Source organism: Haliotis rubra, unplaced genomic scaffold (genome assembly GCF_003918875.1).
Source record: "Haliotis rubra isolate DU_JTF1 unplaced genomic scaffold, ASM391887v1 Scf1145, whole genome shotgun sequence".
Classification (NCBI taxonomy): Eukaryota; Metazoa; Mollusca; class Gastropoda; order Lepetellida; family Haliotidae; genus Haliotis; species Haliotis rubra.
In genome coordinates, this window is record NW_025765054.1 from 181067 (window position 1) to 253155 (window position 72089).

The window sequence follows — 72089 nt, forward strand, 5'->3', positions numbered from 1 at the left end:
ATCGTAGAAAAAGTGTGTTTTTAATTTATGGCTAGATTTCTCTTCTGACGCCAATGGCTGAAGGGATGGTGTAAATCCAACTAGGGTCCATGCAGGTAGCAAAAGTAATGTAAGTCCCCATGGTTCCTAGTATGGTGATCTACCTTCAGTTGTTGGCGATCTATAGCCCATTTTTATATTGTGTTGTCCCCTGTGGTTAAAATGTTTTAGACTCTATTACTAGTTTTACATGTATATCTGTGATATTCTAGTTGTTTTACTGCCCTTCGTCGGCAGGATTTTATAATTTACATCTATTTCATTTCAATATCAAATGTTCTCGTCACGATATGGCTGAAATATTGCCGATGTGACGTTAAATATTAACTCACTCACTCACTCACTCACTCACAAGATGCCATCATGATGGAAATCCGCTGGCGTTCCATTTTGATTTTAAATGTCACTTTGCATGATACATCTCTTCTAAATGTGTAAGCGACTGAGTAAAGATTATTAGCCACATTCTGATTAATGAAAGTCGTATATAGATAAATAACCTGTCTCCTGGCATTGACAGATACAAGACGGGGCGGCTTAGTCCGGAAGAAGTCTGTACCAGCACATGCATGGACAGACAGACAGACACACACACACACACACTAATTCCATGCATGCATGCATCCATCCATCCATCCATCCATACATCCATACATACATACATACATACATACATACATACATACATACATACATACATGAACACTCGTGCATCACAACACCTGCATCCTACCAAGTTTACCCACAGACGGCGCTGTGCAATGGCTAAGTTGATAATTGTTCGTCATAATACTTAGGACTTTGTGACCAGATGATGCTGGTTATATGCGAGTGCATGTACACAAATTAGGGTGTACACAAATTACCACATTTAGCCACAGACAGGGCTGTGAAATGACTAAATGACTATAACATGTTCATCATAGTTCTTAGGATTTTGTGTCAGGTTCAAAGACAGATGAAGGTAATGTGCGCGTGCATGGGCCCAAATTATAGTGTGTGGTGGGAATGGGATGTGTGGGTACAGGACAGTACATTGTACGGTAAATCACAAACATACGCACGAACTATTCAAATGGACCAACCTAAACGAACAAACTTCAATAAGTTTTACTAATTCATTAAAGCTGTCAAACAATGTGTCCATATAATTGGACTTAGCTGTTGTTCAACAGGTTGTCTGTACAATAACTTGAAATACAACAATACTCATTGATAAAATTTATTTAATAATTTCACATTTGAGACATTGTTCATAATCAGGATAACAATTAGGAATCCAAATCAGATTGGACAAGCTTGGCTGTGACAAAAGCAACTGAAGAAACATATCCTGTTGTCGTGCTGCTTGAGAAGTGAATCTGTACCTGGTTAGCCCCTGTGACAAACAGGGAGGTAGGGACTGCAAACTCCCAAACCTGCCAATAGGTGGTTTGGGCAAACTTGTCAGAATCATACAGTTTGTAAAACGAGTCAAGACGATGGTGGTTCACGGTAAGAAAGGATACGCTGTTCGTCACATTGATCGGCCAACTTGTTGAAACTCTCATTCTTGCACTGTAATACTGTCCTTTCGGTAGATTTATTTTGGTCCAAACCACGTTGCCCTTTACTTGTATAAGTGTATCAGTTCCGTAAAATGTGGTTTCGTTGAATGTGACTCTAGGTAATTGGTCGGAGGTGGTCTTGAATGTAAAGTGACATGTTGCCTCAGGGGGAAGTTCGAGAATTCCCTTTGTCTTCTGGATATCGAAGGGTGTATTGAAGGTCATGACAGGATACCAGTTGTCTTTGATGGTGATACAAGTAGCTTGTCCCTTAGTAGGTTTGATCCAGTCGTCTTGAAATACTAACTTGACATTTTGTGTTTTCTGAGAATAACTATGCAAGAGAATAACAGTTTCGTTATTCAGGGAACTTGACATTACTAATGGTGACACTGTTCGTTCCGCTCCGTCATTTTGGCTTGTAGTTCTGATAAAGGAGTAGTCTGAAGTGAATTTGTACCAAAACTTGTAGACGTCAGTAATACGTGTAGCATTTCCTTGGAGAGTGAAAAGTGACCAGTTGAGACTATCATGTCCTGGATATTTTTCATTGGCTAAAAGAAACACCACTGTTCTGTCAATGTATTCCCTGAGACTTAGTTGGGTAAATCTGTGGGCATTGGAGTGGTATATTGTTGAAAAGTCAACTATACCCGATGGAGCATTCGGATCAATTCCTGTCACAGATCCTCGGCCATATTCACTAATAACAAGCGGGACCTGCTTCCCTGTCTTTAGAGAGGCATAACTTTCCACAAGGTCGACAAATGCTACCAAACGTGCTTCATTCATTCCAGTAAGATTGTGAGATTTCCCTGAAACAATGAGTGAGTTGTACGAATGGAAGGAAAATTCATCTAGATAGCCTTGGGTGAGGTCCATGAAATATGCCACCTTTTTCCAATACGAAAAGTCGTTTCTGTCTGCCGACCCAGTTTCTCCGTCAAGTGTAGGACCATTTACCTTGATGTTAAATCGAGCATGGAGTTTCTCAGCAACCAATTTGTGGAAGATGGCAACAGTAGTAAAATTCCAGATGTCAGGTTTAGCGTCTGGTTCATTAATTGGCTCGAAGTATGGTGGGATTTCTCCATTGGTGTAGTCATATACTCCTTGCACCATCAACATTATGAACTCTGCAGCGGCATCGATGTTGTTAGGGAACTGACCATCATGTTGGGACTGATTTATCCAACTTGGCCAGTACTCAGCTGAAATCAGAACAGAACATGAACCTAACATAATTATAGATTTATAATATATTTGGTCTTTTATAACAATGTTCATTAGTTGTTGGCGATCCTCAGCCCTTTTTTAATATTATATTTTCCAAACATAGTTTTCTACTTTTAAAGATATCTGTTAGCTAGTTTTAACCCATTTTGTGATAATCTAGTAATTTTACTGTCCTTCGTTGACAGGGTTTTATATATCATATGTATCTATTTAGAACTAGTTTGAGTCACGATATGTGACTTTAAATCTTAACTCACTCACTAATAACAATATACACATTCATGGTTGATATAATATCCTCTTTAGAAACCTTTTAGTCTATATTGCAAAGTGTTTGTGCGTTGTTGCAGCTCCACATTGAGTGAGTGAGTTGGGTTAACAACGCTTTGGACAGTATTCCTGTTTTTCATGGTGTGCTAGCTTAATGTAGGATGAGAGCTTAACGTGTTGCAGAGGGCATTATCACGAACAAAGAATCGTAGTAGGGTCGAACCTTGATTCGAGCCCAAAATCATAGACATGAAGCAACTCTTAACAGTGATCTTTGACGAATTTGCAATCTATGCCCCTTTGTTTTAGAAGCTATTCAATCTGATCTGTTGAAACTGGTAGAAAACTGAACTGCTTTTAAAAAACCTTTGGCTCTAAATGTCCCACTAAGTTCTTGGTAGGGATATCATTTTCATCTTGCAACATGAAATGGATTCTCATAATTTGTCAAGAGTATTTTAAATACACCTTTATTATTATCAACAGTTGAGTAATATTCATCCCAAATGTCTTCATCCAATCTTTGACTTCCGTTATGGCATATTGAACTTGAAATATTCTGTGGGTGATACGCATCTGTCCATCTAGTGAGTGAGTTTATTTTACGCCGCTTTTAGCAGTATTCCAGCAATATCACAGCGAGGGACACCAGAAGTGGGCTTCACACATTGTACCCATGTGGGGAATCGAACCCGGGTCTTCGGCGTGCCGAGCGAACGTTTTAACCAGTGGGCTACCCTATTGCTATTGTTAGGACTCTTACTGTGTTATTACATACGAAACAGAGACATAATATGAATGGAGGTATTTTGTGTTAATTGTGTTCATTCGGTTCATTCTCACCTTTCGCTATCATGACCATTTCGTTCTTATAACCACTTTCAATGTTATCAAGATATGTGGAGAACAGTTCCTGCTGTTCGGTGGCATTCTTCAAGTAGCTGGGGTCAGGGTAGCCACTACGGTTTGGGTCCTCAGGCCACTGTACAAATCGTAAATTAAGGTAAATGTACACGGTTCATTACAGGAGACATTAGCTCAATCACTTTGTTGATTGCACGGGGACTCTGACTGTCCTACCTGGTTATAATGCCTCCCTGGATATAATACCATATTTTCTCCTGGACAAACGGTGGCATTATAACCAGGGTACACTGTGACGTGAAATTGTATGGATAATAAGTTCTTTTTTGTTAACTGAGATTAAACACGAGTAGCTGCTGAAGCCATGAAAAACGTGAAGACATGAAACCGTCTGGCTAACAACTTCTGTGTATTAATTCTCCAAACCAGAAAGAACTTATTATCGATAGTTTCAATTATTGTCGGGAGATTTTCTAAAGTATTTTCGCGTTTCTTCGATAACTTCCCCGTTCATTCTTCATTTCCTCCTGTTAGATATGTCAACTTTCTTTCAAAAACACGAAATGTGAAAAAAAAATCAAAGAGTTAAAGTATCGAAAAAAATATCGAGGAAACGAGAAAAGATTTGAAGCAGTGATAACATAACTGAATTATTCGAAACAACGAGACAATTTCATGTTTTCGAAAGAGACTTGAAGTAGCGAGTAAATAGTCATACTTAACCATCGATCTCAATGTGTTTCCAATTCATTCATTATTTTCGTAAGCTTTTGCTAAAAGCTAATATATGTTACAATCCAGGAAATGTTAAGTCTACCACACTTCTTTTAAAAGTTTATATGAATTACAAGGACAAAACAAAGACTCAAATTATAAAAAGAAATATCTCACATCTTGGAAGAGTCGGTCATTGAGATCTCTGTTCAGCCATCGTCCACTGTCAGTCCCAATGCTCCGACAGTCAGCCATGAGGGACTCCGGTTCCAGACCATTGTGCTTGTTCCATCTATCAGTCTCATAACGAACGCTACGTCCTTGTGCCAGCCACTGGGGATAGATAGTGACAGTTGTGTCAGTGAAGCCAGTGCCTATTGCCAGGAAAATGGTAAGAACGACCAGTGTCAATTTCATTGTTGCTGAAATGACATGTACCATCAAAAGAGAGTTGAAGTAATGTATGGGATAGTGATAGCCTATACATTCAGAAATCATGGACATTATCTCTGGCGTTGACAATACCGTTCTTTATATATTAGTACATGATAAGAAAAGACACTACTTTGTAGGTGGGGTGACACTATGGCAAGAAGTGCAAGTCACTGTCCATTAACCAGTTATATTCACTTCATATTTGTCATACAAATTCAGTGGATTCTGAACTAATAATGCTGCACAAATCTACAGTGTATTTCAGAAATATCTTTCGTATTGGGGAAATAGAAAACAAATATTTTAGAAATATCTTTCGTATTGGGGAAATAGAAAACAAATATTTTAGAAATCTCTTTCATATCAGGGAAATCGAAGACAAATATTTTAGAAATATCTTTCATATCAGGGAAATAGAAAACAAATATTTGAGAAATATCTTTCATATCAGGGAAATAGAAAACAAATATTTTTGAAATATCTTTCGTATTAGGGAAATAGAAAACAAATATTTTAGAAATATCTTGCGTATTATGGAAATAGACAGCAAATATTTAGAAATATCTTTCGTATTAGGGAAATGGAAAACAAATATTTAAGCAATATATTTCTGTTTACAATATATTTAAGAATGCTGTACATTATGTTGCGAATGCCTCTTTACCATATGATGAATACTAAAATTCAACCAACAACCTTTCCCGATGATGGACAAAATATTGCCTTTTCCGGTTAAGTTTTGTTTCGATGGACCTAAGCAAAACCCAATTTGCATTTTTTTCCCCTAGTATATGCACCTGGTTTAAGGAGTGAGTGAGTGAGTTACAATTTATCGTCACATCGGCAATATTTCAGCCATAACGTGACGAGAACATTTATTTGTTATACATAGTAATTTATGGTAAATTATAAAAACCTGTCATCGAAGGACAGTAAAACCGACTAGAATATCACAATATCAAGAAATAAATATATCTCTAAAATAGGATTTCAGATTAGGACAATACAATACAAAATAAGGCTGAGGATCGCCAACAACTGAAGGTAGACCACCACTCTAGGAACCAAGGGGACTTACAGTGCCTTTGCTACCTGCATGGACCCTACTTGGATTTACACCATCCCATCAGCCGCTGGCGATTGTAGGACAAGTTTAGCCGAATTTCAAAGGAACAAATATACTATGTTTAAAAATCGGGTAAGCAAATATTTAACTTTGAAAGTTTTGGGACTTACGTACCCTCTCAGGAGGACAATCAGTTTACAGTACTTCAACCCCCTGTTAAGGTACAGCCACAAACAATCTAAGTTACTAATCTAAACTACCAATTAAAGTACATCTATCTACAGAACATATTAATCAGAATTTCTTTTAAAAAGTCAATAATTAAAGGAGAACTAACAGTGGTAAAAAGATCCTTAAGTGTTTTTACATTGAAATATTTATCCCTTATGATGGAAAATTCAACACAGTCAAGCAGGATATGCTTGACCGTGACTCTCTCATCAGACAGGATACAAAACGGAGGATCTTCACCGTTTAACATGTATTTGTGAGTATATCTAGTGTGGCCAATACAGATCGCATGATGACCTCTTCAAATCTGGACTGACAACCCAAGTAGGCGTAACCGATAGTTGGTTATATTTCATGTAATTTATTGATACCCACTTGGGTGTCCCATTTCTTCTGCATCAAATCACGGATGTAAGTTCTAATGCTAGCTTTGTAATCAGAGTATGGAAGAAGAACTGGTGTCACAGATTCGATGAGTGCTGCCTTAGCAGCTAGATCGGCCATTGTTTTCCCAAACAAAAGACGATGTCACATTGGCCAGTAGCAAGTTCATTATACAATTCAAGAATTTATATTAAAACTGGATGTTTCCATGAAAGATTTTTAATAGCCTGAAGACACGAAGAGAATCGGAAAATATGATGTATTGTTTATATTTACGGTGTTTATTAATATATTTAAGAGCTGTTAATATGGCGTTAGCTTCTGCTGTGAAAATAGAGCTATCATTCGGTAATCGAGAAGATATTGTTCTGGATCTAACAACCTTCTCCACCATCCTTGGATCCATCTGCAAATAAAGACTTGTATGTTTTATATTTACTTTTTAATTGATTATATTACTGTCTATATTGTAATTTGTTAGTTTTTGATTTTTTAAACTTTGTCAGTGTCAGGTCAACTTGTGGCCTCACTAATTGCCAAGGAAGAGAAGAAAGAAGACGGGAAGGCTGGTTTAAGGAACTATGGCTCGACTGCAAAGATGTTCTTCTTCCAGATATGTCTTTACTTTAACTTATTCTGCCCCTGCCCATCAATTGTATGGTTTGTAAATGTGAACAGGCCCCCTATTCCACTTTTAAGTCAAGTTTCATTCAGAATCCAATACCTCCCAAATAGATAACATCTTGCTCAGAAGTTCTCAAGAGCTTGAAATGCACATGATATATTCATATGACTGTAGTTGGTCAACATCAAAATAGACATCTGGGACATGGAGTGTGTTCCTAAATGTCATTGTAATTTAGTGTTAGGGACGAGGATGATACGGCTATAAGTATACTACTTTTTTAATGCAAAGAGTTCTATCTTCAAGGATACACACTGACACCGCCATCAAAGACGGTACAAAAATATGAAGTTGAAAGCCATGCGAATAAGTCTCGTCATGACGGAAATCTACTGGTGTAGCTTACCCGATGGTTTTGTATTTTGATACAAAAACTTGACTTTGCAAATGTGTTCATGATAATTAATGCTCAGCATTAACACACATTGTTATTACTCAAAATTTCACATGTGATCACATCAGGGCGATCACACATAAATGCAGCATTGCTTCAAATGCACTACTTTATACAATGCATTGTGTTTATAAGTTCAATATATGGCCTGAACCTTCATGAATAACGCATGTATCTGATAAACATCTAGTGAAGGATGCAACTGCAGAGACCTTGAAAGTTTCAATGATGTTGAAGATGTAGTACACACAGAAAAGTGACATTACCGGAACATTAAAGTCGTTATCCCGCAATCATTTTAGAATTTGGTGAGGGCCTTTCAAAGCATTAGAGCTGGGACCATACCTGCAAATCTTCAGTTCCAGAAGCTTGCTTAGCTTTACAAGCGGCATATGCTAAAATAGGGTCACGTGGAAGTCAAACGTCATATCTCCACAAGGATTGCACAATATGTGCCAAAGGAAATCGTATTGTATATCATTCCACATGTCACAGACTCACTACATGTTAGGGAATTGTCGTTATAGGATAAGACATTCGTGAAAACGTTTTTTGAGTCAGCTCAGTTACAAAACTGTAACGGTATTTGCCATGGTAAGAGTTTTTAACGATACTTATCCACTGCGGTTGCTCCACTTGTTAATATAACGGCGAACGCTACGTCACGTCTCCGGCTCGCTTTTGACGTCACAGCCGTAAATATTTGTAATACACCCCCTGTTGTTAATCTCAGGCTCCGTGGGGTTTTTTTCTACAAAAAAGATGGTGTTAACTGTTAGAACTAACATAATGTCAAACTGTGCACAGAAATCCATAAATGAATTATCTTTTAGGTGAAATTTGGAAGACCATGAATGTTCCAAGCACACATGTTCACCTTCAGCTATAATTTGACTCAATATGTACCACATCAAAGGTGTTGTAGAACGTAGAACTTGATTCAAAGGAGACAACTCAACATGACATATTTGTGAGGTTTTCTCCCTTGATAAAAGACATGACTGTGGGCCTTGTTTTGATAACTTTTGTGAGTGGGTGAGTGTGAAGATTTAAAGACACAATATTTCAGCCCTATCGTGACTAAAAATAGTTCTAAATTCATAATGCATACATATAATATATAAAACCCTGTCAACGAAATTGACAGTAAAATTACTAGATTATCACAAAATTAGTTAAAACTAGCTAGCATATATCTATGAAAGTAGAAAAAAAATTGGGGACAATACAATGTAAACATGGGTCTATTGATCGCAAACAACTGAAGGTAGATCACCATATTAGGGACCATGGGGGCTTACAGTGCATTTGCTACCAGCATGGACCCTAGCTGGATTTATATCACCCCTTCAGCCACTGGCGATTGTAGTTGAATTTAGCCATAAATTAAAATCACAACAATACTACGTTTAAAGAATCTGGTAAGTTTAAATTTACTTTAAATGTTTCGGGACTTACGTACTGATAACTATTTTGACCTGAAGAAAAGGAAACTGACTGTTGAAGATAAAAGGCAACTTGGTATACTGTCGTCTGTGAAAAGACCTATGAGAAAAATAGGCATGAACTTATTGATACAGGAACATTTACAGGCAATGGGTTGGTAGAAATCACCACATCTAAACAGCGAGAAGAAAATTTGAACCGGTGCTTTGGACGTACAAATTTCGAATGGGACAATTTAAGTGTGGGTATATCCAAACTGCATTCAAATGAGAAAAACCGTATATAAATTAAATTTTTTTACTAACGTCACAACGCTCCGTCCCAACATGTGTATTTGAGGGTAACGTGACTGATACAGTGTACACTAACGTGCTAAGGCAGCGTCTCCGTCCAACTGCACACTGCGTGTATGGTGAAAGAGTGGTTATTCCAGCAATACAGGCACCCGTGAAGAGTCCCAACGCGCCGTCCCAACATGTGTATTTGAGGGTAACGTGACTGGCACAGTGTACACTAACGTACTAAGGCAGCATCTCCGTCCAACTGCACACTGCGTGTATGTTGAAAGAGTGGTTATTCCAGCAATACAGGCACCCGTGAAGAGTCCCAACGCGCCGTCCCAACATGTGTATACAGAGCTGATTTCACTAAATCAAGAACCATGAACACAAGAGTGTTAACACCCAACGTTTGTGTCAGACAAAAAACCCAGATGATGGTTATATGCGCGTGCATGCGCATGTGCACAAATTATTGTGTGTGGTGGGAATATGGTTGTGGTTACAGCACAGTACATTGCACAGTGCTGCGGTAAATCACAAAAGTACAAGCGAGCTGCTAAAACGGACCAATCTAAACTTATTAGTTAAACGTATTAATTATAAAGACCAGCAACCAATACATTCTCAGAGACAAATTTCTGAAAGCTGCCAAACAGTGTGTTCTGGAACATAGCTGTTGTTTAAAAATATTATCTGTCTAAATACCTTAAAATAAATCAATAGCAGGACACTCATTAATAAACTTTATTAAATAATTTCACATTTGATACATCTCTGAGAATTAGTATCATTATGAAGAGAACAAATCAGATTGGACGAGCTTGCCTGTGACAAGAGCAACTGAAGAAACATATCCTGTTGTCATGCTGCTTGAGAAGTGAACCTGTACCTGGTTAGCCCCTGTGACAAACAGGGAGGTAGGGACTGCAAACTCCCAAACCTGCCAGTACGTGGTTTGAGCAAACTTGTCAGAATCATACAGTTTGTAAAACGAGTCCAGACGGTGGTGGTTAAATGTAAGATACGATACACTGTTCGTAACATTGATCGGCCAACTGGTTGAAACTCTCATTCTTGCACTGTAATACTGGCCTTTCGGTAGATTTATTTCTGTCAAAGCCACGTTGTCCTTTACTGGTATAAGTGTATCGGCTCCGTAGAATGTGGTTTCATTGAGTGTGACTCTAGGTAGCTGGTTTGAGGTGGTCTTGAACGTAAAGTGACATGTTGCCTCGGGAGGAAGTTCAATCATTCCCCGTGTCTTCTGGATGTCGAAGGGTGTGTTGAAGGTCATGATCGGATACCAGTTGTCTTTGATGGTGATACAAGTAGCTTCTCCTGTAGTTGGTTTGATCCAGTCGTCTTCAAATACTAACTTGACATTTTGTGTTTTCTGAGAATAGCTGTGCAAGAGAACGACAGTTTCGTTATTCAGGAACTGGACATTGCTAATGGTGACACTGCTCGTTCCCGCTCCGTCATATTGGCTGGTAGTTCTGATAAAGGAGTAGTCTGAAGTGAATTTGTACCAAAACTTGTAGACGTCAGTAATACGTGTAGCATTTCCTTGGAGAGTGAAAAGTGACCAGTTGAGACTATCATGTCCTGGATATTTTTCATTGGCTAAAAGAAACACCACTGTTCTGTCAATGTATTCCCTGAGACTTAGTTGGGTAAATCTGTGGGCATTGGAGTGGTATATTGTTGAAAAGTCAACTATACCCGATGGAGCATTCGGATCAATTCCTGTCACAGATCCTCGGCCATATTCACTGATAACAAGCGGGACCTGCTTCCCTGTCTTTACAGAGGCATAACTTTCCACAAGGTCGACAAATGCTACCAAACGTGCTTCATTCATTCCAGTAAGATTGTGAGATTTCCCGAAACAATGAGTGAGTTGTACGAATGGAAGGAAAATTCATCTAGATAGCCTTGGGTGAGGTCCATGAAATATGCCACCTTTTTCCAATACGAAAAGTCGTTTCTATCTGCCAACCCAGTTTCTCCGTCAAGTGTAGGACCAATTACCTTGATGTTAAATCGAGCATGGAGTTTGTCAGCAACTAATTTGTGAAAGCTGGCAACAGCAGTAAAATTCCAGATGTAAGGCTTAGCGTCCGGTTCATTTATTGGCTCGAAGTAGGGTGGGATTTCTCCATTGGTGTAGTCATATACTCCTTGCACCATCAAGGTTATGAACTCAACAGCCGCATCAATGTTGTTAGGGAACTGACCATCATGTTCAGATTGGTTTATCCAACTTGGCCAGTTATGAGCTGAAATTAACAGTATAACAGAACATGAAACTAACATAATAATAACAGTATGAAAACATATTTCAGCTTTTTTTTAATACGAATCGGCTCAGATTGAGAGTGAGTGCGTTGTTTGGAAACCGCGTTGTTTGTGGTGAGTTGGGTTGGTGGATGGTTTGAACAGTATTTCTGTTAAGCGTCAGCTTAATTCTGGCTAAGAAACCGAAGAAATGCACAGGGCATGTACCACATAGGTCAAACCCACGAGCATAGGTATGCTGCTGATATGTTGCAAAGAAATGTAGTCGGGGCGAACCTCTGTCCGGACCCACGACCATAGGTTACTGTTGGGCCACGGAACACAGCTCTGAACATTTCTGACTGAAATAGACTTAAATAAAATCGCTAAACTCTTGGTTGGAATATGTATTTTTTATCTTACCAGGATACATGAAATTAATTCTCATAACCCATCAAGAGTGTGTTTTATTTACGTATTATTATCCCTATCCCTAAATGTCTCCAAACATCTTTATCCACTCTTTACATACTTGGTGTGTGATGGGGTGAGACTAGAGTGTTATACCTTGTACAACAACTCTTAACTTTTTCTACACTGTACCTGTCGAGTGGCGTGCTACATTTAGAGAGGGGTAACCTGTTACCGCCCATTTTACATAACACCTTATGGCACAAATAGGCAAGCTTTGTATGTGATGACAACTCAGGGAACGCTACAAGCCTTTCTTCCAAATTGGATTACTGTTACTGAGAGGTAAATATCGCCATCATTGTCTTTATTGCTATAGCTACTGCTTTTTATATTACACTGAGTTTAAATTTGTACCGAGACACAATTTCGTTAATTTTAGAAAACAGATATATACTAGCCACATAAAGAAACTGTGCATTGTCGAAATATTATCCCAGTTGATAAGTACGATAACAATGTCAAAGGTACATATAAACTTTAATTGAGGGATCATGAGACCATAACAAGTCGGGAGAATTTCAATTGAAAAGTCAATCACAATGACGTCACGAGTCCACAAGCGGGAGAGGGGTCAAACGACCATGTCACAAGCTCAATAACGGGTATGTCCACCATCGGCATTGAGAACAGCAGTGCATCGACGACACATAGAGCCTATCAAACGTGCAAGGAAGGCTTGTGGGATGTCACGCCAGATTCTCTCAAGTTCTGTTGCAAGGTCAAGGACGTTATCTGGCAGATGAGGAAGACGGTGTAGACGTCGATCCATCTCGTCCCAAACATGCTCTATCGGGGAGAGATCCGGTGAATTTGCAGGCCAAGGCAGTAAGTCAACGTTGTGGTGTTGCAAGAAATCCAAAGCAACCCTTGCCATATGAGGGCGAGCATTGTCCTGTTGGAATGTTAACCCAGGGCCATGACGTTGCAGAAAAGGAATTGCCACAGGTCGAAGAATCTGATCCCTGTAGCCCACACCAGTTAAGTTGCCCTGAACAATCACCAAAGGAGTTCTTTGGCGTGCTGTTATTCCACCCCAAATCATCATGGAATCACCACCAAAGCGATTCCTCTCCAAGACACAGGCCTGTGCATAACGTCCTCCCACGCGTCTATAGGCACGTTGACGTCCATCACTATGGGAAATGTTAAACCTGGACTCATCTTTAAAAACAACATTTCTCCACCAAAACAAGGGTCTGCGGACATGATTTTGGCACCACATTCGGCGAGCTTGTCCATGACGTTGTGTCAGGATAGGCCGTATGGCGGGACGTCGTGGTCTGATCCCGTGATGACGTAAACGTTGTCGAACTGTGTTGGAGTGGATACGGCGAAGTCAATAGCCGTTTAATTTTTTGAACGATCGCAAGGGCAGGGGTTGAGCTTTCCAAAGTGACATTATTGTGTGGCATTCATTTGCGCAGTTTCTCTTTCCCGGAATGCACGTGCAACAACGTATTGCACGTCTCAAGGACGAACCCACTGACGTCACGGAACGTGGCACGTGCATGTATGTTGTATACATGTCACTAATATCTGAGTGTAAATCCTTATGTGTCTACACAGGTTTGATAAATTTAGATTTAAAATGTTTGTATGCACAGTTTCTTTATGTGCCTAGTATATTTGAGAAAGAGATATGAATGTGAATGTAGCTTTTCAGTATGACCTGAACTTTCTCACCTCTCGCCATCATGACCATTTCGTTCGCATAACCACTTTCGATGTTAGCAAGATAGGTGGAGAAATATTCCTGCTGTTTGGTGAAGTTCTTCAAGTAGTTGGGGTCAGGGTAACCACTACGGTTTGGGTCCTCTGGCCACTGTACGAATTGTAAATTAAGATACCATGATAGTTTAAACGTCGACCTGAAGGCTTGAGACTCCTTCGAAGAGTTTGTGATAGAGCTCCAGGGATTTTCTGTCCCTTTCATCAAGTGAAAGCATCTACAACTTGAAGACATGAATCTCTGTGAATAACTACCTTCGGTATTTCAATTCATCAAAGCAGGCAGAAATTATTATGAAAAAGGCGTCTTGTATTCATGTTCTTTCAACTTCTCATGAGTGGAATTTAATGTCATTGATTTGCATTTTCCTACATAATTATCATAGTTAAGACAAAGTGTTAGTTCTCAGCATTTGGTCATGCCCCCCTCAGTAAAGGAGTATGTGTCCGTGTGTCTGTGCCTTAGTGCATGCGTGTGTTTGTGCGCCTGTGTGTGTCTGTGACATACACAGCAAAAATAACTTAGTTTCCATTTTTGCGGAAACCTAATGGATACTGGGTAATGTAGGTTTCCGCTAGGTTTCAGCATCCGGAAACAGACAATGTGAGTTTCCGCGTAGTTTACAAAACTGAAACTAACAAATCTAGGTTTCCGTCTGATTTCTACAACTGAAACTGTCATTATGAGTTTCCATTTAGTTTCAGGTCGCTGAAAGATTCTTAACAAAATGACTTAGTTTCCGTTGTTGCGGAAACCTATTTGATACTGGGTAATGTAGGTTTCCGCTAGGTTTCAGCATCCGGAAACAGACAATGTGAGTTTCCGCGTAGTTTACAAAACTGAAACTAACAAATCTAGGTTTCCGTCTGATTTCTACAACTGAAACTGTCATTATGAGTTTCCATTTAGTTTCAGGTCGCTGAAAGATTCCTAACAAAATGACTTAGTTTCCGTCAAAATAACTTTAGTTTCCATTTTGTTGCGGAAACCTAATGGATACTGGGTAATGTACGTTTCCGCTAGGTTTCAGCATCCGGAAACAGACAATGTGAGTTTCCGCGTAGTTTACAAAACTGAAACTAACAAATCTAGGTTTCCGTCTGATTTCTACAACTGAAACTGTCATTATGAGTTTCCATTTAGTTTCAGGTCGCTGAAAGATTCATAGCAAAATGACTTAGTTTCCGTTGTTGCGGAAACCTATTGGATACTGGGTAATGTAGGTTTCAGCTAGGTTTCTGTACCTGGAAACTGACAAGTCTGTTGGTTTCAGCTTAGATGAAATGGCAAACTTAGCTATTGTTGTTCCATTGAGGGCTATATTTACTGTTACACTTGTAAAATAATTTCTATATACAGTATCCAGCTTGGGCCCATGCAGGGAGGAAAAGCAATAGCCCATTTTTATACTGTACTGTATAAGTGTTTATGGTTATATGTTTTTAGTGTACATTTGTGATAGACTAGTTATTTTACTTATTTTTCTTTCGCAGACAGGTAAAAAAAAATTATATAATGCACACATTAAAATTTAAATTTCCAAGGTTAGTTTCAGCGACTGGGAAACTACCGGAAACCAACAAAGTTAGTTTCCAGAAACGGGAATTTAAAGTAAAGTATCATTGGTAGTTTCCATTGCATAAAGCAGCTTGAAACCATCATTGATGGGAACGTCAATGAAACGAACGTACAGGAAATTACTCCATATATACCAGTATATTCAGCATATAACCGACATTAACCTACGCTAAACTGTCTATGTATTCCATGTATGTAAGTTTCAGTTTAGTGTTCTCAGTGTACACCAGAATTCAAATAAAAGATACTGTCACATGAAAGAAGAATAATTTCAGGAAAAGTTAAACCATATTACGGAAACTTAAGATTCTACTTTGTCTCCTTAACGGTTTGTTAGGTACACTCACAGATGCCTTAAACTTTTAAATTACTGAGGAACCGGTAAGGCTCCATTAGGTTTCAGTTACCCATTGGCTTTCCATTTGTTTTTCTCAAAGTGATACATACTAATACAACTAACTGGGAGTGGTTATGCACATTACACATAACTGTACTAAAAAGGACAATAGTTCGTAAATGTCCAATAAAGAACATAATACAGGCTTCAACAAATTACAAAGTAGACCTATAGATATAAAATATGTTTAAGTTTAACGTCATCTGCCGGTGGTGAAAAATGTTGGGATTGAAAGAAAATGAAGTCAATGAACGTTTTGCCTTTTAATTATAGCATTATCATTATTGATCCATTATCATATTTATAAGCACTTTGGAACCTCATAAATTTATTAAATGGCTTTCTAAATATGTCATAGAGTACCTAAAATATAAGGAAATCAGTTTACAACCTGAAAAAACTAAGAGATCTTGTTGGGTACGCCCCTGGATTGTCCGAAGAGGAGAGGTGGGGCTTATAACTCACATGAACAATGTTGTTTGTGGAATAATTTTGTTGAATGCTACAAGAAAAATGAAAACAAAATACAGATATCAAACTTAAAACCAACTAACGTTATAACAAAACTAATGGGCTATTACCTTGTTCGAGAAAAGTATCCATCAGTATCCATATAATGGAACGATATGCCATTCATCGGCAGCTGCCCCCAAAAAACTGTTCCATGTCACGTGATCGGGTTTCACTGGACACCAAAGATAATACACCTGACAAGTTTTTACATAATGTCACAATTCTTTAAAAACGGTGCATGTTGTTTTAAGGGATTAGCTTTCTGAAATACCTAGCGAAATAGGTGACACGAACTCACCCCTTGTTCACTTACATGATGAAAATCAATGAAATTGAACTCACTTAGCTTGTTTTGATTGATATGAGTAAGCACCAACTCATCAATTTTGGTACATAATATGCTGGCCATAATTCATCACTTTTATTATGGCAAAACAGCAGTTACATGTGTAAAGTAAAAGTTCATTCCGACTTCACGAGGCTGTATGTATGGATGGTACGCTTTAGAAAAATGCTACATCTTGGATGTCCTGGGTATGTTGTAGAGTCTCAGCTGTCTCCACTGTAGATGATATAGTCACCAAACATCCTGACATACGTAACCACGAACGTGTCAACAATGATATAAAGGTATAATTTATAAATATCCGCTGTGACAATAAATACATGTAAGATAAATATATTTTACAATACCACTGATGATTTGTCAACAGGAAGAATAAATGTACTTGCGTTCGCAGAAGCAGTTTCATACTTAATGAAACTGCAGTGTAGACTGGATGTGTACTATGTACATGTATTATGAAATTGTTTTATCATTATGATGATTAAAATAATTTGTGCCAAGATGTCATTTTAATGGATTTTATTGTTGTTGCCATGTCATGAATATGTAAAATATTATCTAACATCTGGTATTTTCTACGGATATCACTTCGTTGTACAATTTATTTTGTTTTCAACTTGGGAATTTAGTGTTACCTGCATGCCTATCATCACAGATTATGTCCATTGTTCTCCAAGTGCGGTCAACCTGAAAATCCCTGTGTGTCGCCCTTATTGTTGTTACAAACATCACAAATGTCTACATCACGGTACTAAACCTTTTCAGTATACGTTAGTAACTCTACAAACATAAAGACTATCTTTTGACGGGCCCTTTTGACAAAGACGTCGTGCAAGATAAAAGTAATAAATCAATTAGCGTGTTATCGGTTAATCCTTTCATCTGTGTTTGTTTTTTTAACTCAGCTGATAATTCCTTTTGCTGCACCTGCATGCATATATTACATAACATGTAGTACTATACCTGTTATAAGTTCACTAGATGACCATCAAGTGAATGATGACAAATATACGGGTAAAATCGTTGTATTGCATGCAATATTAATTGCCTACAGAATCTTAGGGAAACTACGCTTTGTGGTTTTAAAATAATAGGTCATCAACCATCACATTGTTCTTGATATGATTCAATATCAGGTCAAAAACACAGAAATAGGATCAATTTGGATCGGTCATATACGATCAACGCATCGGAAAATCTGAAAAAAGCTTATACTGACTGCTTGAGTACTTTATTACGGGAAATACATCCACCGTTCTTATTGTTTCATTCTTTAGGTTGAGGAAATTCTGCCATGGTTGACAGCTGCCCAGTCCCTGGGTCCGTCACGGTCGAGGTAGCATGCTGCCCAGCTGGCAGTCAGACCACATACTAAAATTGTTGTCCCGAAACCGGAAGCGCTTGATTTGGAATGAATGAGGCCTCGCGAGATGTGACGGACATTGTAAAAACAAACAATTTACATAACCACATATTGCAGTTATCAGTGTTTTTCCAAGCTTGTGAAGGGAAAGCAGACTATTGGTATGTTTACAATAGAAATGAAAAAAAAACACAACCTAATTGAGTACCCATAAGTCTTTGTTTGAAATGCCGCCATCTTTGTTCAAACGTACACGCGCGAGATTGGAAAAAACTTCTTTGTTGTTTTCAAGTAAGTCTATGAGAGTAAGGTAGTAGAAATGGCAGTCTGTATACTTGCTATAGTTTTCTTGACACATGGCAACAAACTTGACAATCGAAGCTTTGGAAACAAGGATCCGGGAACTCAAGCGATCTCAACGGAAGCCCAAGACAGAGAAATTGGCAGGTAGGTTTCAGATAAAATTAATTATTTTCTTCTTATCATAGCAGTCACTTTGCATCGAATTAAACGTTTTCGGTAGGAACCTTTATCTTACAGTAACGGTGCGCTCGCATTTCGATTTCTCCCACGGTTATTAATGTGGACATTGCATTTTGGTGTGAAATCTGTTAAAAAACAACATTATTGTTGATACCAGCTGAACATTCCGTTAAAATATAACCATAAGACAAGTATACCTTTGTGTTCCTGTACGTTGAGTCTGATGTTTATATAATTTTTATTTCCTGCGGCAGCTCATTTTGTTGCTGGGCACAACCAACACCATAACCAAATATTTATTCTTCAGTCATTTTTCTGAGTGTAATTTTGTCTCAGTATTATTCTTTTCTTGTCGGACTATTTCAATTATGTATCCAGCTATATTGGAACCGTGTACTGGAGCGGCGTTTATATAAGACACTTGGCTTGTTCACCTTTCCAGGTTATTGATGGAATAAAAATATATTTTAAGAAATTGTTATACATGTATCCAGCAAGGCAACAAATATAGATGAAACCAGTAGTTCATGATATTCCGGTGGAAGATATTACCAATCGACATATGTTCATGATCCAAATGTGTGTCTCTTTTTGTTTTAGGCTATTGTGAGAAGAATCATCGAAAAGTTCCCGGAGTACCTTGAAAATCCATTAAAAGTTACTTATTTAAGGTAAAAAAAACTTACCCCAAGTTTTATTATTGCTCGTCATCATAATCAAGATATATGTTTGGTTTTATAAGATTAGAGACGTCAGTAATACAAAATACAATTAATTCGTTTCTTGTTCACCATTGGGTAAATCTAGCATCTAATTATTTCATTGTCAGGTATCTAGTACTAGCAGTAGAATTGACATAGCATACTATTATGTAGTGCATATTTGCTGCATAATCATGTCTGTCATGTTAATAGAAAACTTCTCACACCCTCGCAGTAATGCATATACATGTAGTTGATATACCACAATTACTTATTACTTGGTTTGATACATGATAATAATCAAACTTATGAATGTTTGTGTCGGATTGTAATAATCTATTATTGGACGAATGAAAATTAATTCATTTGCTTTTCTTAATAGAAACCTTTTGGATAATCTGGAGGAGCAAGACGGACGATCGACGTCGGCAGATTACAGGAAAGAAAAACAAAGGAAAGATGCTAAAAGAAACAAAAGAATCTGATCTGTAAGTTCCTGAAACTGGATTATATAATATCATTTGTACCGGTTTATACACTTCCTGACACCAATTTAAAACACCCTGAGTCACTGACATGATGTGCTACATATTATCACATCGCTATATACCTGTAATAGAATAACTTTCCTTATCACATGCCATTACCCATCTACGTAAAGTGCCATTATCTAATTAAAACAAGTGCCGCTCTCAAGAATAAATGTTGGACATAACTTTCGCAGTGCAAGAATTTCATTTTTTCCCCCAGAAACTCCAACACCTCCTGAAGGATCTAGCTGGGCAGAGAAAAGAACACAGAAGGTGGCTGCAGTCCTAACCCTAGAATTGACATCGCCAGTGGTGTCTGAAGCTCCAGCAGCAAAAATGAAGAACTTGCGACACCATCCAACAAGATGCTTTCCAACCACCTAAAGGTCTTAGGAATAGAATGGAATGTCTAAATGTACATTCAATTATCTCCTGTAGTCACCCTGTTTAGGACAAGAACATCTAAATTTGTTGTTTCTGAGACTAAGATTAAAAATTAATGTCCCTCATATAAAAAATGCCAACCCTCCATAATATTTATTTGAACAAACTACTCTCTCTCTCTCTCTCTCTCTCTCTCTCTCTCTCTCTCTCTCTCTCTCTCTCTCTCTCTCTGTGTGCTTTGTGTCAATGTTTAATTGAAACATAGATATGATATGTTTATGATGAATAAACAGAAATCGACTGACATGCCTGATTTTGTATTTATTTATTTCTATGTCCATGTGGTGTTGAGGTAACTGTACTTGAAATGAGTTTATTTTATATTTCAATGTATCATGAATAAAAGATATGACCTAATACATTCAAATATATAATACACTCATTTCAACTACAGTTAATTTAGTTGAATAATCATAATTTAATATGGACATATGGTAATCACTGAATACTAATGATTGAAACCAAATGGAGCCATACAGATTCTGATTTACTGAAACTTATGGAACATGGTAAATGTTATTAATAGAAACGAAATTCACAGGGAATCATAATTGAACTAAGTAAATACAATGTATATGAAACCATCTGAAAGTAGAGGATAAGGGAAACCCAATGGAACCTCATAGGAATCTGCGTAACGGAAACGCACTGGAACCATACAAGAATCTGGGTAACGGAAACGCACTGGAGCCCTAGAGGAAAAACGGTAACGGAAACGCACTGGAGCCTTACTGGAAACTGGGTAACGGAAACGCACTGGAGCCTTACTGGAAACTGGGTAACGGAAACGCACTGGAGCCCTCACTGGAAACTGGGTAACGGAAACGCACTGGAGCCATGCCGGTTTCTGGGTAATTTGTAAGTTTCCGTTTTCCGGAAACTTGAAGGAAATGTAGAGAAACGTTCCGGAAACCTAGTTGAAACGTAAGTTTCCATTTTGTTTCCGTTAGGTTTCCGGGGTCCGGAAACCAAGTTATTTTTGCTGTGTACAATCTTTGAAATATTAAGCCTGCCCCAATTTGTTAAAGAGTATATGTGAACTAGAAAGGCAAAACAAATAATCAAATTAGAAAATCTCACATCTTGAAAGAGTCGGTTACTATCATCTTCATGTATCCAGCGTCCACTGTCAGTCCCAAGGCTCCGACAGTCAGCCATGAGGGACTCCGGGTCCAGGCCATTGTGCTTGTTCCACCTGTCAGTCTCATAGACAATACTACGTCCCTGTGCCAGCCACTGAGGGTAGATCGTTAATGTTGTTTCACTGTATGCACACCCTATTGTCAGGAACACGACGAGAAAGACCAGTGTCGATTTCATTGTTGCTGTAATGTCATGTCAAAAAAGAGTTGAAGAAATGTATGGAGTTGTGACAGCCTATATAGTCCGAATTCATGGACATTATCTCTGGGTTTTACACTACCGTTCTATAAATATCTTTGCTTGATAAGAAAAGACACTACTTTGAAGGTGGGGTGTCATAATGCCAAGAAGTGCAAGTCACTGTCCACCAGCCAGTTGTATTCACTTCATAATTGTCAATGTATTTTAGTCTGGTGCACATGGTTTGGCTATTGCCTCTGAATGTGGTAAAATCCATCCAACAACCTTTCCCAATGTTGCACAAAAGATTTCCCCTTCAAGTTAAGTTTTGTTTCGATGGAAACCTATCCGAAACCCCATATGCTGTTTTTGCCCTGGTATATATAGATGATTAAATAAAATACAGCTTGTCCGCAAATTAACACATTCGAACTCCCCAGCCATATCGTGACGAGAACAATTTAATTATATCAAACATCAATAAAGTTAGAAATTTAAAGCCTGTTGGCGAAGAACAGTAAAAAATACTAATGTAACACAGATATCCATTTAAAACTAGCAATTAAATGTAAAATATTTCAACTATAATTGACAACATGAAAATATAAAACCAGGCTATAGATTGCCAACGACTGAAGGTAGATCACCATACTAGGGACCATGGGGACTTACAGTACATTTGCTTCATGCATGGGCACTTCGCAATTCATGGTATTCCTGGTATAAAACCAATTATTAGAACTCATAATTTGATATAATATGATATTTCCATCAGTGCGATCAAACATATGTATGCAGTGTTACTTCAAATGCACTTTCTGTAATGAGGGCGGTTGGATTGCCGAAGACCCGGGTTCGATTCCCCACATGGGTACAATTATGAAGTCCATTTCTGGTATCCCCCGACGTGATATTGCTGGAAATATTGCTGAAACTATACTCACTCACTTTGTGCAATGCATTGTGTTTATATGTTCAGTATATGGCCTGGACCTTCATGAATAGCTGATGCATCTCAAACATATTTAGTGAATGATCCAACCTAGCAGAGGATGCAGAGACCTTGCAGGTTTCAATGATGCTGAACATGTATTACACTCAGAAAAGCTGCATTACGGGAACCATAAAGTCGTTATTCTGCAATCATTTTGGCTTTTGGTGAGAGCTTTTCAAAGCACACAATGTGGGACCATAGATGTAAATCTTCTGTTCTAAAAACTTGCTTAGTTTTTAGTCGGGTTAGCTAAAATAGGGTCATGTGGAAGTCAAACGTCATATCTCACAATAAAACTGAAAAAAAAACGTATTGTGAATCATTCCACATGTCACATACACACTACATGGTACCTTTCATAATTTTCAGTGTTTGATAAGAATTTGATGGATCGTTTTGAGTCAGGTGAGTTAAAATGAACAAAACCATAAAACTGTAACGTCATTTGTCACCATATCTATTTAGCTACTGTGCTCGCTCCACCTGTTACTATCACAGCGAACACCCCGTCCCGGCCCCAGCCAGATTTTATCGTCACAACTGAATAGATCCGAGGTCACATGCGAAATCTTTCCCTCTATGGTTTGACCAGACATTACTGAGATATTGTTATATCATCAATGTTGGCCATCAATATTTACCACATCAAAGGTGTTGTAAAACGTATTGGAACTATGATTCAAGGGAGCCAACTTCACGGGACATATTTATTAAATACAGGTTTCTCCTTTGATAAAGAGTGAGTGAGTTGGGTTTTACGTCACACTTTTCCCAACGTCCAAACGTGCAGTTCAAAACATCTTCTATGGGGAGGTGGAGGTGGGGCTGTGTTAGATATCACAACATTGTGTATATATGAGGGTAACATGACTAGTGCATTGGGCGTACACGTTTCGACTGGTACAAGATGCATGCGGCTATATCCAAACTGCATTCAAATCAGTAAAAAGGCATTACCATAGCGGGGACAGCAAAAGTAGGCCTGTGAGGAAACGAACCCGACTTTGGGCGTGACGAGCGATTGAGTGAGTGAGTGAGTTAAAATTTAAAGTCGCATCGGCAATATTTCAGCCATATCTTGACTAAAACAAGATTTGAACGTCATCATAAATACATGTAAATCAGTAATAGTCTGTCAACTCCAAGGGTAGAGAAAAAACAATTTGCCAAAGTCCACATGTGCAGTTCAAAATATCACAGTCAGGTGCCTGTGTAAGGTGCCCCAACATTTGAGGGTAACATTTCATATTCCAGCAACATAATTATCTAAAACAAAGAATGAAGTATCCTGAGGAATGGAAAAAGGGACGGAATGTAACACTAGTGAAATGGCCCACGTACGCTATAAATGTTTGTCAAAGGACAGTATCAATAAAGAGTATCTCCAAAATAAATGCCCGTGGTCCCTAGTATGATGATCTACCTTCAGTTGTTGGCAATCTATAGCATGGTTTCATATTGTGTTGTCATTTATAGTTAAAATGCTTTGAAGTTAATTACCAGTTTTGAATTGAAATCCATGATAAACTAGTTGTTTTACAGTCCTTCGTTGGCAGGGGTTTATAATTTACCTTTATTTTTTATGAAATTTTAACTTGTTGTTTTAAGTCACGATATGGCTGAAATATTTCCGATGTGAGTTAAAATCTTAACTTGTTTGTGTAATAACCTGGAAATACAAAAATAACATGATACTAATGGAATAAATATATTTAATAATGTCACATTTGAGACACTTCTTAGAATTAGTATCATTTTGAAGACTTCAAATCAGATTGCGCAAGCTTTGCTGTGACAAGAACAACTGAAGAAACATATCCCACTGTCTTGTTGTTTGAGAAATGAACGCGCACCTGGTTAGTCCCCGTGACAAACAGGCAGGTGAGGACTGCAAACCCCCAAACCTCCCAATAGTGAGTGAGTGAGTTAAGATTTTAAGTCACATCGGCAATATTTCAGCCATATCGTGACTATACACAAGTTGTGAATTCACCATAAATACATAGAAATTATTAAAACTTGCCGACGAAGGACAGTTAAGTCAACTAGAATATCACAGTATCAAGGAATAAAACTAGCATCTCTCTCTAAAATTGGATTTCAAATTAGGACAACACAGTATAAAAATGGACTATAGATCGCCAACAACTGAAGGTAAATCACCATTCCAGGGACCATGGGGACTTGGGGACGTGCTACCTACATGGACCCTAGTTGCAAACCTCCCAATAAGTGATGCTGGCAAACTTGTCAGAATCATATACTTTGTAAAAAGAATGAAGGCGGTGGCGGTTGAATGTAAGATAAGAAACACTATTTGTTTCTTTGATCGGCCAACTGGTTGAAACTCGCAGTCTGGCATTTTGATATTGGCCTTTTGGTAGAGATATTACTGTGGAGACGACATTGCCCTTGATTTGTATGAGTGTGGCTGATCCTTAGTATGAGGTAGTTGATCTGAGGCTGTCTTGAATGTAAAGTGCTTCTGCACGTTGCTTCTGGAGAAGGGCTAAGGGCTCGTTGAAGGCGATGACTGGGTACCAGTTGTCCTTGATGGTGACACAGGTAGCATCTCCTGTAGTTAGTTTGATCCAGTCATAATCAAAGTGACAAAAACCTGTGTCATTTTCTGTAACACATTATGTACTCCATCACAAGGGATATCTATTTCAAATCCCGAACTATGAAGGATCTTTTTACTAATATAAGTCCTCATTTAATTATTGCATTTATACAAGAATTAAATTTGTTGACAGATTTGTAAATGGCTAAATATTTTATGATTGGAAGTTTGAATTAGTAGCACAGATTGTTGGTGGCTGTATCCTCGAGGGGGGTTGAAGTACTGTGAAATTGTTGTCCTCCTGAGAGGGTATGTAAGTCCCAAAACATTCGAAGTAAATTAAAACGTTCCACTTTTTAATCGTAGAATACCTGTTCTTTTAATGTATGGCTAGATTTGCTGAATTGGTAACGGCTGAAGGGATGGTGTAAATCCAGCTAGGGTCCATGCATGAAGCAAATGTACTGTAAGTCCCCATGGTCCCTAGTATTGTGATCTACCTTCAGTAGTTGGCGATCAATAGCCTGTTTTTTATATTGTATCGTCTTGTATAGTTCAAATGTTTTAGATTTTGTTACTAGTTTTATATCTCTATATGTGATAATCTAGTTATTTTACTGTCCTTCGTTGGCAGAATTTTATAATTTCACTTAAATTGTTGATATATTTATAACTTGCTTTAGTCACGATACGGTTGAAATATTGCCGATGTGACTTAAAATCACATCGGCTCACTCACTGTAACACATTATAAGTTCTTCACTGGTCACGAGGGGGGCATGGGTTGATGTACACTCGATGTTTGTTTATGTTCCCTGAGCCCGAAGGGCGAGGGGAACATAAACAAACATCGAGGGTACATCAACCCATGGGCCCCGAGGTACCAGTGAACAACGTATTTATCTTACCAAACACCTTAGTGTTAATTTTGAATTGTTTGAAGCACGGGTACAAACCTTTTGTAGCCATCGCTAGATTTTGCTGACAAGAAAAACAGATTTAGAGTTATCTCCCTTCCATCAATTTGCATTCGCAAAACATCGGTAATTTCCGTACTTCATACGTGATTCAATGTTATTCGAGATAAAGAATTACTACCACGAAGTACCAAATGAGCTGCCATTGACAGCGGGGTACATTGAAATGTTACTCGCTTGTAAGAGGGTACATTGAAAATAAAAGAATAGCGCTCAGGCAATCAGAAAGCGACATTTATATGTGAGGTAAGATAAATCATAATGTAAGTCCCCATGGTTCCTTGTATGGTGATCTACCTTCAGTAGTTGGCGATCTATAGCCCGTGTTATATACTGTATTTTCGTCTTTAATGGAATGTTTTAGCTTTGCTCGCTAATTTTATATTCATATCTGTGATTCTGTAGTATTTTTACTTTCCATCGTCGACAGATTTTAATCTTCAAAATGTTTTCACTTTTTATTGTATAAATTGTTTTCGTCACGATATTGCCGATGTCACGTTAAATACTAACTCACTCACTCACTCACTCACTGTAACACATATCAGATTTAATTAAATGATTACCATTCGATGACTCATTAAACCTAGGCTCCAGTTTCAAAATATTTTTCTATCCGATGTATACTTTTCGATAACTTAGTTTCATTGAAAAATCATTTAATTGTGAGAACTGAATTAATATGACTCATATCACATGTTTTTTCAACTGATGAAATGACACAGCGAGATATGAGCGAGTGAGTGAATATAGTTTTACGCCGCTTTTAGCAATATTCCAGCAACATCACAGCAGGGGACACCAGAAATGGGTTTCACACATTGTACCCATGTGGGGAATTGAACCCGGACCTTCGGCATAACGAGCGAACCCTTCAACCACAAGGCTACCACAAGTATGAACCTTGAGTGCCTTTAGTCTCTAGTTTTGCGCAGCTACCCTCACTGATTTTAGCTTTGTTGACCAGCTTGTTTTGTAACACAAGACTTCCAGTAAAACCGGTACTCGCTGACATGCGCTGCATTACAAACAGAAGGCGATGACAAGATGTTTCAGTATCAACTCAACACTCAACGACGAACGAGTCTTTATAGATTGACATTATCGTTCCATACATATATGTACATATGGTATGTAGGTGCAGCGACAGAGAAGGCTTGAAGTATGTGCATGTCATCCTGTCACTCAAAATGCTAAGATGTAAGATGTGTGTTAATACACTAATACACTATCATTCAAACCCCCAATTCTTGAGTTGTACATGTTTCTCTGACACAGGAATGTCTTAACAGATGTTCATGTGCCTTTTCCCCGATGAACCGTTCTTTATCAGTAACCTTGACAACCGTTTCATAAAAGTACATGTTCATGATAAGGAATTGCGTTGTCATGTGTGGTGTGGTGATAGGGTAGCCAAGAAGTGAGAAAGTAGAATGACAACTGAAATTCAGAGGTTTACAACAGGTGTTGGTGACTTTTCGCCATTATCTCCCAAGAAGCTTCAATACACGACAATAGAGATATTAGTCTGTCTCACAGCCCCTGAACCACATTATTTTCCCTACTGCCAAGCCTCTCTGCGGTGCCAAAGCCCTCAACAAAGCAAGTCTATATTTCCTCAGGTTCAGGGTCTGTTAACATCTGCAAGAAAACTAACTCACTTTGGGGGGCGGGTTACAAAGTAAACATATCTGACTGCCATGGCTGGCAGGACCAACATCTTCACCAGTGGTCTGGAATCTTGCCTCACATTTTCATCTGTCAACTCTTAATTAACAAGCACATTGGGTGACATGAAGCTATGATAGAGGCCTTTCTGGTCTTGAAGAGACAAATCAAGCAAAATCTTAGGGGAAAGGTTCCTCTTGAATGTTATGATGTAATAAGTATTGTTTCATTGCCTGACTTGGGTCCACACATAGCAGCCTAATTGTTAATGTGTAATTACAAAAGGATGATTTTTTTATTCCTGGTATAGGATTATTTTGTGAAACTCTGTTGTGTTTTGAGTACCTCACTTTATCTAATTGCTCAACAGTAAAATTCTGTGTCAACATATGGCAGGGGCCTATTTGTGCACAGGTTCAATCTGATAGATTTGATCAAGGCATTACTGTCGCTCCTTTGTTCATATGCCAGGATTTGTTTCAGGAACAGAACTTTACGTAACAAACGAAGCAACAGTAACTGTTGTATCCTAACTTGTAGCACTCATGAAGAGTGAGTGAGTTTGGTTTTACACCACATTCAGCAATATTCCATGTATGGCGGCGGTCTGTAAACAATCGAGTATGGACCAGACAATTCAGTGATCAACAGCATGAGCATCAATCTACGCTGTTGAGATACGATGACATGTGTCAAGAAATATCCAGAACATCTTCAAGCATACGACAGACGCTCGTCTTTTCACTTCCATTGAACAGTTTGTTTGAAAAAAGGGGTTTGTCTATATCCTCTTCTCATATTATACAAATGAAAACTTTTGAATTTTGAGTTAAGTTCAAATTCATAAATAATGTTTTATTGGTGTTCCAGCTAGATCTTGCACCTTGGTCATCTAGTCTTTAAGTGACATTGTGGGCTGCAAGTGTCCAAACTGTAAACTGTTAGGCAGTAGAAGCTTGACTGGCTCACATGAGGTGATGACAGCATAAAATGGACAGGGCTTTACCCGAGGGTTAATAAATATGCCTGTCACTTATACCGTTATCTGATGGTTGTATGATGTGACTTCTAATTGGTAACGTGTAGCACGTGTAGCCCCAATGCAGATGTTCTTAGTCTCTGAATCTCTGGTCTCCCTGGGGCTCCTTTTCAATTCAATCAAAATTATATATATTCAGAGACTAAGCATTAGTCTATAGAGATATATACAATATCAAATCCGTTCAATTTTACATTTGAAATAAGTTGTTTTCACTATCTGGTTTAAGGTAAATTCACCAGAGACTCTCGTTAGTACTCTAATGCATAGCAGGTAGCAAAGGTACTGTACGTCCCCATGGTCCCTAGTATGGTGATCTACCTTCAGTTGCTGGCTCACTGTGGCCCGTTTTTATATTGTAATGTCCTACTTAGTCTGTAATTGTAAGTTACATGCTAGTTTTAAATCTCTGACTGTGATATACTAGTTGTTTTACTGTCCTTTGGCGACAGATTTTATCAAATAAAATTATCAAGTATTTACTGTTTTAGTCACGATGTGGCTGAAATATTGCCAAAGTGACTTTATATTTAACAAGAGGTGTTTTTTTTCTGCTCGGCTTGGACGCAGTGTACTGTGTCTGAGGTGAGTACCGCTGTTAAAATGCATGGTATATCAGTAGGCTAGTTTTAGAACACCAACAGAAATAAACATCAGTATTTTCCGTAATATTCATCATACCCAGTAAATACTCAAATTTACAATATTTATACGAAATATTCCAGGCCCCACCTAAGTTTGTTTGTTTTGTTTTTTGCTTAACGCTGCACTCAGCTGTATGACTGTGGTCTGTAAATACTCGGGTTTGGACCAGGCAATCCAGTGATCAACATTATGAGCATCTATCTACGCAAGCGGTATTCATTAACACGTATCAATCAAGTTAGAGATCTTGACCACGCGCCTCTTAAGACAAGCATGGGTTAACTTTGCTGAAGCATATTTCTAACCCGAATCATCATTGGTAGCCTCGCCATAGTGATATATATGCCAACAAAGGAAAACAACAAACAGAATGTAAACGTCTACACAAACCTCCTTTACCCTTTTACATCCAAGTCATCAAACAGCTCACCAGTTTATTCTGTTTGCCAATTAACATAATTGTCACGGCAGACAATATTAACCTCAGGGTGATTAATGTAGGCCTTTGGATCAGAAAAAAACCACTTGGAACACAAACATTTGGCCTCAAGTAAGGGCATTGATTTATTTATGGAAATTGTTTACTGATGTCCAATTTGATGAATTCCACAAAATGTTTATCATTACCGTGACTTCAAACCAGAAGGAATGAGTTGAGCTGTTACAAGAGCAGCCGATGAAACATATCCTGCTGTCATGCTGCTTGAGAAGTGAACCTGTACCTGGTTAGCCCCAGAGACAAACATGGAGGTAGGGACTACGAACTCCCAAACCTCCCAATAGGTGGTGCTTTCAATCAATTTGGCATCAAACAGCTGATAGAAAGTGTCTAGGCGGTGGTCATTAAAGGTAAGATATGATACACTGTTTGTTTCATTGTCCAGCCAACTGGCTGCAACTCTCAGTCTAGCGCTGTGATATTGGGCTTTTGGAAGAGATATTTCAGTGATGGCAACATTGCCCTTGACTGGAATAAGTATATTAGATCCGTAGAATGTTTTTTCATTGAGTGTGACTCTTGGTAGTTGGTCTGAGGGGGTCTTGAATGTAAAATGACATGATGCTTCAGGAGGAAGCTCAATAATTCCTTTTGTCTTCTGGATGTCAACTGTGTTATTGAAGGTGATGACTGGGTACCAGTTGTCCTTGATGGTGACACAGGTAGCTTCTCCTGTGGTTGGTTTGATCCAGCCGTCTTCAAAGTCGACCTTGACAGCCTGTGATTTCTGAGAATAGCTGTGCAAAAGAATGACTGTTTCATTATTCAGCGGACTTGACATTGCTAACGGTGAAACGATTCATTCTTCTCCATCATACTGGCTGGTAGTTCTGATAAAGGAATAGTCTGAGTTGAATTTGTACCAAAACTCGTATACGTCGGTGACACTGTTGGGTTGTCCTTGGCGAGTGAACAGTGACCAGTTGTTATATGGATATCCTACTTGGGCTAAAAGAAATGCCACTGCCCTGTCAATGTACTCCCGGAGACCCAGCTGAGTGAATCGGTGGGCATTACAGTGGTATATTGTTGCAAAATCCACTATTGGTGATGGGGTAGTTTTGTTCATCCCTTCAACCTTGTCGCGACCATATTCACTGATAACAAGCGGTAAAAGCTTCCCTGTCTTCAGATAGGCATAACTTTCAACCAGGTCGACAAATGCTACTAATCGTGCTTCGTTCATGCCTGTAAACTTGTGAGATTTTCCAGAAAGAATAAGCGAGTTGTACGAGTGAAAGGAAAACACGTCCAAATAGCCTCGAGTGACGTCCATAAACTTTGCCACTTCTTTCCAGTAGGTAAAATTGTTTCTGTCCGAATTTCTAGCGAAACCATCGAGTGTAGGACCAGCAACCTTCATGTTAAATCTTGAATGGATCTTCTCCGCAACTAGTTTGTGGAATAGGGCAGCGGTCGTTAAATTCAAGATGTCAGATTTTGGGTCTGGTTCATTTATGGGTTCGATATAGGGTGGGATCCGCCCGTTGGTGAAGTCGTAAACTCCTTGCACCATCAACATCATGAACTCTGCAGCAGCATCGACGTTGTTTGGGAACTGACCTGCATGCTCAGACTGGTTCAACCAACTTGGGTAAATACCAAGAGCTGTAAATGACATTAACAAACACATGAAGAAAGTGTGTGTGGTGTGGTGTGGTGTGGTGTGGTGTGGTGTGGTGTGGGTGTGGTGTGGTGTGGTGTGGTGTGGTGTGGTGTGGTGTGGTGTGGTGTGGTGTGGTGTGGTGTGGTGTGGTGTGGTGTGGTGTGGTGTGGTGTGGTGTGTGTGTATGTGTATGTGTGTGTATGTGTTTAAAGTGAAGAATGTGAAAAATGTGTTTGAATGCTTGTAATGATACGAACTTTGGTCTGGGTGAGTGAATATCGATTAACGCTGCATCTTCAGTTTTGCATCTGTTCATGGCTTGACGCTGAGAATGTATGGACTAATTAAGAAACACTGAGAAAGTCACGGTTGCATCCTAGTTTCTTCTCCCAAATCACGTTTATCAGCTTTATAATGAAGAATATCCTCCTCAAAATATGATCATTATAAAGTAGCATAGTAATTTGCCTTTCCACCTCCACCTTCTTGTTTCATATCGTCTCCTGTTTTGTAAGGCACCTGATTTTTGCAATAAATGTTATAATTCATTGTAGTGTGTAATGCGTTTTGTAAATATGCATCAGCAATTACGTTCTTCCTACATCTCATGTGAATATTGCATCTTTAAATACGCCCTTTGTTGCAAAATGCTTTCTTTAGAAAGCACATCATAAATATAAAACAGTTTGTCCGGACATCGAAGAAAATATATATTTGACATTTTGATATGAAAGGAAGCGTTATGTTCAAAAAGTGTTTTTGACAACTAACAATACATGTGCACTAACATGATGCATATTTAAACCTGTTAGATGACAGTTCATTTACAATAAGATATTTACATTATTGTATTGTGTATCTTCAGCTCAGTACATATATACAGTCTTACCGCCTGACGTCATGATCATGTCGTTCTCATAATCACTGTTAATGTTATCAAGGTATAAGGAAAACACTTCCTTCTGTATGGTGGCATTCTTCAAGTAGTTGGGATCTGGATACCCTCTACGGTTTGGGTCCTCAGGCCACTGAATTCAAGTTTTATTCCATAATGTAAACATTCAGCTTAGAGAAGAATATATGTGTTTCGATTTGAAGGTGTTATTGAATATTCTTATTTCCAAGTAAAGCATGTCGAGCATCGTGTATCAATAGCAATCTATTTCTACGCATACTTAGACTTGTTGTGCAACTTAGGCGATGTCACGGCATCATATACGTCTGTGAATACAACGTCGTCAGTCCTGACAAGTATTTACCAAACGCAATAAATAATGAATTCTTGTTCTTATATCCAAATCTACGCTTTCCAAACTTAAAATACCATACATATCAACTAAATTTACCCAAATTCCAATTTAGCAACCTTTGTTCAACCCATAAGATTACAGCATATGCCCCAATTTCCTTTCCAATAAACGCCAATGGCTGAAGGGATGGTGTAAATCCAGCTAGGATCCATGCAGGTAGCAAAGGCACTGAAAGTCCCCGTGGTCCCTAGTATGGTGATCTACCTTCAGTTGTTGGCGATTACTGGCCCATTTTTACATTGTATTGTCCAAAAATAGTTTTCTACTTTTAAAGCTAATGCTGGCAAGTTTAAACTCATTTTGTGATAATCTGGTAATTTTACTGTCCTTCGTTGACATGTATGTATTATGAATTTAGAACTAGTTTTAGTCACGATATGGCTGAGATATTTCCGATGTGACTTTAAATTTTAATTCACTCACTCACTTTTTTGCAATGTATATATTGTGCCATCAAAGTAGCTGAAATCATATGATGCACATCCATTAGTGCAGTAGTTGTGAAGAGTTGTTGACATGTAATAACGCTCCCGAGATAGATATTGGCACCAACTAAAGTAATTGATATCTTAACGTATTGTTCTGAGAAGTTTCTAAGCTGTTAGTAAGGTCTATGTTTGAGAGGTTCATCTGAATGGCGAACGATCCTCATGTAACAACAATTTTGAACGAATCAAATCTCTCACAGCATAATCGACATTGGATTGTCAACATCTTGAGGTGCAACATATGTTTGAAATAGGTATAGCTTAGTTAGTGGTATCGAGTATTATGTAAAATATGGTCTCACATCTGCGAAGAGCTGATACGTAAGGCCGTTGTTATTCCAGCGCCCAGGCTCAGTCCGAAGGTTCCGACATTTGGGAATGATGTCTTCTTGATCCAGGCTATTGTGCTTGTTCCACCTATTGCTGTCGTAACGAGCACTACCTCCCTGTGCCAGCCACTGAGGATGGATCGTCACCGTCGTGTCATTGTACACACCGACAACTGTCATGCTCAAAGTGAAACAGACCAGTGTCCATTTCATTTTCTGTGAAGGATTAAGTTGAGTTAAATGATCTTTGGATTATTACCTTGACACGTACTAAAAAGCCTTTAAGAGATCATTTTGCTTTGTGGACCAGGCTAGCTGTTTTTGAAACGTTCGTAGCCCTACAAACTTCTTAAGCCCATTCTTTACACTTTGGCTACGATCAAAGTTAAGAATTCTTAGGGCTACGAACGTTTCGAGAATAAGGGCTCCGGTTATAATGGTATAAGCAGCAGCATATACAAACAGTTGTTCAAGTACAGTGGCCGTATGCACATGTCGTGCATAGCTAACGTCAGGCGTAACACACTACGTCGGGCATAGCAGCGCCCTGCTCTTACACGTCATGCACAACGTCGGTTAAGCCTAGGCATTACTACGCCCGACTTAACGAATTTACGTCGAGGCGCAGTGTGCCGTTTTTAGATTGTCGAACGTTTTTCAACCATCGGGAAAAGGCGCGAAACAAATGATCCCGTAGCATTAAACCGTAAGGCTACAAGTACCTGCATTGCCGGGGTAAAGGTAGAATTGCGGTAGGAGCAATAACAATTATCACCTCTGATTGTATCCACTATCATGAAAATGTCAATCTCCTGAATCTAAATCTTATGTACAGATCAAGGTCGTCGTATATTTCTAAAGGGTTTGACTTTTCTCTAAATGTACGGTTTCTGTAGAACTGTCGTCTGTGATATCGGTATACGACTGCCGCCACGCTACGCCTGGCATAACTTTAGCTCCGAGTAAGATATGCAAGCCGGTTTAATGTTACGCCCGGGCGCACAGTTTACTTAAGCCCGGACTAGAATTTATGCCCGACATATGCATACAGCCACAGGTGTTTATAGAACCAGACAACAAAGACGTGCATATGTTTTTATAGATAATTACGTTGCGATTATCTGTAACCACATTTCAGTGCAGCACCCTGACTCTTCACAAGCTGAATATGAAGAAATTGTGTCTGGGTAGTTATATATACCAGCTGACATTTGATTCAGTGTAGGGTTGATTTACAAAAATAATTTATATGCTTTCACACTGCACCTGGAGTAGTTCTAAACGGGTCTGGTATATTTTATAATAATTGCTTAAAAAGTGTATGTCTTTTGGTTCTTCTAATTCTATACAGAACATGATTCCGCTAAAAGATCAAAAGTTGTGTCAGTGACATATTTAGGATGATCCAGAATGAGCATTGATCTATGAGCATTGATACGATGACACGTGTCAACCAAGTCAGCGAGTCTGACCACCCGATCCCGTTAGTCGCTTCTTACGACAAGCATGGGTTACTGAAGATCAACTCTAACCCGGATCTTCACATAGATGTAATATGACAATAAAATTTACGTAAATTTCGTATTAATTCATAAGCATCTCATACGTATGAAAAAAAGAAAAAGGTTGAACCTCCCGGACCAAATTAGAACACCAGACATTCTAAGCACTGTCTGTCCATACTGCCAATTGCATTGCCCATCGACTAACTTATTTTGATTCAGTGTGCCAAAGAGGTCGGAATGCAAATCGAGCTGTTAATTCTAATCATGGGCCGTGCACGTAAACATATATTTCACATTATTAAGCCACCATATATGTAGTATACTCACAATAACCGTTATTCAACACCACCTGTTCCAAGGTTCTGTGAATATTTTGCAGGTGTGTGGCGGACACTTTATACTTTGTTGCCATATCTTCTTATCTTTTGTTGTCCGAGAAAGGAATTCCCAGTGCATTCTTTAGGACCAGATGTTGGTGTCCTTCATTTCCAACTTGCTTATCTTCATATATACCCCCTTGAAGAGAAACGCTCGTGAAGGTTTCAAGATATTCTGTCACGGACGTTTGCAACGCTTCTAAAAACTTGACCGTGTGTAACAGCAGTTAAAATGAATATGCTTATTAGATTCGTTGAATTTTATTCAATCTAGTGTCATTTATTAAACCTTTTTCAGCGCATATTAGCATAGGCATTAACTTAAAAAGAAGATATAATGTTACGTAACGACTTGATCAATTTGCTGTGTTTGCCAATTGTAAATCTTACACCAACAAGATTAAGAAAGGCTAAGAATAACTTGGCTTGAGAACTGTATGTCATAATTTTAAACTTTGTTTCCATTTTTGTTGTATAACGTTGGGAATTATGAAACCTGTCATTGCCCTACATCCTATGTCATGCTAAAGTGCATCGAAATATATTTTTATTAACAGGAGACAGTCTGAGACATAAATGAGTGAGTGAGTGAGTTAAGATTTAAAGTCACATCGGCAATATTTCAGCCATATCGTGACTAAAACTAGTTCTAAATTCATAATACATACATATAATATATAAAACCCTGTCAACGAAGGACAGTATAACTACTAGATTATCACAGATTGAGTTTAAACTAGTTAGCATATGTCTGTAAAAGTAGAAAATTATTTTTGGACAATACAGTGTAAAAATGGGCTATAGATCGCCAACAACTGAGGTCAGTAAAACCGAGTGAGTTATAATTTATCGTCACATCGGCAATATTTCAGCCATATCGTGACGAGAACATTTAATTGTTATACATAGTAATTTAAGGTGAACTATAAAAACCTGTCATCGAAGGACAGTAAAACCGACTAGAATATCACAATATCAAGAAATAAATATATCTCTAAAATAGGATTTCAGATTAGGACAATACAATATAAAAAAATGCTGAGGATCGCCAACAACTGAAAGTAGATCACCGTACTAGGGACCATGGGGACTTACAGTGTCTTTGCTACCTGCATGGACCCTAGTTGGATGTACACCATCCCTTCAATTTAGCTGAAGATTAAAAAAACAAAAATGCTACGTTTAACAATTTGGTATGTTTAAATTTTACTTTGAAAGTTTTGGGTCTTACGTACCCTCTCAGGAGGACAATAATTTTACGCTAATCAACCCCCTTTGAGGTTACAGCCACTAACAATTGAAGTTGATAATGTGAAATACCAATTATAAAATTTTAGCTATTTACAAAACATTATATAAAAATTCCTTTAACAAATCTGTCTCTTTTAAAAAACCAATGATTAAATGATTATTAACTTTATTAAAGGTCCTTTACTGTTTTGATATTGAAATATTTATCCCTTATGTTAGAGAATTCAACACAGTCATGAAAAGGATATGCTTGACAGTGAGTGAGTGAGTTAATATTTATCGTCACATCGGCAATATTTCAGCCATATCGTGACGAGAACAGTTTATAATTATATTAAAGACCAATAAAGTTAGAAATTAAAAACCTGTTGACGAAGAACAGTAAAACTACAAGTGTATCACAGATATCCATTTAAAACTAGTAATTAAATCTAAAATAGTGGAGTAAGTGAGTGACAATACAATATAAAAACAGGCTATAGATTGCCAACGACTGAAGGTAGGTCACCATAATAGGGACCATGGGGACTTACAGTACATTTGCTTCCTGCATGGACGGTAGCTGGATTTACACCATTCCTTCAGCCGTTAGCAACGTAGACGAATCTAGCCCTACACATATATTCTATATATAAAAACACATATATTCTTCGATTAAAAGTAGTGGAGAGTTTCAATTTACTTTGAATATTTGGGGACTTCTCTCAGGAGGACAATAATTTTACGATACTTTAACCCCCTTCGAGGATACAGCCACTAACAATCGCAGCTGCAAATTCATACTACCGTATTTAAAATACAATGTATCTATTTACAAATCATTTAACAAATCTAATTCTTTTAAAAATGCAATAATTAAATGAGAACTGACATTATTAAAAAGATCCTTCATAGTTCGTGATTTAAAATAGATATCCCTTGTGATGGAATGCTTGACAGTGACTCTCTCATCACAAGGGATACAAAACGGAGGATCCTCGCCTTTCAAAAGATATACATGAGTATATTGTGTGTGGCCAATACGACATCGTCGCATGATGACCTCTCCAAATATGGACTTACAACCCAAGTAGGTGTAACCAATATAAGGTTTTATTTCATGTAATTTATTGATACCTTTTTGGGTGTCCCACATCTTCTGCATCAGATCACGGATGTAGGTTCTAATGCTAGCTTTGTAATCAGAGTATGGAATAAGAAGTGGTGTCACAGATTTATTAAGTGCTGCTTTAGCAGCAAGATCAGCCATTGTGTTCCCAGAAATACCAACGTGACTGGGTAACCAACAGAAGACGACGTCGTATTGGTCATTAGCAAGCTCGTTATATAATTCAATTATATTGATTAAAAGTGGATGTTTGCAAGAGAGATTTCTTATAGCCTGAAGGCACGAAAGAGAATCTGAAAATATGATATACTGTTTATACTTAGGATGATGTATATGTAAGTGCTGTTAATATAGCATTTGCTTCTGCTGTGAAAATAGAACTATCTCCTGGTAATCTAGTAGAGATAGTTCTGGATCCAATGATAGTGGCACAAGCCACTGCGCCACCATCCTTGGATCCATCTGTAAATAAGGATTTGTATGTTTTATATTTACTTTTTAACTGATTATACTCTTGCTTATATTGTAATTCATTAGTGTCTAATTTTGTAAATGTTGTCAGTGTTAGGTCAACTTCTGGCCTAACCAATTGCCAAGGAGGAAAAGAAAGGAGACGGGAAGGAGATATATTTTCAAGATCAATGCTTGCAGCAGCAATGAATGGTTTAATTCTGATTCGACTGATTAGAATATAGTTTAGTAATATACTGCAAAGATAATTTGATACGGCGTTGGTTTAGAGAAGGCTCGTCAGCTTCAACGTAAATACTATAGATAGGAGAAGTTCGGAAAGATCCAAGACAAAGTCTTAGACCTTGGTGATGGACAGAATCAAGTACAGTCAAATCCCGATGAGTCGAATCGCTGGGGACCAAGTAATATATTCGACTTATCGATGTATTCGAGACATAGGTATGTCTATGAGGGTAGAAAAAAAAGATGATCCAGTCCTAATTCCTCCTTCTAAGCATTTGTTTATCTAATGATTTCCATATCACTAATAGGGACACCTTATCAGTTCCAGTCTGATTAGCACAGACAGTGATTTCCGTAAAATCACTAATCTGCCTTTTGAACTCATCCGTTAATTGGATCAGTTTGCTACACCAATCAACTTCTCATTGACTGACTTCGGCTTATGTATACAAGATTACTGTTGTTTGAATCTCATGGGACCAAATTTCCTTCTCGAGTTATCGTGTGTATTTATGAGACGAATTCGTGTAACCGGTATTCAAATGATGACAACTATAACAGGGACTGGTCGGGACCGACAGGTACTTCGAGTTATGCATAATATTCGAGACACCGGCATTCGACTCATCGGGATTTGACTGTAGTTTCAAATTGCATTTACAGGCTCCACCATATACGATGGAGCCATAATCAAGTTTTGACTGTATGAGTGATCTGTACAAATGAAGGAGAGTCGTTTGATCCCCTCCCCACTTTGGATTGGACACGACTTTTAATAGATCTAATGCCTTCAGGCATTTAGTGTTCAAATACTCGATATGTGGTAAAAAAGGTCAAATGTTTGTCGAAAATCAGTCCCAGAAACTTGGTTTCCTTTACAACGTTAATTGGAGAGCCATCCAAGTACAGTTCGGGATCTTTATGAGGCTTATATTTCCGACAGAAATGTATACATTTGGTCTTTATCTGTGAAAATTTAAAGCTATCCTCAAGTGACCATTTATGAATTTTATTTAAACACATCTATAATTGTCTTGCATATTTTACCACGACATGAAACGTTAAAATCATCCACAAACAATGACCCATCTATTGAGTCATTTAACACTTTTGAGAGACTATTGATTTTTATGCTAAACAAAGTAACACCCTGATCCTGATTATAAAGGTCAGACAGGGTTGATCCAACACGCACTTGAAATTGCCTGTCGGCTAAAACTGTGATATAAAAATCAAACGGCCTCTCAAACGGCCTCTCAAAAATACCAAAAGTCATGTAAATCTCTTGGTCGATAGTGCTTCTTGTAGTGTTTTACCTGATCAATCTCATGTTTGGGTTATATTGTCAACCCGATTTGCATACAACTGGACATGCGCAGTTTTCTAGGTCGAAAAAAATGATACAGCATGATGTGTTAAAGCGACCAGCCTTGAATTTTTAACGAATGAGGTTCTAAGTCGAACCAAATGGTCAATAGTACACTTCTATTTTTGCGAAAACCACATTGGATGTTAGAATAAGATTACTGGATTCTAGAAACCATACTAATCTATTATTGACCATGCGTGTGGATGTTATCTGCTCCAGTTGCCGTATCATGAGCTTGCGCCAAGCTAGTATTCAGCCCATACAGTCAAAATACTTCATTATAGTCTTCACCATTTTCAGAATGAAAGTTAATTTTCAACTTTTCTTGATGTTTTTATATTTCTGACACTTTGGATTATAATTGGATGAAGAAGAATGAGTAGCTTAAGTAGCACCCAACTTGTTTGCAATGTCAATTTTATCTGTTAACATACTGTGTCCATCTTTAAGATGATGAACACTAGAATTTCTACCTTTGCCCCTGATTCTCTGTTTCATATTTCACACCTTCGTCATTGGTGTACGTAAATTAATTTTTGATACAAAGTTCTTCCAAGAATGACGTTTACTTTGTTTAAAAGTACGACGAGCCTTGGCATTATTTATTTTTACATTATTGAAATTGTGAACTGTAAGATGCCGTCGAAGTACTTCTCTGCCTTTTTCCTACACTTCCTTGCTTGTTTACACTCATCAGAAAACCATGGTCAGTTGTTGGCGATCTATAGCCCATTTTTATGTTGTCCCCAATAGTTAAAATGTTTTAGATTCAATTACTAGTTTTAAATGTATATCTGTGATACTCTAGTTGCTTAACTGTCCTTTGTCGGCAGGTTTTATAATCTCTATATATATTATATTTTAATGTCAAGTGTTCTCGTCACGATATGGCTGAAATATTGCCGATGTGACGTTAAATAATAACTCACTCGCTCTCACTCACTCACTCACTCACTCACTCAGAAAACCATGGTTTACGTCAATGAGGTTTAGCAAGAGGACTTAGGAACAGTTGCATCGGCGATAATCATTCAATGTATCCGAGAACAACTGAATAGGATCCGGGACATTTTCAAAACAGTCGGAGTTTATTTTGTCAGTACAAAGTGTTTGAAATAAAGGCCAATTAGCCTTATTAAAATTCCACCTTGTTGCAGGTGGGTCATCAGTCGGATTTATAGCGGAGAGAATTGTGGGAAAATGGTCACTATCACAAAAGTCATCATGGACCGACCATTCAACTTCGTTATAAATATTTGGGTCTGAGAGTGACAAATCAAGTTCAGAATACGTTCCCGTACCAGGATGTAAATATGTGACTGATCCATCATTAAATATGCATAGATTATTATTAGAAATGAAGTCTTTGAGGATTTTCCCTTTATTGTTAATATTGGTACTTCCCCATAAAGGGTTATGACCGTTTAGATCACCCATGATAATACAAGGTTTGGGAAGCTTATCAAACAGATCCTGAAGATCGGACTGCTGAAGTTTCCAAGGCGTTCCGACTAGCACCTTTACCTGGCAGGTAGATGGAAATTACCTGTCAGTATCCCACACCTGGGATGGTGTGTCGGTACCTGAACTACGGTATACCCCCGTACTTCGGTCCTGACGATAAGGGATGTGCGAGAGGTACAGTGTCAGTACCCGGGGGCCCTTGGAACTTGACCGTAGTCCCTCCAGCAAACACAAGACGATGATCTTCGTTCAATAGTTTTTATTAACACTGTGTTGCTGGTCAACCTACTCAATGGTCACTCTATAAGACTTCAGCCGCAAAGCTTCAGTCTTAAGCCAAATGCTGGTGCTTCAAGATAATTTCTGAGACGATTCCTAGTGACCAACTGCAAGAGTAGGCCCGCACCAGACTCCCGTGCCCGAGCTTTGCTCAAGCTTAAACCTCGGTTCCTACGTCACAACCAACACCCCTCTCCATTTTTTCTATTGGTCAACAACCCATAACCTGACCATCTATCACTCTCCCCCACCTCTATTTCGTAACCCCACTACCATATTTGTACGACCGTGAGGTGGATTCCAGGAATCTCAGAGTCTCTCTCCCCAAACCATATATGGTTCGTAGAGTACCAAGAACTGGCAGCCAGGTCCCCTGCCACGTCGCTCCATCTTGATAGCTTAGGTAGGGAAAAACTACTATACTATGAGTCACCTCACCCAGCCCTTATCAGCTCCAACGACCTACTTTCATGTTTATTACCTACGTTACTGACTTTCTACCTTACTTTCTACCTTACAACGTTATTAATCACTTCATATCTTAAATATATTATTAAATCCTCTCATAATTTGTATCTTCTCAGCTCTTAATTACCTGTTATAAATAATGTTAATTGTATATCTATTATTGTGGCAAGTACCATAATCTCATGCCTACAATACGCCCCCCCTTCCAACGAAGAGTGTGCCCCCACACTCTAAAGGACTGTGACGTCGAGACCCAAGCTGCTTGTTTTTGATATCCTTTAAATTTCGTATTCTTCCTTGTTTTTGTTGTGACCATGGGGTTGATTAACCGCAACCATACAAATACAGATATAGGTTACAACATCGAGCAAAAATTATTATTATTATTTATTTTTTTTAACAATGCCACTAAAATTGGTACAATGGTGAGTAAATATATATATAAATATGGTTAATACATTCAACATGGTTTAAATACAACTCTTCTATATCTAACAAGAACGATATAAAGGAACTGGACGGGGTACATGTAGATGGCTAATATGTCAATAATAATGTTATAGAGATATACCTTTTGGCTTCCCTTGACGACGCAGTTGGGTTAGGTTGTTTTTTTTGTTTTGTTTTGTTTTGGGTTTTTTGGGTTCGCCCAGCATCCCCAATTGACTGACCCCTGGGTGTCAAAGTTCCTACCCAAGGTGTATCTGTGAGGATTTCCAGGAAAACCGATCCCAGTAGCCCTGGCTTTGAGGGGGGTAGAACAACTATAATTTCATGGCCAGTTGTTCTCCCGGGTAAGGAGGGGCCAACCGTCTCTTAACACTGGAGACGAGGCCTTCAGGGAGGTCAGGCAATGCTGACACTGTACCTAAATAAAAAACAGACCATTGATTCCTCCTGGACTACTTTAACTCTTCTGGGGCGGTAATAATTTGTTAACGTCCTGACGTCATATCGGTCTAAAAAGCTGCTGGGTGGGAACAATGGTGGATGCTCGCGGAGGATGGGCGAAATGCCGTCCGACACTCCGATGAATGGGCTCTCATAGGGGACTTTGCACTCCGGGCACTGTTTGACGTTCAACCAACATGGGAGTCGTGGGAGTGGCGGACCCGCAGGCAAGTAGACCTCCAACCCGTTGTTTTGGGGTATAACCAGGCATATGCATGTTTGCTTTCCCTGGTGCAATGTCATTCCGTGTTACCTGGCGGAAATCAGACCCTGCTATTTTCAAAATTGTGACCACACACCCTGTGTGTTGAACACGTCGACACCATTTGCAGAATGTTAGTGGCAGAAATTTTCTACGGGTATCTCGGATTGGGAAAATTTCCTGAGTACAAAGGGCGCAAAACCTCAGTGCCTCCTTATTAAAGGAAAATCCCATCCTAGTTGCATGGAAGCGGGATGCCGCTCGACTGATCCCTGTTGCCACCTCATCCGACGGTGGATTAGAGAGGGCTTCCCAAACCCTTGTCCTCGGAATAGGTAGCAGTTGCCAAAGGATTTCCGCGTAACCTCATAGTTCCGTACCCATGTCAGTATGGAGTTGAGTTAATTGGAATAAAATGGTCACGTCCCTGTCCCTAAACGCCGCTTTAACGCCTATGCCCACGAGGAGGGGAAAGCCAAAGTACAGGTCATACATCAGGAGTACCGCCGCCCCGATACCCAAAGCCTGATCTATATTTTCTTGGTGGGACGGGTCTCTCGCGGCTAGGCGTGACGGTCTCGCGGCTACAAATAGGCCCTCCTTATTCTATCAGACAAATCAGTGGGGCTGGGCGTAAAAAGAATGACTGGCTGCCAAGAGAAGACGCCTCTCCTTAATTTTCTGCCTGATCGTTTAATAGTCAAATTTCGCGGATCCCCCATGTTATAAACATACAAAAACAGGCATTTCAAAACGAGTGAGAAGCGACACAATCCGTTCCATAAATCGTAGGTTATATTAATTGGTGGGGATCGTCGGAAAAAGTCGTCGTCAAGGTAATCTACCACACGGTGTGGGTTTGATGAAGCCATAATAATTTAATGGGCCTTAGCAAGAGTAATATAGGTAAAATATATGAGGGAATAGTTCAATTAAATAACTAGATATGTAATAGAACACCCAATATGTACCGTAATATAATGATAATAATAAAAATAACACTCAAACAAACTCGCTAATTCACACTATAATATTGTTTATATGCTACAGTGCGAAAGGTAACACCCCTGTCGAACTGGAATTTGTGGTTTTCTATTTATTTTTTTCTTTCCCTTTGACGGCGGGCTGAACTGGTGATCGCCGATAAACTTGTAAGTGGCCAACAATATCTCGCCAATGTTCTGACGGTATGAATTGATCAATTTGACGTATTGATAACCCGTCGAACTTTACCAACCAATGACTCCACGAATATCTCTCCCCGGTTTTCTCACTATCGTAGCCAGCACGGGCAAAATGTTATCAGCCATATTCCTCCATGTGTTTTAGGGTGTAGGTACATGTTGTAGGTGTGTGCGTGCGTGATATCGTCAGCTGAGCCAACCTTGCGTATTGTGGTGTTGCGGTGTATGCGGAGGTGTTCGTGGTGGTAGGTGCATATGTCGTGTAAGTGTTGAAGATGCGTTGGTGTGACAGGGTTTGTGTGGATTGTCGCATGTGTCGTGTAATTGCGTCGCACGTGTCATGTTATTGTTGGAAGTGATCAGGTAACCCTGTGACGACCCCTAAACACTAAGAGACGGATAGAGTCCCCCCAGCATTCTGTTAGTGAACTGGTCAACCCCTGTAGCCGGAGGAGGCGTTGATGCGCCAGCCATGACCGGATAGGCCGTACGAAATTGCACTAAGTACACAAATAACAGGTATTTGCCTTGTAAAATGTTGTACAAACGCCCGGCCACGTATCGGGGAACAGTTAACACCACTGGTACAGATACCTGGGTATCAGTAAGCGTGTTGCATAGCGATACATTGTCGGTGGGCCATTTGATGCGTATTTCTGATGTGAACCATTGGTGTTTGATCTGCACATTGTCTGGGATATATTGCGGTTGAGATAATGCAAGGACCGTTGGTGGGGCATCGACCCGTAAAAGGCTGATTCGGACATTGTGGTGAGGGGACGAAAGACTTAAATACAGTGTGGTAGATGCGTCGGTTTGTATCTTATAAAAGTATATGGCCAGAGTGAGAAAGAGGATTACCACAAATAAGAGGACAATCATTTTGAGGTTCCACAAGGGTTTGAATATAGCCGCGACTGACAGGGCTGGGGTGGTGGCTGGTCCGCCCGTGGTAGTTGGTGGCGTCCATATTAAGGGGCCCTGAGTTGAGGTCACCCCTGTTGTGATGGCTAAGGACGATCTCATTAATAACTGCGACTGTATGTGACGGTTGGTGAAGAATAGTAGAACCACATGGCGAATGTGGAATATGCCACCGAGCCAAACCAGTCTGTACCCTCCTCGGTACTGGAGAGTGCGTTCATATACACGAGGTCAGTAGGGTCAGTATAGATTATTTCATTAGCTTTGGCTTTTGTTACTGCATGGCAGAGATTTACACTTAGCTGTTTATCTGTTTGGATTAGTTAACAGGCTAATACGTATCTCATCGGACAAGATTCCGCCTCAACAGGCTAATACACATATAAAAAATATATATCTCTCTCCTATTCTCCAGGAAATTCTCAAATACATATCTCGTCCGACAAGAATCCGCCTCGACAGGCTCATACACATATAAAAAAAATATAAATCTCTCATATTCTCAAGGAAATCCGTCTCAACGGCCAACACATATCCCGTCCGACAAGAATTCGCCTCAGTAGGCCAGTGTACATATATCTTCATCTTAAAAAAAACATAACCTCTGCCTCAACAGGTCAATGTCTAACTTTTTCCAACAAGAATTCGTTTGTCCAACCGATGGGCGATAGTGCGACTCGTTGGATACACGCCTGCCTCCCATCAACTAGTCAGGACAGTTGGGCTCTCTCCCTTTTGTTGTTGGTGTGTGAACCAATACATGACATGTGGTCAATCTGGGTGTGTGTATGTGGTAAGTGTAAGGTTGGCTTGGTGTCCTAACGGTACGTCTAGGTACCCACGGTGGTTGCTGTGTTTGAGTGCTCATGTACCGGTGACTGTTGTTGTTCCCGCTTCGTCCTGAGTCTGGTTTTCATAGTCCATGTTCGACTGGCATGGAAGTCTTCCATCAGCATGTCGGGTAGTACGGTGTGTGGTACCCAGCGGCTCCGGGATTCACCGGCGTACTTCACCTTGTAGTGTCGGACTCCTCCCATACACATAGACTGTAAAATCTTCTCTACGACTGGTTCGTCCCTGGTGAGATCGTGGCCTGGGGGCACCAAGGGTGGTTGAGTTTCTTTCTGTGTTTTCCTACGCAAGACTGAAAGTGGTACTTCATCATCGGAATCCCATTCTTCCTCTGTATCAGTGTCTATAGTATCCGTTTGTCCCGCGTTGGTGGGATCTGGCAGGGGTAAGTCACGGGGGCGGTTTTCCGGACCAAGGTATGGCTTGAGGCGGTCAGCATGGACCGGGCAACGAAGTGGTCTGTGTGTTCCACAGCGGCGTAGGAGGTAGTTTGGGGTTTCGTACGCGAAGACGATGTAGAATGGACCTGTGTAGGCCCTTTGGAGCTTTCGCGAAATATGAGGCTGTAGGCTTCCTTTTTGTAGCCACACCTTCTGTCCCACCGTGAAGCTGGAGCCCTGGGCTTTGAGGTCATATCTCGCCTTGTATGCCTGTTGCGCTGATTTAACGTTGGCCTGAGCAATATGTCGAGCAATATCCAAGTTGTTGAGAAGTTGGCGCAGGTCTGTTCTGACTGTGTACGGGAGGCCATCTGGGAGAGGTTGCAAGATGTTGTCGATAGGAAGCCGGGATTCACGTCCATAGACCATGAAGTAAGGTGAGTAGCCAGTAGAGTTGATGGCTGGGCTCAGTCGGTATCCTGCCATAATGCTTGGAAGGAGATGTGGCCAGGCCTCCCTAGCAGCCTCACAGTAGACCCGGATAGCTTGTGCGATGACACTGTTCATTCGTTCAACAGTGGCATTAGTCTGCGGGTGGAATGGGGATGTCCGGAGGCGCTTGACTTCAAGCAGTTTGCAGAGCTCCGTGAGGAGGCGCGAGATGATCTGTCAGAAGGGCTCTCGGGGTAGAGTGTCGGGCGATTATGGCGTCATAGAACGCTGCTGCGACTTCCTTTGCTGTTTTGGATTTAAGAGGAAAAGCTTCACACCATCTTGAAGCAGAGTCAACACAGACCAGAACATACTGATACCCCTTGCTGGTTGTTGTAAACTTTCCTAATAGGTCTATGGACCAACGGTCAAACACGTCGACGACCTGCAATGGTTTCAGTGGGGCAGGACGATAGTGAAAGTCGCGTTTAGCCGCCTGGCATTGTACACATGTGGCAACCCACATCTTGACAAAATTGTACATCCCTTTCCAGTAATATTTGAGTCGCATGGCTACGTAGCAACGATCTACCCCAGGGTGTGAAGCAAGGAGGTGGTCATGATATCTTGTCTGAGTGGTGCAGGGACACAAATCTGCCTATATGTCCTCATGGGGAGTTCCGTGCGATCTCTGGGAGTATAGAAGTGTATGAGAAGTCCCTCATCCATTTCATAATCGGCCGCCTCAAGCATGACACGCCGGGCTGTTTGGTCATCCTTGGGTAGTGTCCCCTTCTCCACATAATCCATAATTTCCCGGAAGGAAGGGTCTCCGAGTTGTAGGCCGCATAGTTGATCTTGGGGCATCCCTTCTGGGTACTGTGATTGGTGTGTATCATCATTGGGTGTGGCTGTCTCCTGTTCCATGACCTGGGTAACGTCCTGTTCCGCTGTTGGTATGGCGTGGCTGATTGTATCGATCCCTAGTAATTCCTCTTGTTCATTATCCTCTCTAGGAGGGTAGGGCCGTCGGCTGAGGGCGTCGGCATTGCCGTTCTTGGGCCCGGGGACGTAAGTGATGTGAAGATCATATTGTGACAGCAGTATGCTCCAGCGACCGAGACGTCCCGTGGCGTCTTTGATGGAGTTCAAGTTTTGGATGGCTGCATGGTCGGTGACAACTGTACAGTGACTGTCTGCCAAGAATGGGTGATAGTGTTTGAGGCCTAACACGATAGCCTGGCACTCCTTCTCGGTGATGGAGTACTTCTTCTGTGTTGGAGACAAGCTTTTACCCGCGAATGAGATTGGGTTCCTTGCCATCTTCCCCCTTTTGAGATAGAACAAATCCAACCATTGGTCGGAGGCATCACACGACAATATGAAGGGCTTAGTGAAGTCTGGATATGCTAGGATAGGGGCTGATGTCAGTGCTGACTTGAGAGTTGCAAATGCCTGTTCCGTGGTAGCCGTCCAGACATAAGGAGTATCCTTCCGCAGTAGGCGGTGTAGAGGCTCGACAATGTTAGCATAACCCTTTATGAATTTCCTATAGTATCCAGCCAACCCCAAGAAGGAGCGGAGCTCTCTAGTGCATGTAGCTTGAGGGTAGGTGACCACACTGTCAACTTTGGTTGTGTCCATAGCAACGCCTTCCTTTGATATCACGTGACCTAGGTAATTGATAGTGGAAAGGGCAAAATGGCACTTTGAGGGTTTCAGTCATAAAATCGCCATGCGGAGTTTGGTAAAGACTGCCTCTAGATGTGCCAAGTGGTCTTCAAACGATTTTGAGTAAATGAGGAGGTCATCCAAATAGCTAAGGACAGATCTCCAGGACATGGAGGAGAACAATGATGATATGATGAAGGAGAAACAGCTGGGAGCGTTGACAAGGCCAAAGGGCATGACCTGAAATGGGTATGCTCCTTCGCCCTGGACAATGGAGGCTGTCTTTTCCTTGCTGTCCTCGGCCATGGGAACTTGGTGATATCCAGACATAAGATCCAGGATGGTGTAATAACATGCTTGACTGGTGCCTAGGGACATCAAAGACTGGTCAATATTCACGAGAGGCCAATTTTCGAGGGTCGAAATCTTGTTCAAACGGCGGAAGTAAACGCAAAAGCGTGTAGTAAGGTCACGTTTCTTGACCAGTAGGACTGGGCAGCCCACAGAGAGAAGGATGGTTCAATGATATCATTGTCCAGCATTTGTTGTAAATGTTTACTAAGTTCTTCACGTTGATTGGGGTTGACAGGGTAGGGCCGTTGACAAAGCGGCTTGTGTGATCTGGTGTCAATATAACATTCAAAGAGGTGAGTACGTCCAAGCTCTGTGATGTCCTTTGCGAACACATCCCTATGGCAGCCAAGCAGTAACACAAGTGCGTCCTGTTCCGTGGACGTGAGGTTTGCTTGAGTTAAATCGATGGCTAAGTCCGCAGCCCGGCGACGATAGCCATCCCGTGTAGTCTGGTCCTCTTGTAGTAGCCGATCCAGTGTTGAAGGGTTGTGTACGGGGGCAGGTGACACCGTCTGGTCTTTGTGACAGGCCCTCGGGAGTGACAGGGGGCTTGAGTACATTCGACCCCGGTGGCGTACCATCACTGGGGACATACGGCTTGAGGACATCCGACCTTGGTGACATCACATCATGGGTGACAGCAGTCTTGAATACAATGAGACTTGGTGACAGGTCATCACTGGGGACAGATGGTTGGAGTACAGTTGACCTTGGTGACAGGTCATCACTGGGGACAGATGGTTGGAGTACAGTTGACCTTGGTGACAGGTCATCACTGGGGACAGATGGTTGGAGTACAGTTGAGCTTGGTGACAGGTCATCAGGGGTGACAGAGGATTTGAAGACACTTGACCTTGGTGACGGATCCATACTGATGACAGACGACTTGGGGGCATCTGACCTTGGTGACATCACATCAGGGGTGAGAGCAGGTTTGAATACACTTGTCATGGGAGTCTGGTCAGTCGGTGTGACCATCGTGTGGGGTACACTCAACATGGTGATGCTTTCACCCGAGAGGTCAGCGGACGTGGGGACATTTGGAGTAGTTGACGGATCCTCAGAGACGACCGATGACATATTAAGACTTTGTCTGGGTGACGAGTCATTCCGTGCGGCTGTCGTCTGGGTTGGACTCGACTCGTAGGGGACAGAAGGTGTGACATGTTTGGACACTGCAGAAATATCTAAAGTTGTGTCAGGGGTTGGTGACAAGCCAATATCAGAGACACCGAGTTGGTGGTCATTGGTTATGGCTCGGCACCTCGATGTTGGGTCCGGTTGTTGGCGGTCCCTAGTTTCCATTAGATATTTGCATTCCCATATCAAAATAATCCTGTAGTGTTTCGAAAAGTGCGATCTCAGTCCCTTTTGTAATATGTACGGGGCTGTCAGTGGGATTGAGAACTTGGAATGGTGCAGAACTGTTGTCAACCGATACCAAGCAATGACTACCTATGACTGAAAATAGTTGCGCAAGCTTTGGGGAAGGTTTCAATACCCCTGTGAGTCCCTGTGGTGCTCGAGCAGGTGTGGTTGCATACGGTGTGAGGAATGGTGTAGCTATGAGACCTTGCCATAACACTAATTGTCGTTTAGTGAAGTCAATCGAGGCTGCATGGTCTGTTAAAAAGTCTAACCCCAAGATGACGTCTTGTTGTAGCCCATCGAGCACATAAAATGTCTGAGATAATTTCAATTGAGCTACTATGACAGGTAATGTGACTATTCCTATGACCCATTTAGTTTAACCTGTGGAGCTGACTGTAGTGGGAATGATCCCTGACTCCCTACTTGTTTGTAGCGATGTGAGTTAAGACACGATGTGGATGCGCCTGTGTCCACCAATGACACGAAACTCCTGGGGTTTAATGTTTATTGGTATCATGCTGTTTGCCAAATGTACACTATTGATGGTGTGAAGCGATGGAACCACTATCGGTGGGGGAGAGGGACAGCGCACCTCTATCTTGGGAGGGGAACCTCACGGTTCAGTAACATGATTGACCTCTGACCCAGCTGTAGCATTGCTAGCAGCAGTGTAGTTCTGGCCAAGTTCCATTCGCAGAGGAGGGGTGCTTAGTGTCTTCGTAATGGTTCGCCCTGAGGTTCGGTGGCTCAGTGATAGGTCTGTTGTTGGGGAGGGGAGAAAGGGGGAGCATCTGGGGTCGGTGGGCAATCTACACTTGTCGAAACCGTGACCGGGGGGTAAGTGCTTGGTGGGGGGTTGAGAGAACTAGTTACCCCTGGATATGGCGGATTGCCTAAATCTCTTCGTGAATGGTTTGTTAATGGGACTTCCTTCTGGCTGTGATACTGAGTGTTATGGTTGTGGGAGCCCCCTCCCAGTCTATTTCTAGTCATGCGGACGGTTGGTGGGTCTGACACCATCGAGCTATATGACCTTGTTGATTGCACCGATAACAAGTAATCAGCCTGGCTCTACATTCGCGAGGATGGGAGTGAAGCATACCACAACCCTTACACGTGAACGGGCGTCTGTCCTGTACTGTATTTCGAGGGCCATAAGAATTCCCCGGTCTATTGGTATAGTTTCCCTGTTGTGCAAAACGGACATTACGACTATTTGTATTTCTCCCCGTGTTGTGGTTGTTGTTCTTGGGGGGATAGGGTATTTGTGATGTGTGTGTAGTCATGAACTGTGGATGGTACATGGTTGGCGGTGGATTTGAAGTCGGTGGTTCCGGGAGCATGTGTGTGTTTTGCTGTTTCGGAGTGTGTAAGTACCGACCTAAATCAACAACGTTTACTGGTTGTGTAGGTTGCCTAGCATGAGTTGTTAGTTCATCCACCTGGTCGCTCAATACATGAATGGCTTGCATTGCTTTGGATTCGTCAGGGGACCCAGTAGCTTCGGCAATTTTCTGCACTCTGTATGACCTCGGACAGAGTAGTGTGTGGCCTAGTAATTACAAAACGTTTTACATCTTGGCATGCATTTCTAAGAACGAGGTCCCTGACGAAATCATTGTTTCGGCCGATTAAGGCCTCTTGACGTCTGACAGCCTGTGAAAAGTCAGCGAATGGTTCCGACGGTTTTTGTTTCCTATCTATGAGTGAGTGAGTGAGTTATTATTTAACGTCACATCGGCAATATTTCAGCCATATCGTGACGAGAACATTTGACATTGTAATAGAATATATATATTTCCTATCTATGAGGTCATTAGCCCTTTTTAACATAACAATGGAATTTGGGGCATAGCGCTGCAAGAAGGTTTTCTTTAAGGTTGGCCAGGAACACTGATCCTTAGCATAGGTCCCGTCGAACCAGTGTGACGCCTGTGAGGACAGATATAATGGGAAGAGTTCTTTCTTTTCCTCATCTGTATAGCCATGTACTTTAGAATAATGTTCAAATCTTTTTAACCAACCCTCTGCGGCGAGGGGGTCCTTACCGTCAAAATCGCTCATTGGCACTGTGGATAATGAGACAGCTCTGGTGAATGAATGAGCCGGGTTCACTGACGGGACGGACTGTGCATTGGTGCCATTTGGCGTGGCGACGCTGGATTGATACGTTGGTGAACTTGAACTACTGCCGCTGTATGAGTGACAGGTGTACTGAAGATATCAGTGTGAAATAACTGGAGGCCTGTCATTGGGGAAGAGAACGGTGACCAGTCAACTGGTAGTGGAGGGCAACTAGTATTCTGGTTACTGGATGTTGTGGTCGCAATGCTTGCGGACATGATCGGCGTGGTATCAACCATAGTAGTAGGGCTCTCTTGGTCAGACAGGACGGTCTTACTACTTGGGAGTGGGGAAGCAAATAATGCAGACCAGCTGGAGTATGTAGCTACAGGGGATAAACATTGATGATTGACAGGGTGTAAAGAGATTGGATTCCTACTACTGCTGGGTGTTAGAGGCATGATTATCTCAAGGATATCACTCTTTTACAAAGTGTTCACCAAAAGTCATAATAGAATTGGCTTACCTAAAGCAGATTCGATCCCGTGGAATGTGCACTATAAGTTAGTCTGAATGTCACACACCACTGTCTGTCACTTTCCTATCGGATCACTGTCAGATAAGAGTTCAGCCCATTGTTTCCCTGGTGGCTCACTGTTCTGTACGGACCGTCCCACCTATGGTTCCGTCGATCTGGTGTCGTCCTCCTGCCTTCCTCTGTACCTGTAACCCTCTCTCTCGACCAGCTGCCGTTGGTGGCGTAGCCCTTCCTCAGCCGGTCCCAAAGTCGTTGTTTGAACTCAACCTTACTAGTGCAGTGTTTTGCTCGTGCAACCGCTGCACATTTTCAGCCTCGCTTTGTATAAATAAGCAACCCAGCTTTACTCTACTTAATGCAAATTGCCGTGTGTGCACCCGCTGCACAGCACTTTCAGCCTCTAATTATTTTAAACAGCCCACCCTTATGCTGCTTATTGCAATTTGGCGTGCGTTCACTCGCCGCACAGCACTTTTAACCTCACAATATTTTAAGCAACCAAACGTCTCTCTGCTTATTGCAATTTGCCGTGCATGCACCCGCTGCACAGCACTTTCAGGCTCTCAATAATTTAAGCAGCCAAACGTCTCTCTGCCTATTGCAAATTGCCGTGTGTGCACCCGCTGCACAGCACTTTCAACCTCTCAAATTATAAAGCAGCCAAACGTCGCTCTGCTTATTGCAATTTGCGTTGCGTGCAACCACTGCACAGCACTTTCAGCCTCTCAACCACTTGCTACAGGGAACTTACCCCGCGCCTCCAGCCACCTTTCCAAGGCGTTCCAACTAGCACCTTTACCTGGCAGGTAGATGGAATTTACCTGTCAGTATCCCACACCTGGGATGGTGTGTCGGTACCTGAACTACGGTATACCCCCGTACTTCGGTCCTGACAATACGGGATGTGCGAGAGGTACAGTGTCAGTACCTGGGGCCCTTGGAACTTGACCGTAGTCCCTCCAGCAAACACAAAACGATGATCTTCGTTCAATAGTTTTTATTAACACTGTGTTGCTGGTCAACCTACTCAATGGTCACTCTATAAGACTTCAGCCGCAAAGCTTCAGTCTTAAGCCAAATGCTGGTGCTTCAAGATAATTTCTGAGACGATTCCTAGTGACCAACAGCAAGAGTAGGCCCGCACCAGACTCCCGTCCCCGAGCTTTGCTCCAGCTTAAACCTGGGTTCCTACGTCACAACCAACACCCCTCTCCATTTTTTCTATTGGTCAACAACCCACAACCTGACCATCTATCACTCTCCCCACCTCTATTTCGTAACCCCACTACCATATTTGTACGACTGTGCGGTGGATTCAAGGAATCTCAGAGTCTCTCTCCCCTAGCCATATATGGCTCGTAGAGTACCAAGAACTGGCAGCCAGGTCCCCGGCCATGTCGCTTCATCTTGATAGTATAGTAGTTTTTCCCTACCTAAGCTATGAGTCACCTCACCCTGCCCTTATCAGCTCCAACGACCTACTTTCATGTTTATTACCTACGTTACTGACTTTCTACCTTACTTTCTACCTTACAACGTTATTAATCACTTCATATCTTAAACGATATGGCTGAAATATTGCCGATGTGACGTTAAATATTAACTCACTCACTCACTCATATCTTAAATATATTATTAAATCCTCTCATAATTTGTATCTTCTCACCTCTTAATAACCTGTTATTAATAATGTTAATTGTATATCTATTATTGTGGCAAGTACCATTATCTCATGCCTACAATAGAAGAACTGAAGAAAAAGAAATATACAAAGAGCAAAGCGTAAAGGTTATCTGTAGAGTAAGATGGACAGCAACAGCCTGAAAATTGCTTTTAAGAAGAACTGGGCTATGAATAACACCCTGCCTCACGAGAATAGAAGCACCGCCAGTGGCTTTATCACCTGGAGGTGAGAATGAATTAAATGAATTGTACCGACGCAATTCAAATCGATCTGTACTTTTCAAGTATGTCTCTTGTAGACTAAAAGCTGATGGTGTAAAATCTTGTGACAATAATTGTAGTTCGTTAAAATTGTTCCTGGGGCCTCTGCAATTCCATTTTTGTATTAATTTCATAAAACTGCTTAGGGAGCTTCCACTGGAGATCGTGAGCGCGCGGCAGCGCCACTCCTACAGCCAGTTTGTGAAGGAGTCATCTCCATGTCAAGCGGTCAAACAGATTTTGAACCGCCACAGAAGGTGTTAGAGGAGAAGGCTCCTCTAAATGTTGAACGGCTCTGGTCTTTCTTCTCAACTTTTTCTTTTCTTTATTTGTGAGTTTAACAACGCTCTGGGTATCTGGAGTTAAATCAATATCTGATATTTGTCCTGGTTGGTTCTCCTCAGTCTGGGAGGCTGATGAGCGCTGACAATCTTGTGATGATTGAGTCGTGTCATCTAAGGTTATCTCAGCGTCACTCATCCAAGATATTTCAGTCTGACAAGATGTTGAAACGGATGCAGCTTTTTTGACAGTAGAGGGAACAGGAGAAGATAATGTAGCAGAATAGGTAAGACCTGTTGCTGGTTTTGTTTGAGCCTCAACCAATATCTTTGCTTCAAAGTATGAGATATTATTATTGCACTTCAATTTTAGGATTCTGCACTCAAACTCAAATTTTGGACAAGTTTTTGACGATACCAGATGCCCACCACTGCAGTTGACTCACTTCATGTCATTAAGTACATTCAGTGCTTTCATGAGCTCCACTGCAGCGTGAGCACACTGACTTACCATTGCAAGACCTCGCACCATGTCCAAATGTTTGGCATTTGTAACACCGGAGTGGATTTGGTACATATACCTCCACTCCGATATTACAGTACCCAGCTTTTATGTATTTGGGAAGAGTTGTCAGACCAAAAGTGAAAAGATATGTGTTTGTTTTGACAAAAGATGGCTCTTGTGTCCTGCTAAAACTTCCTATTGCCAATTTTAAAATTGGAAGTTTAACAGAAGTAACTCTCTGGTCTTTCAGTTTTGCTACAATATCATCTTCTGTCATATCAGACAGACAGAGGGCCCTGTCTCTAATAATGCCTCTAGATGTGTTGAGAATGTTATGAACGGAAACAACAATGTAAACATGTTGTACAAACAGTATGTATTCCCTATTTAACTTAATCCTCTCACCAATCTATTGTAATAACAACTCTGTGGCTTCACGTACATACTATATATACGTTTGTAAAAACAACTCAAACAACTGGTTTCCTGTACATACTATATATACCTCTGTAACTATTCACTGTCATTCACCTGATCAAGTAGAAGAGCTTTATTCAGTATCTATGGCCACATGACCAAAAGTACAATTCAATAAGCAAAATATAGCACATGGACAGGTAAAGATAAATTGTAATATGTTTTACATTCCTTGTTGCAAGCAACTGAGTAAACTTTGATCTGGTTTGAGATATAATATAAAAATCAGGAATGTACAAAGAGCGTTTTTGTGAATAAAATGGAAATACAGAAATGATACTCATCTTGTATCAAATTACAATTACATTTATCACATTTAATGGAATCAGCATTTACCTTATTATAACGGTTGTGTTGAATTTTAAGTTTATGACTCATGCATCTGAATTTGAAACAAACACGTAAGAGATCTGTATCATAGCAAAACTCTGATATATATTTTTCCGGTTCAAGTACAAATTTATATGACGAGTAATGATTTAAGAATGATGAAGAAGTGATCTCTGTTTAAAAACACTTGTTACATCGCCACAATCTTGCGATAACCACACAAAAGAAAATCCAGAGTGAAATAAAAGTAAACGTATTTGGGATACCAAATTGCGACCACCATTGTCGTCGTGTGTTTTTAACATTTCATAGCATGCCTTTGGAATACGATAACTTTCCATATTCAGGAGTCTACACCAGTACTTTATACAATGGGTGAAATACTGTACACAAAGATGGCTTCTACCTGTTTCACTGAGTACAATATTTGAAGATACATTTTTGCTAACAAGAACATATCTTTTGAAATAATAACTTTGTATTCTTTCAATGTTTGCACGATAGGTAAAACTCCATATTTCTGTACCATGAAGCAGAATCGGTGCAGTTTTGCTATCAAATATAGTAGATGCCACATTCAAAGATATATTTTGATAAAGTTTGAAAAGAGGAAATGAAGCCTTCTTGGCTTATAAAGCTAATGTTTCACATGCTTTAGACCAGTACAATTTTGATGTGAAAACAATGCCAAGATATTTATAATGAGATAAAACATTTATGTTTGTACCAACATAAAGCCTTTTTCGTTATTTCGAAGATAGCCACCATTCCTGAAAACAATAATGCAGGATTTATCTAAGTTAACTTCTAGACCCCATTTGATACAGAGTGATTTTAATGTATCCAGGGTTTTTTTTGTAAACCTATTACTGTGTCATCAATGAGAGTGACGTCATCTGCAAATAGCAATAAAAGTATATGATTCATACCATTTTTCACAAATATTCCTCGTAGGCCACATGCATTCATTGTATCTACTAATTCGTTGATAAAGAAAATGAACAGAACAGGACTGAGAATGCATCCTTGTCGTAGTCCAGATGTTGCCGAAAATACTTCTATTCGTACACTACATATTTTTACACAAGCAGATACCTTATCATACATGTTTTTGAGGATTCGTATTATTTTCCCATGTATACCTTTGGAGATAAGAGCATATAAAAGCTTGTTTCAGTCTATATAATCAAAGGCCTTCCGAAAGTCAATGAAAGCTGCGTAAAACCGATGTTTAGGTTTTCTTAAATACTTTTGGCTTAGAGCTTGCAGAACGAACATATTATCAGCTGATGAGTAATCTGGCTAAACCCTGCTTGGCATTCATGTAATATTTCGTTTAAATCTTACCAGATACGGATTCTGACTTCGAGGATAGAAGTGAATATTTTCCCCATTACATTCCACAAAGAGATTCCACGATAGTTATTTGGTTCATGAGTGCTTCCTTTTTATAGAGTGGAATGATCAAGCCAACATTCCAGCTATCAGGAAAACTGCTGCTGTCCAGAATAGCATTAAACAATATTTCTAGGTAGGGAAGTATGCATTGAGCAGGTTTGAAGAATTCGGGTGGTGTTCCATCAATACCTGGGGATTTACAAGATTTTAACACTTTGATTGCATTTTCTATTTCTGTTCTGGTAATTGGTGCAGATAAAAAGTCAAATGCGTCAACATTCTCGTTGAACTCAACATTTGTTTCCCGACACGTCAGGTTTAACAGGCTCTTAAAATATGTCACCCACCTATCTGCCCCAGAATAACGACCATATTTCCGTAAACGTTTGCCGGTGATGCATAACATATAAATTCTGTAAAAAGACCATAAAGCGTAGTGGAATCACTTTGCATCGTTTCTAAAAGACCACAAATGTCAATCTGTGCACAGAAATCCATAAATGAATTATCTTTTAGGTGCGAGTGCAGACCATGAATGTTCCATGCACACATATTCAAGTTCTTGAAGGAATCAGTTCTCGAGTCTTGAGGTGTAGATCTTGTGTCCAGCTCAGGGTGTAGGTCACGGCCGAGTTCCTAGGCTGAAACAGACGCCCCTGGGTGTCCATGACGCCGCTCCCCCAGGACCCAGGAGGCGTCCCTCCATGGGCCCGTGAGAACTGCGCAGCGTTGACTCCAGTCGGGCGTTAGTAAATCTTGTACTGATCTTTCTGATATTGCCATTATCATACACATAAACATCGCCATCGATGATTAGCTTATTATACGAGAGAAAAGAATTCTTGTCGTGATTGCGAGCATCAACCATAAATGGAATTAAAGCTGCTCTTGTCCTAACTCTCTCTGTATAATCATTAGCTACACGGAATTGTTCATTGCCTTTAAGTTTCTGCTTGGCAATATCAGTTATGCTTACCTTATCCTTGAAGGATAGGAACTTCACATTGATAGGTTTACGGTTTCCTCTGCTTTTAAGTCGGTGTGCTCTCTCGATGTTGTCAGCGTTGTCCATACCGTGGTTGTCGGGTAGGAAATCTCTCACAAGCCGTTCAGTCTCTGCCAATTTCTCTTCTACAATGCCTTCCACTCCGTGAATGATGAGATTATTTCTCCTACTGTGGGTTTCACCTTTATCCACTGCATCCTCGAGTCTGGATAGTCTTTATTTTCGTAAAATCGTCTGTGATTTCCTTTCTCATCGTGTCGAACTTATTGTTCAGCTTGCTTATGTCAGATCTGATCAGATGAAGGACACTGGTGTTATCGTCATCACAGATGTCGGACTCACCATGATCAGAGTTGCCCTCACCATTAAACGCTAATGTGGACTGTCTTGTCTTAGCCCGGGCACTGCCGCTTGCTCCACCCCGACCCCGTGGGCCAGGGTTCGACTCCACATCGGAACACAGTTCCAAAAGGCGGCAGACGAAAGGAACAGATTTTGTATTCAAAACATCCTTCATACTATTCTCGCCATTGAAAGTGTTCATTGTCCATACACACCGATCAGATTTCGAGTTGTAAGGATCGCAGAGGTATTTCCCACTCATGTCTGACTGACTGAGTTTAGTTTTACGCCGCTTTTGGCAATATTCCAGCAATATCACGGCGGGGGACACCAGAAATGGGCTTAACACATTGTGCCCATGTGGGGAATCGAACCCGGGTCTTTGGCGTGACGAGCCAACGCTTTAACCACTAGGCTACCCCACCGCCCCTCCCACTCATGTGAATAATCGAATTCAAAACAAGTAATAACTTCAATTGTCTGATTAAAAATGTTCATCGAATGTAAATGTTTTTCAATACTTGCCGTGAGTTGCTTCGACTGGGACAAAAACATCCAATGCGTCCACGCCAACAATCTAGTGAGTCTCCCATGCTGCACGTGAAATTGACAGCTTCACGCTTGACTTGTGAGTGACAGTTATCGACACCATCGCCTGACCCCTAGGAGCAACTGACGACAACGCGCAACGATTCGGCACGTCTTCGTTGATGTTGAGAAATCATCAAAATGACAAGCTTGCTACACACTTTCTATACAACTAACTGAAAATCCTTCCTCATATGACGTCACTCCAGTGCTCTGGCGACAGAGTTACGTAACCTGTCTGTGGTTTCGTTGGCAGGCGAGAGTGAAGCAGGCTACTTTTGGGCAACTTTTAATCGCTCAGTATGAATTAACCACAAGTTAAAAATAAATTTCGTGTTCCGCATAAGACTAACCACAAATCTTTCATATGTAATAGTTAAAAGAGTACAAAAAAGCAAAGTTTATTTGTTCTTTAAAGGATTTCCATCAGAACTTTCAATGACAAAAACCTAGGCCAGGATTCTTTAATGAAAGTAGATATCTCTTCATCGGATCAAGAAGGCATATGACGACGTTTACTCGTTTTCGATTAACCAGGTTGAGCGTTTTTAGCCATGGTGTAATAGTATAATTCAACAACCCTGCCCCCCACCCGCCATGGAGTGTCAACAAAGACGGTATCGCAGTGGAAACCAGACTGCAGTACCAGGGTTACAGGGATGTTATACTCCAGAAAATACAGACTTGTGCCAGGCCAGGCTGGTTCGGCCCATGACACATTTCTAAAGAACACAGAATTCAGATGTCTATATAACCAGATTGGCCCCTGAGCCATCGGAAATATTTCAGCCATATCGTGACTAAAACAAGTTTAGAATTCACCATAAATGCATGTAAATTATAAAAACCTGTCATCGAAGGACAGTAAAACCGACCACAATATCACAGTATCAAGAAATACAAATAGCATCTCTCTCTAAAATTGGATTTTAAATTAGGACAATACAGTATAAAAATGGGCTATAGATCGCCAACAACTGAAGGTAGATCACCATACTAGGGACCATGGGCTCTAGGCAAGTAAATTTATCAATATTTTGTATACTAGACGTCAAAATGACCAATACCCAATAATTCAAATGTGCAAAAATACTTTCTATGCACAGGGCATGGCGTGACCAGCCGATTCATAGAATCCGGCCGATTCTACTAACCCTCTAGGTGAAGACAGGGCCGAGTGTGGTGTGTTGGGCAATAGTTCCAGGCTCCTACTGCCCTCAACCACCAGACTACCGTCCTCCACTGACACAGGGGTGCAACCCACCGCAAACAGGTCGCCCAATTCGTCCTAAGGCCAGCAATGGGGTGATGTGGACCAAATATACCCCCGGGTCCATACAAGGGTTTGAAGAGCACTTAGTGTTACCCAGCACCCACCACGAGGAGGTGGCTCTTCACGGGTGCCTGAGACATAAATAACTTTGATCTTTTTTTATATTGATGAATCTGAATTTTGTTATATATAGCCCAAGATCAAAAGGTTCGCGGAGTTACTGAATGAGATGAACATATATTATTACATTATCACCATTGATACTGTCAAACATTCCACCATTTATCAGTTTGTCTCACATGTAGAACCAGCAAACGGGCTGTCAACATAAATATATGTTTGGTTTAAAATGAGTCTGATAAATACGATGCGTACATTTAAGCATGGCCTTTTCAATTACACATAATTTGTATTTCAGTTGGGTTATGTTTCTTTATTCTACAATTCAGAACACTGGTTCCTAACAGTACATGAAATATATTGATAAACCAATAAACACATGCATACTTCATCACGTGTGAGCCGTGCCATTTGGAAAAAGAGCTTGTAACAATCTTATATGACATTCTTTGTTCAAATTCTTCCTTTTCCTATATGAGTTAGAATACATAAGAGGCAACTTATTCAAACAGTCGTGTGGTTCAATGGGCGTGATCGTATCAGTTAGGCTTTGGATGTTGCTCTCAATATCAATCACTGGATTGTCTTGGGAGTTGATTTTGTAGAGACAGTTCGCATACGTATGGAATATTGCCAATTCTGATTTTAAAACCCAAGAAATCCGATAAATCAATCCTTTATATCCCTGGATTCAACAAAATAGGCATAAAACCCGAAACAATGCCAAATATTCCAGGCATCACTTAAGTTTGTTTGTTTGTTTGTAGTTTAACGCTGTACGCATACAGTAATATTCCTGCTGTATGGAGTCTGGACAAGGCAATCCAGTCATCAACATAATGAGCATCGATCTACGCATTTAGGATACATTGACATTTGTAACCCAAGTCAGAAAGCCTGACCACCCGGTACTATTAGTCGCTCCTTACGACAGGCATTGGTTGCTGGAAACCAATTCTAACCGGAATCGCCATGGCTAGCCTCGCCATAATGCTAGATGTGGCAACAAATGAAAACAAAAGAGAGAATGAAAAGGTCTACACAAACTGCTTCTAAGCTTTTATATCATGTCATCAAATAGCTCACCAGTTTATTTTGCTCGCCAATTAACGTTGTTGTCAACGCAGACCATATTAACCTAATGGTGATTAATATTATAGTATTCAGGATGAGGACAACACTTCAAGCACAAACATTTGGTCTTAAGTAACAACAATGATTTATTTATGGAATTTGTTTCCTGATGTCCAATTTGACGGGTTTGTCATTACCGTCACTTCAAATCAGAAGGAATGAGTTGAGCAGTAACAAGAGCAACTGACGAAACATGTCCTGCTGTCATGCTGTTTGAGAAGTGAACCTGTACCTGGTTAGCCCCAGTGTCAAACAGGGAGGTAGGGACTACGAACTCCCAAACCTCCCAGTAGGTTGTGCTTTTAATCATATTGGCATCATACAGCTGATAGAAAGAGTCAAGGCGGTGGTCGTTAAAGGTAAGATATGATATACTGTTTGTTTCATTGTCCGGCCAACTGGCTGCAACTCTCAGTCTAGCGCTGTGATATTGTGCTCTTGGTAGATATATTTCTGTCATGGCAACATTGCCCTTGACTGGAATAAGTATATCAGATCCGTAGAATGTTGTTTCATTGAATGTGACTCTTGGTAGTTGATCTGAGGGGGTCTTGAATGTAAAGTGACATGATGCTTCAGGAGGAAGCTCAATAATTCCTTTTGTCTTCTGGATGTCAACTGTGTTATTGAAGGTGATGACTGGGTACCAGTTGTCCTTTATGGTGACACAGGTAGCTTCTCCCGTGGTTGGTTTGATCCAGCCGTCTTCAAAGTCGACCTTGACAGCCTGTGATTTTTGAGAATAGCTGTGCAAAAGAATGACTGTTTCATTATTCAGCGGACTTGACATTGCTAACGGTGAAACGATTCGTTCTTCTCCATCATACTGGCTGGTAGTTCTGATAAAGGAATAGTCTGAGTTGAATTTGTACCAAAACTCGTATACGTCGATGATACTTCTGGGTTGTCCTTCGCGAGTGAACAGTGACCAGTTGTTATATAGATTTCCTACTTGGGCTAAAAGAAATACCACTGCCCTGTCAATGTACTCCCGGAGACCAAGCTGAGTGAATCGGTGGGCATTAGAATGGTAAATTGTTGCAAAATCCACTATTGGTGATAGAGTAGTTCTGTTCATTCCTTCCACCATGTCGCGACCATATTCACTGATTACAAGCGGTAAAAGCTTCCCTGTTTTCAGATAGGCATAACTTTCAACCAAGTCGACAAATGCTACTAATCGCGCTTCGTTCATGCCTGTAAACTTGTGAGATTTTCCAGAAACAATAAGTGAGTTGTACGAATGAAAGGAAAACACGTCCAAATAGCCTCGAGTGACGTCCATGAAATTTGAAATTGCTTTCCAGTTGGTAAAGTTGTTTTGATCTGAACTTCTGGCGAAACCGTCGAGTGTAGGACCAGCAACCTTCATGTTAAATCTTGAATGGAGCTTCTCCGCAACTAATTTGTGGAATAGGGCAACAGTTGTGAAATTCAAGATGCTTGATTTGGGGTCTGGTTCATTCATAGGTTCAATGTAGGGTGGGATCCGTCCGTTGGTGAAGTCGTAAACTCCTTGCACCATCAACATCATGAACTCTGCAGCAGCATCAACGTTGTTTGGGAACTGACCTGCATGCTCAGACTGGTTCAGCCAACTCGGGTAAATACCCAGACCTGTAAATGACATGAACAAACACATGAAGAAAGTGCGGGGTTTTTTACAGAAAAGAATATGATATGTGATTGAATTCTTGTAATGATACGAAATTTGGTGTGAGTGAATATGGTTTGACACTGCATCTTCAGTTTTGCATCTGTTCATGGCTTGACGATGAGGGGAGGTGAGGTGAAATTGGGTTTAACGTTATGCTTGAGAATATTTCGCTCATATGACGACGTGCATGCGTGTGTATGTGTATATGCGGCTGCTTGTACTAGGCCAGACTGAAGCTGGTTTTATAGTGCTAGCCCACTGAGATAACATACCGCAGTGAAGCATGAATACCCCACTCAGACACATTATACTGACTCCGAGCCGACCAGTCCTTGTTGTATCCATTAATGCCGAGCGCCAGGCAGGGACCAACAAGTACCATATTTTAACGTTTTTTGGTATGACGCGGTCGGGGATTGAACCCGCGACCTTCCGCTCTCCGGGAGGATGCTCTAACCACTACACCACGGAGGCGGTCCTTGACGATGAGAATGTATGGCCTTATTAAGAAACACTGAACGCGGTCAAAGACACGGGTGGATCTAAATTTCTTCTCCCGAATATCAGCTTTATAATAATAACTACTCTTTGAAAACATCGACATCTCCTCAAAATATAGTCATACACTAATATATTGCATATCTAAACCTGTTTGATTACAGTACAAGTACAATAAGAATTTATTACGTGCAAAGTCTTAAGAGCTGAAAAATTGCCAAAACATTATTTTCAACAGGGCCAAAGAATTGGATAAATAACGTGGAACAGATCCCAATGGAATTGGATATCTTCAGCTCAGTGCATAAATATAGTTTTACCTTCTGACATCATGATCACGTCGTTCTCATAACCACTGTTAATATTATCAAGGTATAAGGAAAACACTTCCTTCTGTTTGGTGGCATTCTTCAAGTAGTTGGGATCTGGGTAGCCTCTACGATTTGGGTCCTCAGGCCACTGAAATGAATTTTCATTCCATCATGTTAACATTCACTTCTGAAAGGAACATGATGGGTCTTCCGTTTTGAAGGGCCATATTTTCCCATAATGTAAACATTCAGGTTAGAGAAGAATATGTGTTTTTCGATTTGAATGTGCTATTGAATATTAATACTTTCAAGTAAAATATGTCGAGCACCGTGTACACTCTGTTATCAATAGCAGTCTATTTCTAAGCATACGTAGACTTGTAGAGCACCTTAGGCGATGTCACTGCGTAATATACGTCTATGAATGCAACATCGTCATTCTTGACAAGTACTTACCAAACGCAATAAATACATAATTATGTCCAATGCTACACTTTCCAAACCTGAAATACTATACCTATCAACTAAATTAACCATAACCCATTGAAAAGTCCAGGAACAATTTTTAACCCATAATATTGCAGCACATGCCAATATAGATTGCAGCACATGCCCCTATTTCTTTTGCAATGTATATATGGTGCCATCAAAGCAGCCATCAATGTCACACTCATTTGTGCGTGCAGTAGTTGTGAGGAGACTGCAATTGTTGATATGCAAAACGCGCCTGGGATAGATATTGACACAAACTAAAGAATTTGATATCTTAACATACAGTTCTGAGAAGTTACAAGTTGTTCGTAAGGTGTATTATTTTGAGTTTCATCTGAATGACTGAAGGTCCTCATGTAATAACAATTTGAAATGAATCAAATACCTGATAATCGACATTGTATTGTCAACATCTTGTATAGCTTAGTTAGTGGATTCCATTATTATGTAAAAGGAGGGTCTCACATCTGCGAAGAGCTGATACGAAAGGCCATTGTTATTCCAGCGCCCAGCGTCAGTCCGAAGGTTCCGACATTTGGGAATGATGTCTTCTTGATCCAGGCTATTGTGCTTGTTCCACCTATTGCTGTCGTAGCGAGCACTACCTCCCTGTGCCAGCCACTGAGGGTGGATCGTCACCGTCGTGTCACTGTACACACCGACGACTGCCAGGCTCAAAGTGAAGTAGACCAGTGTCCATTTCATTTTCTGTCAAGTAAGTCAAGTTAAATTACCATTGGATTATTACCTTGAAACGTACTAAAAAGCTCATTTGTGAGATCATAACATCAATATTACATACATACATACATACTAACATTTGTAAGCGCCGATATCCAGCTCAGCTCAGCTGCTCAAAGGCGCTTTGTTTTTCCCTCGTTCACTGGATGTCAATCTCAACGGCACATCGTATTGTCAATCTCAACTCCCTGGGGATCATACAACTCTTGCAGCCACTAGGCGCACCGAGTTAGTGAGGCATTCCCATCCTTACGAGGTACCGATTTACAGCTGGGTGGACTGGGACACATAGTCACAGTACTTTGTCCATGTTTACTGCACATTGCTGTACCCGCAACCAGGTGTTTGCACGTATTCATGTGGCCACCATCTGGTCATATACCAACGGATTCGTGGGTTCTTTTAAGTGCACAGGGTTGTGTACCGAACACTAAAGGTTGTGACACACTGAAAGAGTCTGCACACAAAGTTGACTCCAAGGTTTTTACACCCGGTCACAGGTGGGCTCGATCCCGGCACCTCAAGCTCGCCTCTAGCCTGGCGCTTTAGCTAGTTCGCCCACCGCGCCCCCTTATTAGTATCATCATTGTTATCAAGTTGCTTTGTGGGCCTGGCTATAATGGTATACGGTCAATCAGGAGCTTATACATGCAATTTTTGTTTATAGAACCAGGTAACAAACACGTGGAAATGTATTTATAGATAATTACGTCACTATTATTTGTAAAACCATATCAGAGCTGCATCCTATTCTTCAATAGTTGAATATGGAGTATTTGTATCAGGTTAATGACATATACCAGCTGACACTTAATTCAGAGTAGAGTTGATTATATAAATATACTATTAAATATATAACTGGACTATGCCGAAAAGTGTCATAATAATAATAATTTTGAATTGAATAACTTAGCATGTTTTCTTCATAAACAATCATAAGAAACTCGGGTGTATTAAAAGAGAAGGAAAAGGGTTGTGTCTTCTGGTCACAACTGGCACAACCCGTCGTACGTATTGCCCTTTCACACTGGCAACTGCCTGTCTATTATCCTATTTGGAATCAGTGTACCAGGAGAGGTCGAAATGCAAGTCGAACTGTTGATTCTGACCATGGGCCATGCACGCAGACATCCACCTAACATTCTTAAGTCAACAACGATGTTTGTACTCACAATAAGCATGATTCAAGTCCACCTTGGCATCAACATACCACCTGCTCCAAGGTTCGGTCAGTTTTCATTAGCTCTGTGGCCACTTTTATACATAATGATCTTCTTATCGTATGTTATCCGAGAAAGGAATTTCCATTGCATTCTTTAGGACCAGATGGTTGGTCTGTTTCATTTTCGACTTTCTTTATGCTTATAAGTAACCCCCTTTAAGAGAAACTTTCGTGTAGATTTCAAGATATTCTTTTGGGGACGTTTGAAAAGCTTTTCAAGACTAAACCGCTTGTAATGGCAGCTAAGTCTTCCCTCAGATCATTAAAATGAATATGATTATTAGATCCGTTGAATTGTATTCAATCTAGTGTCATTTGGTAAACCTTTTTCAGCGCATATTAGCATAGACATTAACTTAAATAGAAGACATAATGTTGCGTGACGATGTGACAAATTTGCTGTGTTTGCCACTTGTAAATCTTACACAACAAGATTAAGATAGGCGAAAGATAATTTAAAAAGTATATATCCTATTTTTTAACTTTGTTTTCATTTTTGTTGTATCACGTTGGGAAATATGAATCCTGTCATTACCCTACAGTTTATGTCAGGCTATAGTATATCGAAATATAGTTTTATTAACAGGACTGACTGACTGACTGAGTTTGGTTTTACGCCGCTTTTAGCATTATTCCAGCAATATCACGGCGGGGTACACCAGAAATGGGCTTCACTCATTGTACCAGACAGTCTGAGACATAAATGACTGTGATCATTTTTAATATCGATGAGTCTGAAGTTTGTTACATATAGCCCAGGGTGATACAGTTCGTGGAATTACTGCATGAAATGAACATATATAATTTCGTTATCACCATTATAGCTGATACTGTCAAATATTTCATCATTTATCAGTTAGTCAAATGGGCCGTCAACATAAATATATGTGTGGTTTACATGATAAATAATAAATACAATGAGTACATCTCAGCATGTCCTCCATGTCAATTGCACAGCATTTGTATTTCAGCTGGGTTATACTTCTATATTCCACAATCAGTTCATGCAGGACACTGGTCCATAACAGTACATGAAATATATTGATAAACCCCATAAGCACATACATATAGTAGCATTTGGAAAATGAGCCTGTAAAAAACGTATATGACAATCTTTGTTTAAAGTTTGCCTTTTCATTTATGAGTTATGTGCAAACTTTAGAATACATAAGAGCGGACTTATGCGAACAGTCCCAGTCGTGTGGTTCAGTGGGCGTCATCGTACGAATTAGGCTTTGCAGGTTGCAGGCAATACCAATCACTGGATTGTCTTGGAGTTGATTTTGTACAGGCAGTTGCAATACATCTGGAATATTGCCAATTATGGTTTTAAACAACCAATAGATCAGACAAGTCAATTATATATGCCGTGGATTCAACAAAATAGGCATACAACCCGTGTCACCTTGCACTCAACACAAATATACTGAATTAAATAACCTTGTATTATATTTAACAATTTATCCAGTTCATATGATGTCATAGAGTTTATTTTTGTACAGCATAAATCCTTTTCCGTTCTCCTCCTATTTCGTATAAAATCTCTGAACAAACACAATTACGGAGAATGGAGTATTTCCAGTAAAGCCAAACTTGCTTGTTTTTATCGTTTTATATCTGGTGAGTATCATAAGAATACTCACGAGACTGTTCATGTTAAGTCGGTAATCCCTAAACATTTCCACAAGGTTACACTCTTATCACAAGATCGGAAACCTCAAGTTCACATGTTTATGTTTGCACCTTAGGCGTCGAATAACCTTGCTAAAGTACATCAGATGTTGGTCACGTGTATTGGCGATGTCCTCAACCTTGAAGTTGGTATGCCCTGGGTCTCTACCAGATGGTTTTGGATCAGTCCTTATCTGTAACGCCGTTTGTTCGGCTTCTCGTCAACTCATATATACCACGGATCCGAAGTCATTGCGTCCGTTTACACAGTGAGTGAGTGAGTTAATATTTAACGTCACATCGGCAATATCTCAGCCATATCGTGACGAGAGAACATATTTGACATTGAAATGGAATATATGAATATGATAAAACCCTGTCTACGAAGGAACCAGTGCCCTCAATCACCAGACTCCCGTCCTCCACCGACACAGGGCGCGCAACCACGGCAAACGGGTTGGTGGACCAAATATACCCCCGGGTCCACAACGGGGGTTGAAGAGCTTAGCGTTACCCAGCACCCACCACGAGGAGGTGGGTCTTTACGGGTGCCCCGTTTACACAGGCGTAATATTTATTGTACGTCATGTACAGAATGTAAATGATATTCTGTAAGCTTGTTCTTTACATTTCATCATAGAAATAAACGGTACTCAAAATGGAAAATGTTTAGCTCAGCAAGTAAAAATCTTTCCTTAACTAGCCATATCTGAAGATCGTGTCACGTAGAAAGATAAGGAGTCTTTGTCAAAAATACTGACCATCGTCATGTTCGAGAGAAGGCGTTTTGCTGTGAAATAGTTTTTCCTTAAAACTGTACAATCGACCTTTAATTTAGCGTATTATAATCATACATGTGCAACCAAACCAGCTGCCTTCATCAGGTTTCTGTAAATGTTTTTACAGCCTCCAGATTGAAAGTCCAGGTTTTAACATATAAGTTATCTATACAAATGGAGTTGGGTTTTCCTTGGGTGTTTGAAAAGGGAAGCAAGCTTTTGATTTGGAAGAGCAAGGATCCACGACTCTAGTATCCTGTCAAACAACTGTCATCACCTGACGTCAAATGGAGCTACAGGGAACGAATTGGCATCATTCTGCCAATTTTACACCCCTGAATTTTACAATTTGTCTCGTCCTCAACACTAACGGGGTAGGCTGGTCAGGCTCGCTGACTTGGTTGGCACATGTCATCGTATCCAAGTTGCGTAGATCGATGCTCATGGGGTTGATCACTTGATTGTCTGGTCCAGACTTAATTATTTACAGACCGCCATCATATAGCTGGAATATTGTTGACTGCAGCCAGACAGTTAGTCCAAAATACACCGGGCGTCCATTTGTGAGATGTTATTTCCAATCAGCAAAGGTTAACAACAGGCATCCTTTGTTGTTTTATCTCATTTACGCATTAGGCACCCATGAAAGGCCACCTCCTCGTGGTGGGTGCTGGGTCACGCTAAGCGCCTTTCAACCCCCCGTTGTGGACCCGGGGGGGATATTTTGGTCCACCAACCCGTTTGCCGTGGGTTGCGCCCCTGTGTCGGTGGAGGACGGGAGGCTGGTGGTTGAGGGCACTGGTTCCAGGAACAGTGTTCCTTTGCCCAACACACCACTTCGCCCCTTACTTCACCTAGACGGGTGGTAGAACTGGCCCGGTTCTATCAATCGGCTGGTCACGCCAAGCCCTGTGCATGGTGAATATTTTTGCACATTTCTATTATTGGGTATTGGTTGGTTAAATGTTCAACGTTCAAATTATCAATATATGTCAATGCCTAGAGTCCTATGCCAGAAGGCGGTGGCTCATGGGCCAATCTGGTGATGTTGACCTCCAAATTCGGTATGTATCCTGTTTATCGTCATGGGCAGAACCAGCCTGGCAGTAGATTTGGTATACAAATACTGCTATTTGCGTCTTATTCACTTGAGTATATCAACCTTGTATCCCTGGTGTTTGTGCCTTGGATATCCGTCACAGTTACACACTGTCCTTGTTGACACTCCGTGGTGGGTGGGGAGCAGGGTTGATGAAACATTTCCTTTCACCATGGCTCATAATCATACTGGTTCCAAGCGTAGACATTTAGAGTCAAGTTCATCTGATGAGAGTACTGCAGATTTTGATTCCTGGGCTCGATTCCTCGTGATAGAAGCTACAGACCATTTGCCTATTAAACTCAACCCCTTTGCCATATCAAAGGCTATTCATGGATATTGTGGAGAGGTGAAGAATGTCACCCGACTTCGCTCTGGCTCCTTGCTTGTCGAATGTGTAAGGAAGCAACAATCCCTGAATCTGTTATCGATTCATCAATTTGCCAATATTGAGGTTGTTGTTTCCGAACACAGGACACTTAACTCCTGCAGAGGCATTGTTCGCGACAGGACCCGTTCCTTGTCCGACATGTCGGAACAAGACATAGCAGCAGAATTGAAAGATCAAGGAGTGTCTTCGGTGAAACGTTTCACCAGAAAAAGGCCAGATTCAACCATTGAACAAACAAATACCTACTTGTTCACTTTTGCGCGGTCCAAAATACCACAGTCAATCAAAGCTGGTTATGTCAACATCGGAGTGGAGGTGTATGTCCCCAATCCACTCCGGTGCTTTAGATGTCAGAAGTTTGGCCATGGCTCCAAGAACTGCACTCGTCATACGGTTTGCCAACGCTGCGGTGACAATCATGAGAATCCTGATTGCCAGCAAGCACTCAAATGTGTAAACTGTGATGGCCAACATTTGGCATCCTCAAAACTCTGTCCTGTTTGGCAAACAGAATCAAAAATC

The 72089-nt window shown here is 40.4% G+C and overlaps 2 protein-coding genes across 2 annotated transcripts; both read right to left on the bottom strand.

Moving 5' to 3' along the window:
- Positions 1-30175: 30175 nt before the first annotated feature.
- LOC124253859 (beta-agarase-like) lies at positions 30176-35729 on the bottom strand. The gene is made up of 4 exons (XM_046687711.1): positions 35701-35729; positions 33842-34084; positions 32631-32769; positions 30176-31743 (listed from the first exon to the last, which is right to left on the bottom strand). Exons 2-4 carry the CDS (start codon positions 34079-34081, stop codon positions 30935-30937), a joined length of 1188 nt encoding a protein of 395 aa, XP_046543667.1. The 5' UTR covers positions 34082-34084; positions 35701-35729; the 3' UTR covers positions 30176-30934.
- Positions 35730-62619: 26890 nt separating this feature from the next.
- On the bottom strand, positions 62620-67755 carry LOC124253867. Its single transcript, XM_046687723.1, has 4 exons — positions 67578-67755; positions 66130-66372; positions 65182-65320; positions 62620-64323 (listed from the first exon to the last, which is right to left on the bottom strand). Exons 1-4 carry the CDS (start codon positions 67584-67586, stop codon positions 62846-62848), a joined length of 1869 nt encoding a protein of 622 aa, XP_046543679.1. The 5' UTR covers positions 67587-67755; the 3' UTR covers positions 62620-62845.
- Between the last annotated feature and the right edge of the window lie 4334 nt (positions 67756-72089).

Coding starts and splice junctions, on each gene's coding strand:
- LOC124253859 (XM_046687711.1), bottom strand. CDS start 34,081: ATGAAATGGACACTGGTCTGTTTCACTTTGAGCATGACAGTTGTCGGT. Junction 32,770..33,841: donor CGTATCAGCTCTTCGCAGAT/GTGAGACCATAT, acceptor ACTTGAATTCAG/TGGCCTGAGGACCCAAACCG. Junction 31,744..32,630: donor CATGATCATGACGTCAGGCG/GTAAGACTGTAT, acceptor TGTCATTTACAG/CTCTTGGTATTTACCCAAGT.
- LOC124253867 (XM_046687723.1), bottom strand. Junction 65,321..66,129: donor CGTATCAGCTCTTCGCAGAT/GTGAGACCCTCC, acceptor AATTCATTTCAG/TGGCCTGAGGACCCAAATCG. Junction 64,324..65,181: donor CGTGATCATGATGTCAGAAG/GTAAAACTATAT, acceptor TGTCATTTACAG/GTCTGGGTATTTACCCGAGT.